The following is a 60,948-nucleotide window of genomic DNA, read 5'->3' as shown; positions in this document are numbered from 1 at the left end:
AAACAGATCGGAGTACAGTATCACTTCGTTCGAGAAGTTATGGAAGAAGGAAGTGTGGACATGCAAAAGATTCACACCATAGACAACCTAACAGATGTTATGACAAAACCAATCAACACTGACAAGTTCATATAGAGTATATCCTCTTATGGCTTAACAAAAACGTAAATGGCATGAAACTGGCAAGACTAGAAAGGATGAAAAAAAAAGGGGGGATTTGAAAATGACTTTAAGTGGGAGAATGTTAAATTGTAAAGTCTTTTTCAAGCATTCAAAGTCTAACATAGGGGTTGTACTATTCATATGGTGGTTGTACTATTTATATGGTGGCTACACTATTCATTTGGTGGCTACTATTCATTTGGTGGCTGCACAAGTCTACAAAGGTGGCTACACTATTCATTTGGTGGTTACACTATTCATTTAGTGGCTGCACAAGTCTACAAATGTGGCTACACTATTCATTTGACGGCTTTGAAAAAGAGGCTTACAAAACCCCTATAAATAGGGAAGTAGTGGTGAAGGAAGTTGTATCCATCCCAAGCATCTCCAACTCCACCTTTAGAGAGAGATCAAGTACTCTCCTACAAAGTATCTTTGTTGTAGCCCGTATTTCTAGTTTCTCCTAATTTGAGAGAAGTTGTATCATTATTTTTTATAGTAGATTCCTTCTACTCTTGCCTGTGGTTTTTCTCTCAATTTGTTTGGAGGTTTTTCACGTAAATCTTGGTGTCAATTCCTCTTTTCTAATTTCTTATTTTAGCTGTATGATACTGTTCCTACCCATTCAATTTCCTAACAAGGAATGCACATCCCCGGTGCACCTAATATTTTATTGGTGGAAAGACTTGATTATTAGGTTGCCAATGGTACTCCACCACGTGGAGATGTTAAAATAAACACTGGCCGCATGTGTGTATAGCACACGGAATGAAGCGCCGGCGTATAAATAAGACAATTCTCTGACGTGCAAATTGGCTCTCCCAACCAGACAGCAGCAATCAATCTTTTCTACTATGTTTTGTTTTTTTTAAGGTTGATGATCAGAAGTTTCCCCCACCTCCGGAGAGCGAGGAGGAGAGGCTTCAAGAAATAAATAATTAAAGAGGATGAGTAGTTACTACGAGAAGGGGAATGAATTATTGGGGTGGAGGCTGAAGCTGTATGGGGTGTGTTTGTTGTGTTCGGTGACCCTCAACCTTTATTATTATTTCTGGGTTAATCATCATCAGCAGCAGCAGAAGCTGAGTTGGAGCAGAGGTGCGGCGGAGGATGCTGAGGCGGTGGCTTCCCTCACTTGCTCCGGCCATGGTACAGCCTATCTCGATGGCTTGCTTGCGGCCGAGGGCGGCGGCACACCCCGCTGCGAGTGCAACGCCTGCTACGGTGGCTCCGACTGCTCCCAACTCTCCCCCCCTTGTGTTGCAGACGCGGATAGGTTCTCTCTCTCTCATGATTACCCTTTTCGAGAAATTATTAATCAGACTGAATATACATCCATACTAATATAATTTTATTATATACAGTATAAAAATATAACTATAATTATTTTGTTTAATTTATATATATATATATATATATATATTTTTTTTTTTTTTTTTTTTTGGGACCAGACTCTGTCTTATAAAATTATGTGTTTATAGTCATTCATTCTATACCCAAATTTGTTCCCAAATTTGTTTTAAATCAATGAGTGAAAAATCACTTATTAGATCGTGATTCATTTTACCATCCTTCTTGTTGTATTTCTATAATGTTTTCAAAGTCGCATCTAAATCATAAAAAAAATAAAAATAAAAAGTCAAACTTTTGAAAATCATAAAGAGAGAGAGAGAGAGAGAGAGAGAGAGATTAAACGTGTCAAATTAAAATTGGAATTAAATTAATTAATTTTACAGCACATAATTTTATAAAATATTTGACAAATCTTCCTGCGGATCTTGATTGTAACTTTATATATATATATATATATATATATATATATATAGAGAGAGAGAGAGAGAGAGAGAGAGAGAGAGAGAGATTTGTCAAATATTTTGGACCAGATACTCTCTTATAAAATTATGTGCGGTGGAATTAATTAATTTAATTTCAATTTTAATTTGACACGTTTAATCTCTCCTTTTTTTTATGACTTTGATGCAACTTTGAAAACATGGTAGAAATACAAGAAGAAGAAGAAGACCAAACGTTAGAGTAAAAAGAGAGGGTTACTAGGGATGGTAAAATGAATCACAATCTAATAAGTGATTTTTCTTTCGTTGATTTAAAACAAATTTGGGGAATGAATGACCAATTCATAAACACCCCAATTCGAACTCAATTAATAAATGGGTTAATCGAGCTCGTGACTCGTCGTGTGTCACATTTAATTTTTATTAAAAAAATATTAATTTTTATAGATCAATTATGATAGTTGATGCATGTATGATTTATCATAGGTTTATTAAAAGATAGAGATAAAATATGAGTTATACAATCATATTTTTTGAATATATTTTTTAGGAGTTAAAAATTGATAAATAGATTGTAAGTGCTATTTTTTAAGTTTCAATTATTTTTTCAAAAAATATATTAAATAGAAAAAATAGTTTAATTTATAAATATGTATTATGAACTCATATATGTTAAGATGTTATCGGGAAAAGAATAAATGAATGCTAATTTTCAAAATTTAAATAATTTTTGGTGAAATTTTGAAGAAAAAAATTAAAATAAATATATTATATATTTCTTAACTAGTCACTAACAAGTATGCATTGATAATTTATTCATTGGACATATTTGAATTTTTTATTTACTCACTCATTTATAAATGAATCAACTCAAACTTGACCAACCTATTTATGGCCCAACCTAAATCTGAACTGTCAACCTATTTTGTCACTCCTACTTTCACTTGTTATAGCATCTTAAATGATCGATTAACCAATACCTAACCACTTCCAAGTTTAGGATTTAACCTTTTCATTCTTACAATTCTAATTACACTCTCCATAAAAGACAATGACATTTTTAGGAAGTCAGATCAAGTCCCTACATGATTAATTAAGAATTTTGTTTAAGAAAAGAAAAGAAAAATAAGTTTACACTACTTATAATATAATACATATCCTTGTTTAAACTTTGTCATCTAGTTTGTGATTGATTTTGAAACTTCATAAAGAAAATGCAGGACACTTTCATTAATGTATAGATGTCCTATATATAAGACTTGTATAAGGTATAGTTGTTATAAATTCAAATACAAATTCAAAAGTATTTAAATACTAAATCAAAGATATTCTAAAGTATCAAATACAAATAGATATTCAAGTAATACAACTGAAAAATCTCAGATCGTCACAAACTATCAGATAATATCAAATCTTTTATTTTTAGGATTTTCGGCAATTCAGTAATAGGTATAATCGTCGATGGTTTCAGCAGAATCCTTTGATGATTTGGTGAAATCGTCGATGGTTTTATCACAACAAACATTCTGTATCAAACCGTCGAGGGGTTTATTGAAACCGTCGAGGGGTTTATTGAAACCGTCGACAACCCCTCGACGGTTTGCTGGAAAATGACACAATTTCCTTAATACGCTCCCTCAAGATAGGTGTCTCATCAGTTAAGCCAATCTTGGAGCATAGATAATGAAATTTGTGATGGGATAGAGCCTTAGTTAGTGGGTCTGCAAGTTGATCATGGGTGCTAACATGAGAGAACTGCAGCAAACCTTTGGTAACAAATCACAAACGAAATGAAGATCAATAGCAATATGTTTCATCATGAATGCATATCAAGGTTAAGACTCAACTAGGTAGCACCAGTATTTTTATAAAACATATGTGGGGGCTTAGTAATCAGAATACCGAGTTCCTATTACAACGAGCGAATCCAAACAAGCTCGGAGGTGGCTAAAGCAAGAACCTAATATTCCGCCTCAATGGAGGAACGAGCCACAGCACGCTGCTTGCTCCATGAAATAGGACACTCACCTAGAAAAATAAGATAGGAAGAGGCGGAGGATATAGTATTTCTATCACCGACCCAATCAGCATCAGGAAAACCCCTGAAGAGTAAGATTCTCAATGCACTTGAGGAGGATGTCATGATAAAGAGTGCCCTTCAAGTAGCACAGAACATGTTTGGCAGCGGTCCAATGGAGCTGAGTGGTTTGTGCATGAACTGAGCCAGCTTATTGACCAGGTAGGCGATATCGGGCCAAGTTAGAGAGAGATATTGGAAAGCTCCTATAACTCAGCGATATTCAGTGGATCAGTAGGAGAAGAACCATTGTGAAGTTGAAGAAGATCCTTTGTGGCAAGGAGAGTCATCACTACCTTAGCACCATCCATCTTAGTGCGTAAAGAAGATCCCGAATATACTTTTGTTGGGAGAGGAACAGCCCACGGGTGACTAAAATCACCTCAACACCAAGAAAATAATGCAAGGGGCCAAGATCCTTCAGAGAAAACCGATGACTGAATTGTTGAACAACCTTAGAAATAGTAGCAAAGTTACTCCCAGTGATTAAGAGGTCATCCACATATACCAAAAAATAGAGAGTAACATCAGTAACATCAGTACAAGTGTAAATAAACAAAGAAGAATCAGATTTAGACTGCTAAAAGCCGAGTTAAAGAAGACAAGCACTCGATCAGTTCTTGATATCAAGCACGAGGTGCTTGTTTCAAGCCATACAAAGACCGCTTTAACCTACAAACATGAGAAGCCAGATTAGGATCAACAAATCTAGAGGTTGAACCATGAATACATCCTCCTGAAGACAGCCATGTAAAAACACATTATTAACTTCCAGCTGTCGAAGGGGGTCAATTTTTCTGAATAGTAATGGAGAGGACATCACAAATAGTCACTGGCTTCACAATAGGGTTGAACATCTCATTATAATTAAAACTAAGTCGTTGATGAAAACCTTTGGTCACTAATCGTACTTTATAACGAGAAATACTACCCATCAGGACTTTGTTTGATATGGAAAACTCATTTGCAACCAACAAGTTAAGTGTAAGGTGCAATGGGACCAGCTCCCATGTGCTATGTTTGACCAACGTAGTGAACTCTTCGAGCATAACATGTCACCATTTGGGATCTTTTAAGGCTTGAGGCACACATATGGGCTCAACAGGTTGAGGAAGAGGGTGTCTAGAAGCAAGGTAAATATGTTTGGGTCTATGACTATTATTCATAGACCAGGTAGTCATACCATAAGTACGGTTGGATCGAACCATATATGCAGGTGTGGTGGATGAAGGGATTACCTCTGGCTGAAAAGATGTAGGGGAGGGTGATGAAGATTAGGAAGATGAAGTCAGAGCTGCAAGAATGCTCTCCGTCACAGTGGTAGGAGAGGAGGGTATCCGTCCAATGGAAGGCACCACAGGAATAGAAAAATCCTTTGTGTTAACACCGAAAATTGACAAAGAAGGCACAACAACATGGGCAGAGGAAGAAAAGGGAAAGACACATTCATCAAAGACCACATGCGTATACACGTAAATGCGAGAGGTAACAAGGTTCATACACCTATAGGCACTTTGAGAACTCGAGTAACCGAGAAAGAGACAAGGTGTAGATTTGGGTTGAAGTTTACCGGTGATATAAGGTTTGAGCCATAGGTTACACTAACAACCAAAATAAGAAAATTTTTGTAATTAGAGCAACAACCAAACAAAAATTCGAAAGGACTTTTTTTTTTTTCAAAATAGGAGTGGGTATACGATTTATTAAATAAACCAATGCCTGAATCACAAGACCAATGAGGAAGACTCTCTTGACTCAACAGAGTGAGACCGGTTTCGACAATGTGTCAATGTCGACGTTCGCTTGAACCATTTTGCTGAGGTCTATGAAGAGCAGTGGTAAGCCAACTAATGAAATTAGAGGTAAAAAAATGACGAAGAGCTTGATATTCACCCCCATTTTCTGAATATAAGTGTTTGATGTGAAAACCAAATTGATTTTCAAGTAGCCATTTCAATTGACAAAAAATGTTGCAAACATCAATTTTTCATCAGATAGGAAACAGCCAACAATATTTAGTAAAGTGATCAACAAACAAAATATAAAATCGAAACCCATCAAGAGAAGTGGAATTTGTAGGCCCTCAAACATCAATATAAATGTATTCAAGTGGATGAGTGCTAACAAGAGAAGTGGAATAGAAAGGCAACTTGTGACTTTTATTGCATTGACAGGCATTAAAAATGGAACATGAAGAGACACAAGACACTACAACTGGTAGAGAAAAAATACGAATAACAAAATCAACTACTTTATTTGACAGATGCCCAATTCATTTATGCCAAGTGTTAGCTGTAATTCGTTCACCAACAAGTGCTAAAACAGAAGACGATTTAGCAGAAGACGCCATCGGTATTGGATAGACCCCATCCTGACATTTATCACGAAGAAGAGTTGCTCTCGTGCTCCAATCCTTCACAAGAAAATAAAATGGGTGAAACTCAAGATAAACATTATTGCTATGAGTGAAATTATTGACGGAGATGTTTTTATGAATATTAGGAACACAAAGAGTATTAGTCAATTTAAAAAGCTTTGAGGAAGAGGATAGAGACAAAGGGCCAACATGTGTGACTCGCAAACCTGAGCCATCGCCAATGACGACCTCATCCGTGCCATCATACTTCGAGCGAACAAAGAGATTGGCAAGATCGGAGGTGATGTTGTGAGAGGCAGTAGAATCCACAAGCCACTTTTTATCGGTGGACACATTGTTAGCGACACAATTGACAGACTTCACTCCTAAAGTCGAGTAACAAGTGTTGGTTGAGTGGCCTACTTTGTCACACAGCTGACAAATGATCCGGCTCCCTGCGATTATTGCGACGAGAGTTGGGGCGACGCTAACCATAGGAGCCAAGGCTTGAACATTGGTTGCGATTGAAAGTAGAAGCGGGAGTGCGGCGTTGAGTGGGATTCGCTGTGGCAACTAGAACAGTATTGGATGCGTCAACACGTCGTAAGTAACTTTCATGGCTAACTAGCATATCATGAAGCTCTCCTCAAATGTGAGAGAAGTCTCACGTGCCCAAATAGGCGCTGCAATCTCACGAAATTCAAGGCCAAGATTCTTGAGGATATATAGAGTAATGTCATCCGCTGAGACGGGAGAGTCAACCACAGCAAGTTCATCAATAAAACCTTGATAGCATGGAGATACTGTGAGACCGAGCGGGACTCTTGCTGAATAAGAGTCAACTCCTCCTTAAGTTGCATAACATGAGTGCGTGAATGATTGGCGTACAATTGTTGCAACTTGGACCAACATCATAAGCAGTGGTTGAAGCGGCAATGAGCGACATAAACGGTTTGGAGACTGATGCAAGGATGGCGTGAAGGATCAGCTTATCTTGCTGAAGCCAACGCCAAAAAGTCAGATTGGAGACTTGCAGAAGATGAATCGACAGAGGAGGTGCTGGTAGAAAAGGTTCGTGACGGGCAAACAGTTGTACCATCAAGATAGCCCTGAAGGTCATAACTAATGAGCAATGACGTCAGTTGGGCGCACCAAGAAGGGAAATTGAAACAAGTATGCTTCAAGGGAAGCTGAGATCCGGCATTGATGGCAATAAGAGTAGAATTGCCACTTCCAAGAGTCTCGAGGGTGGTGACAACAACGGACTCAAAGGAAATGACCATTAGGAAAGGGAAAAAAAAAAAACTCGTTTGAAAAAGAACTCCGATATCATATAGAAAATGCAGGACACTTTCATTTATGTATAGATGTTCTATATATAAGACTTGTACAATGTATAGTTGTTACAAATTCAATTACAAATTCAAAAGTATTTAAATACTAAATTGAAGAGATTATAGACTATCAAATACAAATAGATATTCAAGTAATACAATTGAAGAATCCCAGATCGTTGCAGACTATCGTATAATATCAAATCTTAAACTATTAGGATTCTCGGCAATTTAACAACAGGCATAACCGTCGACGGTTTGCTGAAACCATCGACAGTTTTCTCACATCAAATATTCTGTCTCAAATCGTCGAAGCAACTATCGAGGGGTTTATTGAAACCGTTGACAATTTGTTAGAAAATGACACAATTTCCTTAATACTTCACACATGTGAGGATTCTATATTCTAATTGGATGATTGTCTTACTGAGAATCATAGACTAAAAAATTGATAAATTATTCTTGTCTAAGTTTTTAGAATTAAACAATTTTTAAGAAATTTTAAACACCAATCACATGGAATTGCTCATATAAACTAATGTGTGCACGTGTATGTAATATTTTCACTCTTAATTTAATAATCTTCATTGAATTTCTTGAGCGACATGGCTAGTAAAATTTAAAAAATTATCAAGTTGTGTTTGGCATTGCATATTTTAAATTTACTTTACACTACATTTGTCCATATGCAAACAAATTTGGATTTAAAATTCGAACTCGAGTCCGTAATACATGAACAAGGCCTTCCAAAGAGAGATTTGGGTTTTGTTGAGGGTAATCACAGACATTATTATTATTATTATTATTATTATTATTAAACCTTAGCACCCAATCCAGCAGTGGTACGTGGCATTGAGTTTTTTTTTTCTTCTTTTTTATTCTTTTTTGCTTCTGTCTTTTATATAGTACAGGCAATCCCATAAATTTATATAATATGTACATGTCCATAATAAGTATTTATATAATTATATAAATGCATGTAAATGTAATTAGCGTTTAACTTTTCATATATTATAAAATAAAGTATTTGAGTTTGACTCAAAATTTATATTTTAAATTCTCATTTAATATTAGTACAAACTATATATGTATTTTATTTTTCTCAATTAATTTTATATTTAAATTAGTTTGTGTATATGATATGTACATGTTCATAATATTTTCAAATTTTAATTTTTATAAATATTATTTTATTCATAAATTTTAAATACTTGACAATTTTATTGAGCAAATGATCTAAAATAACATAATAAATTTTAATATTGTTCTCAAGATTAGCTATCAAAGTACCATGTAATATGTCTGTTGGATGGAAAGGGGGGATCAGTTTTTTACTAGTTAATCGTGCCGGGCAGTTATTATTATTTATTTATGTTGAATTGTGATTTGCAGTGGAAATCCAGTATTCTTGGCGCCATTCTGGAGGGAGCATGCAGCAAGCAGTGCGGTGGTAGTGGCGGGATGGCATCGGATGGGGTATTCATTTCCCGACACTTCTGACATCTCGCCGGAGCTGGAGACCCACATCCGCGCTCTTCACGCCGTCGTCGGAAATGCTGTTACCGCCGGCAGATTCATCGTCTTCGGCACCGGCTCAACCCATCTCCTTAATGCCGCCGTCTACGCCCTCTCCGCCACCCGCAACTCATCATCTCCGGCGGGAGTCGTTGCTTCCATTCCCTTTTACCCGGTTCGCTACATGATCGATTTTTTCCAGCTGCACGCGTGACTTTGATTATTTTTCATTTGAACTGTGTTAATTAATAATTGTAAGAAGGTAAAAGTTTGCCGTTATTAATTGATTGAGGGCAGGTGTATGAAAAGCAAACGGAGCTCTACCATTCGGTGGATTTTGAGTTTCAAGGAGATGCGTCGTTGTGGAAGAACAGTAGTTCAAAAGGGCAAGGGAATTTCATCGAGTTTGTGACGTCGCCAAATAATCCCGACGGCGAATTGAAGGAGGCTGTTCTTGAAGGTCCTTCAGCGAAAACAATTCATGATCGTGCCTATTACTGGCCACATTTTACGGCGATTCCAGCTGCCGCCGATGATGACCTTATGATTTTTACTCTATCAAAGCTCACTGGTCACGCCGGCAGTAGATTCGGGTACCCACACCACTCCTATGCTCATAGTCTCTATGTATAACTCTATTAATATACTTAATTAATTTGACAAATATTAACATTTAAATCTGATACATGACTTGAGAACTTGTGGAGTCCGCTCTACTCTCAAATGAATCAAATTGAGCGTCTATCAAGCAGTTGTCCCCTTCTTTAATATCCTCTTCTTTTTTTTTTAAGCTTTTAACTTCCTGTGCCTCATAACCACAAGCACGACACTTCTGCTGGAATTGTCCACTTCTTCTAGTGCTTGGCTTATGTATGCATAAGAGCTTCCGATCATTAGTTTTGTGCATTTTAATTAAAAGATTTCAGTACCATCTAACAATTTGCCAACCATATATGTTTTACTCATCCTCCAGCCTTTATTTTTCAATCTTTCAGACTATCTTAACAAATGTATTGAGTGCTACATCATTAATTTTTATATTACCAAACAGAAGAATATAATATTCTTACATGGATATATGCTATGAATATTAGCTTCAAGCAATACTCTTTGTTTGATAAAATGTTAAAAAAAAAAAAAATTACATTGATAGAGCCAATATTGCTTGTACAATTCACAGCTACAGATATGACATTCCTGTTGTGCAGATGGGCATTGATAAAGGATGAAGCTGTATACCAAAGAATGGTAAGTTATATTATGACAAACACCGCCGGTGTCTCGAAGGATACCCAGTTACGAACTTTGAAGCTTCTCAAAGTAGTCCTTGAAGATGGAGGTAAGAAGATTTTTGGATTCGGATATGAAACAATGAAGAATCGCTGGGAAAAATTAAGCAAAACAATCTCAATGTCAAAGCGTTTGTCCATTCAGCAGCTTGTGCCTCTTTATTGCAACTACTTCAGAACTGTCAGGGGACCTTCTCCAGGTAATTCTCATACAAAGATGCGTTATGCATATACGCACATGCTTTTCTTGCAAATAATCTATGGAGAAAAGATCAGCTAAAAACTTCCTTATTTATTCTTTCTTTTCTTTAAAACCTTTTCTTCAGTCCCTTTCTCAAAAGATAGGATAATATGAATGCATATAGGCAGAAATCTTGAGCCAAAAATTCCTTGCTAATAGCTTATTGGAATCATTGTAGCTTATGCATGGTTGAAGTGTGAGAGGGAGGAAGACAGAGATTGTCCTGCAATGCTGAGAGCAGCCAACGTCATTGGCCGCAACGGTAGCTTATTTCGTGCTGAAAATCGCTATGTACGTTTAAGTCTCATCAAGAGCCAAGATGACTTTGATTTATTGCTTCAAAAACTTGAGATTTTAGTCTCTGAGGAAGCTGACAGCGATGCCATGACAATGTGAAGAACAAAATCAGTCATATTTATATTTTTTTCCAGTATAAATGCAAATAAGCTAATCACACATTTAGGTATGTGTGTAAGCATGCAATGTGTTAGTGTGTTTAAAGAAAGGGATCATGTCTATTGATCACCTGCTCAGTTGTAACTTTACTTTTCAGGATTTAATTGCTTGTAAAATGATTTCATACATATAAAAGTGATTGCAAAAGTCTCTACTAGAGCAGGCAACTGACTTTCAATTAACATAGAATTATATCCCAAATTGGTCACAAATGGAACAAAATATAAGACGTTCCCCATTTTCATAAGAACATTTCACTTCTTTTTTGCTAAAAAAATTACTCATTGGCTTCTAATTAACCTCGTGCTTTTAATTATTGAAAAAAAAAATTATTAAATAGACAATGCCCCTTTGCACGGGCATCGCAAAGTGTTTAAATTTTCATCATATCGTAGTAAGGTCTCACTTTTTTAGTTAATTTAATATTTGCATGGATAAATCGAGTGAGAAGAGTGGCCAGATGACAACATAATAATTAAGTACTTCAGCAACAGTTGAACAATGGTAAGGAAAGGCAAGTCTTTTCTATAATTTCTCCAATTATATTCATTCAAGTCTACTCTTTCATGCAGAATCTTGCTAACCTATGTTGATGAATGTTTTGTAGAATGGTAAAAACAACAACAATCAGCAAACACAAACATGCATATGCTCTCCACATGTTATAGTTTTGGATTATCTACGTCATTGCTCGTGATTTTTTCCTTCATATACGTAAGGTGTGAAATTTATTTCTTTTAACAACTAAGATTTTTTTGTTTGGTCAAGGAGAGGTTCACATTGGGCTTGAGCTATGTAGGGGCAGGTAGTCCATCTCTTATCCTATACTCCTTTCAAGGCCTTTAAGAATTTGAGCCTCCAATATAAAAGTCTAAAACTTAGGATGTCCTAAGTTTTAGCATTTAAAATACTTATTAAGAAATATAAAGAGAGAAAGTCCCTACTTTTTGACTCTTTTGGGATAAACCCTACCTACCCCCAATTGCAACTTACCTCATCAGATCAAAATGACAGTTACATATGATGAGGGCATTGAGGAACTGATCTAGAATCAAACATAGCTTAAGATAATTAGCCAAGTTATAAGTGACCTAGACCTTCTATGTCATATGAGGCCAGCATCGACCACACAATCTGGGCATTTAATCGAGCAAACGCAAAATTGAAACAGTTAATGTAGTATCCCAGCAAAAGATAAATTAGGTCTAAGTAAAAAATAAATACTTGATCAGGGATTTATAGCAAACTTTATATAAAACTCATATGAACAAAAAAATCAAAAAAAAAGTAGTTGGAGAAAGGGATTTATAAATAAAAATTCTTTCTAATCGTTCAACTATCCTAGACCACGCCCACTTTTCCAAACAAACTTGATAAATTTAATAAGATAAAAATAATTGGTCAAGGATAAACTGGGCGACATAATCATTCAAACATATACAACCATCGGATAAAATTTGAATCTTATGAAAATAACATTTTAAGGCAAGCAAAGCACGAGTTACATCAAAACCAATTTCCACAAGTAGGAAGAAACCTTGGGCAAACAATTTTCAAATTGGACAATCTAGCTGAATTTCTTTAGCGGGTAATCAAAAATGAAATCTCATATATCATATAAGAGGTAGTCATATATCTCTCTCAAGGCTATTAGACAAGCCCGGGTGAACATCTCATATATCGCAAGTATTTTTTAAGTGTCTCTCCAAGGCCAATAAACAAGCCTAGGGCTGGGTGAACAAGAAGTTGCAAATTAGACTCAAACCACAACTATTTTTACCACTCCCTATTTTCTTTTGATCTTGTTTATTAACTTATCTAATTTTTTATTAACTTCTATATTTATCATTTAATTTACACACAACACCTTTCATGTGAGATTTAGTTGACAGATTCAACCAATAATTCACTAAAATCCTCAACAATTCTTGGACATTATGCATTTGATTCACATTTTATAACTGACTTAAGTGCTATTTTGACAAAAAATGGTAAATAGATTCACAAACTTACCCGACGTCAACATCCCTACCACCATTTTAAAAAACGAATATCAGACTTCCCAGCTAGAAACCACCAAAAATTATGCAATGATAAGAAAGATCTTAATAAATTTTAAGAACTCGAAATACCTCATTGAAAAAATAATTGCACTTTTGAGCTCTCAACGTTCTCCCGGAGGAAGCAAGATGAGTCAACTGGACTTGCAGCCACACAACAGAGCCTAGAATCGTTCTGAAGAACCTCCTTTGCTGTATTTTTCATGTTCATTTGAATCACTCTGTTCAAAGCTTCATTCCCCAAATAGAGAAGGAAGTCCCTGCCTTCAATTATTCAATTGGCAGCACTCCAGAGGCAGAACAGGAAGGTGCCTGGCCCTCCTAAATCATTTGGCTTTTGAAATATATAGTAATTTATAATCTTATTTTAATTATAAATTTTGATATTAAACTCTCAATTAGTTGGATAATTTTTAATATTTTCTTTTATTTACTAAATTTTGTTCTAAAATGCTATATAAAAACTTTTTTTTTTCTAATATCTCATATCCAACTTAAGAATATTTTAAGAATAGAATGATATCCCAAGAATAAATCAATAATAAACCAAACATGAAAACATCTGCACGCCTCTAACAAGGTTCCAAAGGAAACTGAAAATCCTATATTCTCAAAAACCCTATTTCCCGAACATCAATATTTCTGCTATGCAAATCACAACTTCGAAAAATATCTTTAAATGTAACAATCCAAATGCGATTACTATGGGGCAATGGTCATCCGACCCTACAGACCCAAAATGAAGAGGGAACACATTTTTTTTCTCTTTATTTAATTTCCAATATACAATATACGATTGGCATAAGATCAACAATGAGAGATTCTCAAGATCACAACTTACCTTTTTGACCCTCCAATAATAACAGGTCTCTGTTTCAAAACATTGGCCATGGCTTTCCTCTTCAGTAGAAAGCAAAGAAACGCCAAAATAATAATCAAAACAAGAGAAATTTCCAAGTAAAGCCGCCCATTGTTACAGTAGCAATCACAGGGGCTTCGTAGTAGCCCCTTCAGCATCACTTCTGGGTCCAGAACAAAATCCACCGTAGTGCCCTCTTCTTCAAGCAATATGCGTGTGGTCTTTGATTTATACCCAGGCAGAGAGGCCATAACTACAAGTCACAATTATAAACACCAAATCAGAAGTATATTCAAACCCCACAAAGCCATCCTTCATATAACTTCCATTCATACCCCCATATGCATGCTCAATGCGATCTTTCAATCAAAATACAACATAAATTAAAATATAACATAGGAAAGGACAGTTATATGAACCAATGTGGTCGAATAGATGTGGATGTGTATTATCATACTATAATATAAAATAAATTCTTCTTATTCTTTGCTTTTATCCCTCATAATTTGATCTTTCGTTACCAAGGGCATTTTTTTATTTCATGTTTTGTTGCCAGATGGAACAAATGGTGCCACATTCTATATTTACAAGAAGGTTGATCTTTCCATGTTTCCTGTTTATTCCATGTCTTGTGCAACATTTGAAGTTTTTTGAAGGAGTGAGTTCGATTTATTCTTGATCACACCAAGTGCTTTATGAGCAAATTTTATAGTCAATAAAATTAATGCCTTCTGCTGCTCAACTTTGAAAACCCTGCAAGTTTACAATTCTAAATTTTTAGAATGAATATTAAAATCTTGTAACCTGGCTTTTCAAGAAAGGGTAAATTGCACAAACATCCATGAAGCTTAAGAGATTGGTACTTTCCACCCATAACAACAAAACCAAGCCATAAGTTCCACTAGGTAGGCTCGGCTACATGAATCCTTTTTTTCCAGTTTATGCGATCATGGGCAATTTCTTTCGACATATTCAGGGCTATTAAATCCTTACTATCTCATTCCAAGTTATTTTAGGTCTACTCTTACCCTTTCTACTACCCCTCAAACTAAACCACTCTTCCTCACTGGCGCATTATGTAGCCTACGTTTAAGTGCCCAAACCATCTGAATCGCCTCTCCCTTATCTTATCTTCTATAGGAATTATGTCTAGCTTACTACGAATATGTTTATTATTTAATTTATCTTTCAATATTATACTATTCATCCATCTAAGCATTCTCATCTCGAAAACTTTCACTTTTTAAATATGTTATTTCTTAGTTGTTTAATATTTTGATCCATATAACATAACTGGTCTTATAGTCGTCCTATAAGACTTCTCTTTTAGTTTTAAGGGTATTCTACGATCAAAAAGCACACTTGAAGCACTTCTCCATTTTATCCAACCTGCTTTAACTCTATGCATTACATCTTCAATTTCTCCTTCATCCTTCATCTAGCATAATAGACCCAATATATCAAAATCTACAAGTGCTATTTATTTCTACATCATCAAGTTTGACTTTGTCTCCAATATTCCTCCTACTATTATTGAAATTACATATCATATATTCTGTCTTATTTCTACTTATCCTAAAGTCACTAGATTCTAAAGCTTCTCTCTATAATTCTAACTTAGCCTCTACTTCACCCCTAATTTTATCAATCTATCATCTATCTGCAAACAACATACACCATGGAACTCATGGTGATCTGATGAATTTCATGGCAGCTGTCAGCTACCTAGCGAAACCCTCCTCTACCCAAGCTTGGGACCGACTGTGTGTGAAAAGATTAGGACATTAAGTGTATCAGGAGCGGAGTTGTACTTTTCCACCCATAGGATTCAAAAAATTCATTTTAGTCCCTCCTAGTTCAATATTCATTGCCATCATATGCCTGGTAAGTTGACTGTTATTATTGTGGCCTAAAAAGTACTAAAATTTTGAATTATATGTCAAAAACAAATGCAACCAATTATTAAGAAATAGACATCAACATCGAGCAGACCATACTATGTACGAGTCAGAGAAAGTTCAGAAAATGCATGAACATACTTTGTCCAAGTCCACCTTTGTGTGTGCATGCACACTCATAAACCATTATCTAAGCCTGTCCATTTTCTGGCCAAGTAGTAATTAAAAAACAAAATATTTTCAAGTATTAATGATTATATTCAAAGGGTATTAATTACTATCACTAAAGAAATTGTGAAATGTAATACTAGCAGGAGGAAAGTGTTTTTGAAAAAGAAAAAGAAAAAAACTTGGAGGTAAGTACGAGTCAAAAATATTAGATGTCTGCAACTTTTAAAAATGGGATTAATCAAGTTGAGTTCATGAAAAGCACGAACAATCTAGTAAGCATAAAATTAGAGTGAAGTATCATTTAAGCATGCAACTAGGATGACAAACAAATAAAAGCAACAAATATATCTGGCCAACAATACTATTATCTTTTTGAGCATGGAATAAAGCACTGGTAATACACAAATTTTCATCTATTCATCCCATGCACATAAATTTAAATTAAATCAAAACAATAGAATAATATGCATTTAAAAGCAAAACAAATACATGATACACACACATGCATGAAACAGAGCATGAGAGGATCTAATACCACCCAAGGGCTTCACAAAGTTTTCATATGCCAGCCAAAGCAGCAGGTAGAGGGACCGCTTTAAATAAAAAAGAAAAGAAAGAATAAAAGGAACCATTCCATGACATCAGCTTAAAATAACAACTTTTCACAATAAGTACACTCATTTCAGATCAAAGATTTCTTGGGCTAGGGAACAAAATATGAAATTTAAGTATGCTAAAGATGTTAAAAACCAATCATATGGCCTCAACTAGCAGCTTAAGTTTCTAGGCATGTAAGTTATTAGACATTTAGAGCCTCTTTGAGGTTGAGAGTTTGATTGGTCAATTAAAAATAAAATCTTAGCATGAGGTACAGTGAGCCTGTGCATTTTCCACTCTTCAAAGGCAATGGATTTTAACATGCAGTAGTGTGCTAAAGATACTAAAACCTATGGGTCTCACTACCATCTTAAGATTTTGGGCCAAGTGATGACTAATTGAATTTATGAAAATTGTAATTTCAGTGATTGAAGTAAATGTATAATTTATATTGAATGACCCGTTAGAAGAGAATTTACAAAGCGTGTAGCAGTAAATTTCTGTTCTGGTAACTTATTCTACTCAGCATAAATTGTTTCTAAATATATTCACCACATGCTTGGGAGAGATTTGGGATTTGGATTTGTACGAATTTGGACAAAATGTAATATAAAATTGTGTTGAATTTTGTCCAAATCCACAAAAATCAAATTCAAGGCTCAAAATCCATGCTCCCAAACACTGCATCAAGTATACTTCTGTTGAAGGAAAACCGATGACCAAGGAAAGTGCAAAAATGGATGTCATTAAATCCATTGTCAAAACAACATTTAAAGTGATTGAACATGAACACATGGCATATGTGAATTGCTTTGTATAAAGACCATGCTAATGGATGGCTGCTGACTTTTGTCCAAGAAACAGGGAACATGTCAGGAAATTTTGCATCAATGAAGCTGATATTTACCTCAGGCAATGTGGCAAAAAATAAATCCAATTGAAGTGCACAGACAGGTAAAAAAGTGGATGTGAAGCTAGACTAGTCTTTTACTCGCACGTAAAGATTAAGAATCAATATATGGATTCTTTGACTAAAAATATGAAAAATGAAACCTTTTATTCAATCTTATAGAAGCTGGACCATATGTGAAGGTTTCACACCAGCGTAAAGGGAAGCTCTGAACACACCAACAAATATGTAGATTCAGAATCAACTAAAGACACATCTAAAACAAGTTCATCTTGCAACCCTCAATGACCAATATCAATATCACATCAAACTATCAGAAGCTATCCCACCCATATGCTTCTGCAAATAATCTTTTTTCTATCTAAAAAATAAGAAAAAAATTATATGTAGATAGAAGAAAACAAGAATATAAGCTATAGGACTCGAAGTCCTCAAAGAAAATAACATAGCAAAAACAAACTAAAAGAAAATCTTAACAAAAAGCTGATTAAGAAACCCCTTTAATAACCCCTTCCCATTGTATTTGATTGAACGTTGCAATTTTGCCAACTCCCACTGGCCATTTTTCACCTTTTTCACAGAAGACATCTTTTAGCCTTTTTGGGAAACTATAAGAAGTTACAAATTTGGAGCTTTTAAATGCTAAAAGCTAACTTGCCTAACAAGTTATTCTATTCCATGGGTATCTTTATTGTTGGCCTAACAAGGCTTATGAATCTTATTTTGATGATAACAAATCAAGGGAACTTAACATATTTGGTTAAGTAATGATATTTTAGATAACTCAAGTATCAAGATCAAGTGACTCAAGTGATCAAGAACAAGTGCTTGACAGTCTTTTGAAAGCTCGAACTCAAAAATAGAAGATCTTATGAAGCTAAAAGACTATTGAAACATTAAGTCAAGACAAGCATAAAGAAAGGAAGCAATATATGAAAACTTAGTGAATAGAAGTGTCATAATTGTTTAAAAGTCTCATGTAAGTACTTCGCATATTTTCAATATAAGTGTTTGAAGCTCTTAGAAACAATTATTGACTTAGAGACCATATTTTGAAAAACCTTTTTTAAGTCTCATTTAAGTTTTCAAAGTCCTAAGGTTGAAAAGCAAAGTTTTTGTAAATTTGCTAGTTCAGACGATTGACTTTGTAAGATCAGTTGACTGACATCTTTAACGGATGGAAATTCAAAAGTTTTTAGAAAGTGGTAACCTCAGGCGACTGACCATGTCTGATCAATCAACTAACAATTTTTATGCTGAGTAATTTGAGCAGACAGAATGGCATCAAGCGACTAACCTCTCAAGATCAGACGACTGACCCTATTTTTTGTTTGAAACTTCGCTAATTTATAAAGGCACAGGCGACTGACCCCGATAGTTCAGTTGACTGACCTTCAATTTTTTAAAATTAAAACAGCGAGGGAATGTTTCCAAAATTAATTGCTTGGACCCCAAACAATGAGAAAACTTGGGAAACACACCAAGTAAATTGGGGAATATGAAAAATTACTTTTTAAACTCTATAAATACAATTTGATTTCAAGAATTAAACACCCAACAATCAATAGCAATCAGCATACAAGCTTACACTCATACTCTCAAAGCTCTCTTACTTAATACACTTTACTGAAAGTTCATTGCTGAGTTTTTGCCGATAAATTTTCACCATACTCTGAGTTTTCTACTGAGATTTCAATCTAAGAATAAATCCACGGTGATATATATCTGAGTTTCATCTCTTTATATTGATAAATTGCTGAAGTATATTCTGATTTTAAATTGTACTAATCTACTCTTTTGAGAGTGTTTCTTGCACACAAAATTGTTCTTGTATCTCTTGTTGTTTTTGACGGTTCAGGGGATTGAATCGTTAGACTAGCGAAAGGGGGTTCTCGTTAGAGAGGGAACTCCACCTGAGAAGGACAGAGGTTGTAACTTTGCCCTAATAAAGAAAGTTGGAATCCTCACAGCAGTTGCTTGGGGCAAGGACATAGGCCTTGGACCAAACCTTGTAAAAATCCGATGTCTCTCTCTCTTCCCTACTCTCTTTAATTTTTTGCATATATAAATTGCATGGATGTTTACTTAATTGCTGGAAATTAATTTGCTATTGGGAATTGCAGAAACCTTAATTAAAGAGAGTATGTTGATTGATAAATATCAAAACTCATTAATTTATTTGATATCAAAGTCTAAATTTTAGAAACTTGCTGAAATTTCTATTTTGTTTCATATTGTGAAATCAAGCTTACCTTGTTGCTTGAATTGACATATTCAAACGCTAAATTGAGCTCTGATTTTGAATTAAATTGCTGAAAGGAAATTTGATAAAGTTGCAAAGCGTTGTAAAACAAAATCTCCAAAATATTATTCAAGTTGATCTTTTCATTCATAAAGATTTAATCTCAAATTGATTCTTAGCTGTACTTGTGATTGCAAATCAATTATACTTGTATGATTGCTGAATATAAAAGAGTTGGGAAAGACTTAATAAAAAGATTTATTAAGAAATTTTTAAAACCCAATTCACCCCCCTCTTGGGAGTACACCTTACTTCTCATTTATTTTTTCAAATATTACAAAGTTTTCCATGCATTAATAATGTCTCCTAAATTGACACATCTATTTTGGTCATTTTAGGCATTTCAAGCACCTTATAACTTTTTTACCAAATACTCGGATCAGCTTTTATTTCTAACATCTCCTTCACGTGGAGGCCAAACAATTTTTACAACAATCTCAATTAACTCATTTTTGTCAATTCCTTTTCAAAAGCTCCTTTTCATCAACTGCAGCGAAGGGGCTGCAAACTACACCTGAACCCTGAAGCAGATTTGCCGACACATAGGAAATATCCGCAACAGCATCAGATGAATCTGAACTAAATCCATATTGTCCATGGAACTCACCCAAAAGTGATCCTCCATCATGAGAAAACTCACTCTCAAGGTCTCTTTCATTATCAAAACCATCACCCCCATTTTCCTTTTAACTTATCGCCCTTAATACCCATCTTTCCTAAACCAACCTTCATATGATTGAAAGCTCCATCCATACAATAACTACCAGCCATATTCCATTTGAAACATTTAATCACCTGCGATACAGCCCTTGGCAGGCTCGACCTTATTGTCATCCTCACCAGCAACCAGAGACTTTTCATCATCATTATCTCCCACAAAAGCATGCCATGGTCTCTGCTCAGTGTCCATATTCATGCCTTTAGTACTCTTGCCTACACAACTCATTAGCAAAAAATTCTGCCCTTCATGATCCATAGATATATTCCAACACTTGCCATCCACTTAACAATTGAATTTTTAATAACCCCACAGTTGAACACCTCCAATTTCCCAATTACAACATTAAATGATTCCCCCACAACTTGCATCCAAAAGAGTTCCACCCTGAGGACTTGAAGAGGCTATCCTGAGAAGTTATCACATTACTCTGATGAATCTAGTATTTTGCATGAATTGCAGGCAATCTTACTACATGGTGTACTTTGGACCTTACTAACATTTTATCAGGCATGGTTATGAAGCAAACTCTGCTGGCCCACTTATGCATTTAAGTTCACATTGTATCCCAAGATCTGGCCCATATTGATCTTTTCATTAATCTCACTGTAAACCCACTTTTTGATGGTCATGCTGCAGACCAGAACGAGCAACGCAAGTATCAGAAATCATCTCGGCCAAATGATTAAATTGTTGCACAAATCTGTTCCATATGCGCCTCCTAGACCCACCTCATATTAACACACAAAATGTTTCCCATTCCACCCCAAACCTAGCTCCAAGAATTTACCCATTTTGTGGATCTAATTGACAAATATGGGTCCTGCAAAAATCATTAAGAAATGCACTAAAATATTTCAACACCAAGTGCTATCTGACCCTACCTTACAGCTAATTATGATGAGAGTGTTCATGCTCTACCTTTGCTTCCACCTCTAATTCCTGCTCAAGTCAAACCCAGCTTGCCCTGGAGACTTATGCACAGTTGTACACACACATAAATGCAGTTCAAGGAATGTTTTACTTAAGATTAAATTGAACTCTTAAACATAAGCAGTGCTTGAACAATAATAGTCAAGCTGCACTAACACATGGTTTATCATACAGGTGACATAGGTTCTCTTTTTCTGAAAAGGGAGCGTGCTATTGGAACAAACAGATCAAACACAGATAGGTAGATAAAGCTTCAATTTAAATTTTTCCTCTATAAACATATTCAATTTATATTTACCATAAAGCACTGAAAAAAGTAAACAAATAAGAAAAATTGCAACCATAAGAAAAAATAGGTTGGAATGGACATGACAAGCAAAAATAAATAATCAGATACCTTCATATCTCTCTCCGGGAGCAAGCAAGCGATGGTAATCAGCAAATGCTTTGCCAGCTTGAACCTGCCAATTTGAAATTTAGGGAAATATTGGGATGGATTTTGAAATTTATTAAAATAAAAAAATTCTATTATATATATATAATCTCTTATGTAAAAAGCTCAGGGATATGGTTTGTGAAAAATAGGGGAGAAATTCAAATTCAAGACATTGTGAACTTTTAGAAATTCTTTTAATTTTTTAGTTATATATTTTCATGGTATTTTCTAAGCAGAATTTTATTAGGCCACAGAATTTTTTAAGGTTTTATTAGTTAGGAAAGTGATATCCTAGTAGCATTAGGTTTCTCTACCCTAATTTTCTTGGTTACCAAGCATAGTAGGCCTTTAAATGTTAATATTATATTAGTTTGGTAGGCTTGGTTTTGAAATAGAATTTTCAAGGGTTCGTCCCAGCAGACATTGTCTACGATTTCTCTCTATCAAATAGTTTGGTGGGCTTGGTTTTGAGATTGAATTTCAAGGGCCTGTCCCTTGATGTAGACCGTCTACAATTTATCTCTCGCAAAAAGTTTGGTAGGTTTGGTTTTGGAATTGAATTTTCAAGGGTTTGCCCCTTGATGTAGACCATAATCACAACTTCTGACTCACTTAAGTGAAACAAAAATGATGATTTTGATGTTAAATAGTTAGGCCCAAATATTCCATCCAAATTTGTGAGGTATACTAACAATATTAATTAATCAGGCATGGTACATAAAATATCCGTCACTATTTGCACAGCAAAATAAAGGTATCAAATAGATTTTTTTTTTTTTTTTTTTGAGGTGGAGATGGGGAGAGAGAGAGAGGTCCTTGTGAAGTGCTGACAAGAGAAAAAAGAGGATCGAGTGCAAGTAGAAAATTTTTAAAAATGCATCAAAATTCATAAAGTTTTGGAAGCAAGAAGAAGCTAAAGTGATTTGCTTCTAGAAACAAATACAGATCTCGTTGAAACCCATAGAACTAATTCACTGCGAGACTCCACGAGCATTGCTATAGCAGCAAAAAAATTACAAATGCCACACTAGAATAGATGACATGCAAGGTGAGTTCTCCTCCTTAGCCTCTTGTAAATGATGGAGAGAAACCTGCTGGACTGGAACTTGCTCTACTACCAACCGATGCAAATCACATATAAGAGAGACAAGAAAACAAGAAGGGAAGAAAAATGTCTCCACGCTTAGGATAAAGGGAGAGGAAGATGCTGTAGCAGGTTGCAAAATAATATCAAAAGACTGCAACTTTGAACAACCATTTTAAAAAATTATACAGCATGCCTGGCAAAGAAACCATCTAGGCCCTCCATTTAAAATAATCTAAGGGCAGCAACTTTGTCCAGCAGAAAATTAAACATCAAAATGACCATAACACCTTAAAACTCACATTACTTCTTGTAAATGGTTATTTTAGTCATTTGGAATTATTAGTGTGTTAGTGTTATGTTAATAAGTGAGTTAATAAGGGTCTTATGGTCATTAGAATGTATTTGATATATATCATAAATAGAGCGAGAGACCTATCTTTGTGTTAGGTCTTTCGTTTTATCAAAAACCTCAATATGGTATCATAGTTGATTACCAAAAGGGCCCTGGGTTCTAGTCTCGTTGCTCGCATTTGTTATGTGGTGTTTAAAAAATTATCATATTCCCTATAATGGGTGTAATATATCGTGTGTATCTCCCCACGTGCTGTCAGGCCGCACGTGCAGAGGAGTGTTAAAGCTTGATATACATTCTTGACCCAAACCTAACAACTTAAGCTTTTAGGTAAAGTGGTAATCAAAAGAAAGACCTAACACAACCATACGTTTCTCCCATCTCCAATTTTGTTTGCTATGACTTCTTGTCACCTTCCTATTATTGTTTTTTTATTAATCTATCATTGTTGCCCTTCCTAAATCTATTTCTAAATTTTTAGCCCACTCTAGGTGGAGGAATACAATGGTTGAAGAGATGAGTGTCTTATAGGACAATGATACTTGGGAATTGGTATCACTTTATCTTGACAAATCCATGGTTGGTCGTTGCTCAACCTGGTTTTAAATAACGGTCGTTACGTAACTAAAAATGGGGTGCTCGAAACCGATATGGGCCGATATTGCGGAAGCGGAAGAAATTCACAACCATTACGTCTCCGTAACGGTCCGTAACAGCCATTACCCAACGTTACAATTCATAACGGTCCATTACGAACCATTACACTGGCCAACAACTTGCCAGTCGAAGGAAGATTCCCTAAATCCCTGCTTTCCCCTTCTCCCAACCACTCATCGTTGGCAGATCTGCCATTCAATATGCCATTCAAAAGATTGAAAGAAGAAAATGAAAAGCGTACCTTTGAACTTTGATTTGTTGCTGGATGAAGCTAAATAAGAAGGCTTCACTTTGAAGCCTCGGATCAGATCTACTCATCTACCCCCTCAAGCAGTCGCACTCGCAGCCTTGCAGGAGTTGCAACAGCTTTATGAGTCACCAGCGACAGCCCTGCAGCAACTCCGCCACCTCCGCAAGTCGCCAATAGCCCTTCAGCAGCTCCCTCCGCCAAACGTCGCCACTCACCAGCGACCAACCCTTCGATTTTGACTTTGGAGTCATCGGCCGTTCATGCTTCAAGGCTCCTCTCTCAGCTCAGCACTCCACTCTCCACTCTCCAGCGCACACAACGTATGAGACACAAAGACCCACTAGCCACTTCAACTTTTCATTATATTCTTCTTTTAAAAAAATTATATTTTGTTGTAACTTGTTACTTGTATGTTAAATTGAATTAAAAAAAAGTAATTTAATATAGTAAAAAATTAGAAATCAACAATAATGATATGTAAAATAATTTTTTCTTAATTTATGTATATTTTAATTGTCTTATTTTTTTTGAAAAGTAATCATGAAAGGCTAGCTCCATCACAGATTTATTATTTCTTAATATTTTTTAAGTTTTAAAACATCATTTTGACCTTAAATTTGAAATTAGGTAAAAAAAAAATTCTTTACATGATCTATTTTTTGTTTAAAGTAAAAAATGATAAATTAATAAACAAAATTTTAACTTAATAGATTAATAATTCTGATTTTTACTACTAGAATTTCTAGAAAAAATTTATTTTAATCCCTATACTGAGAAAATGCTTAAAAAGTTAAATAGTCAATTTGTATTGTATGGATCTCTATTAGTGATGTATATGAAAGCAGAGCAAAAGTTTTTTTCACCTTTAAAATTACAATGTTAATTTCTTATAGTTATAAATGAAAATAAAATCAAGTTATGAAAAATAATGAAAATATCTTTTTAAAAATAAAGGAATATATTTTTTTTGTAATTATCCACACACTTTAAAGATATGTATTTATTGAAATCCTTTCAACAAGAGAACACATCCCTTAAATATATGCATAAACACTCTTACTTTACTAATAAATAAAATATCTAATATTTTATAATTTTATTTATTTAAATATTTTAAATGAAGATTACTTATTATTTTTAATCAAATATTATATTTTATTTTTACGTAATAAGTATTTAAAATTAGAAGGACTACTTAGTACTTACTATTTAGTATTTACTAATAATATTATACCTTTCATTTTTTTATAAAGGCTGTAACTTTGTATTTTCTGTGTTTTGTGTAGAGATTATCAAATCAAGTCTATCAAGATGTCACGTGAAAAAGGAAATGAGAACTTACCTAATGAGGACATTGGATGGCATTTTGGTACTCTGATTGATAATAACAGACATGTTATTATGTGTAAGTTGTGTGGGAAGATAATTAAATGAGGCATTACACGCTTAAAACAACACTTGGCACACAATAAGGGTCAAGTGGTTGGATGCTCAAATGTGACCACACAAGTAAAAGAACAAATGATGAAACATCTACAACAATATGTTGAAAAGAAAAGAGAAAAAAAAAAAAGGCAAGATGAAGCAGAAGCTCAAATTAAAGGAGATTTTTAGAATTTGAGCGATGAAGAAGACTCGAAAGAAGAAAGAATGAGATTTACTCGACAAGAAAGCATACGATCACAACAACAATAGGAAGAGAGACAAAGATTTCGAACAAGAACAGCTAGAGGGGGTAATATTTATGAAGAGGGAGGTGGCTCTCGCAGTGGTGCTGCCAATGGTTTCAGTAGAGCAGGAGCTCGATCTTATAGTGGTCGAGAAGCTGAGGTAGTGGACGACAATGGATCAATCCCGATGCCCCTGAAGCTAGACTAAAGGCAATGGATCCTATTTTAGAAAAAAACAAGAGTGCAAAACAACCAAAAATCAACACTAAATTACTGAAAGGTTTAAGAAGTAAATTAGAAAAAACAATTAGAAAATTTTCTAATTTATAATCAGATTCTAACAAATGTAGCTGACTCTCCAATTATGCAACCTATGCTTGATGTTGCTGCAAAGGTTGGAAAGGAGGTGAAGGGTCCATCATCCTATGAGGTATCTGAAATTTATTTGGAGCAAGAGTATCAAGAAATGAAATATTATATATCTTCTTTTGCTGGCATTTGGAAGGAGAGAGGTGTAACCCTTATGTGTGATGGTTGGTCAGGACCAACTAAAAAACACATAATAAATTTTTTAGTTTACTACAATAGAGACATCATGTTTCATTAGTCAGTTGATGCTTCTGATGTGCTAAGCAGAACAGGTGAATATTATTTCAGGTAATTTTCTTATTTTAATTGTATATGAAAATAGTATTATGAACTTATATGTTTTTAATTAAGTAGTAGTAATTATTAAATCTATAATTTCATTTCAGATTAATGGACGAGATGGTTGAAAAAATTGGAGAGGAGAATGTTGTCCAAGTAGTGACTGATAATGAAGCTGCAATGAAGGCAGGAGGGAAATTATTAATATAGAAAAGGCCCAATTTCTATTGGACAGCATGTGCAGCTCATTGCATAGACCTTATTCTTGAAGATATTGGTAAGAAAAGTAACATGAAGAAGGTCTTAGAAGATGTAAAAACAATAATCTCATTTATTTACAACCACACATGGACAGTAAATTTCATGAAGAAATTCACAAATAATAGAGAGTTACTTCGCCCTGCCATCACTTGATTTGCCACCAACTTCATGGCCTTTGAGACTATTGTTAGGCATAAACAAGCATTAAGGGAAATGTTTACATCTGATACTTGGAAAAATTCAAGGTTTGGGATGGCAAAATCAGGCACAACATATGATTCAAAGAAGATTATCTTAGCCAAAGAGTTTTGGCAAAAAGGCCTCCGATATAATTAAAGTGCGGTAACGCTTAGTGAAAATTCTTAAATTGGTTGATGATGATGAAAAACCAATCATGGGTTTCATATACGACTATACGAGGCAAGTGATAAGGCGAAGTTGGTCATTCAAAAGGATTGTCGATTCTACAAAGACTATTGAAAAATTATAGACAACCGATGGAGTTTTCAATTGCACCAAGATCTACACGCTACTGGTAAGTGTAAATCAAATACAATTTATTATTATTTTAACTTTTAAATTATGCATAGTTGCATTAAAAAACTATTGATTAATATATTTCTAAATTTAATTTTAGGATATTTTTTTAACCCCCAATTTCTTTATGGTGTCCCACCCTCTCATGAAGTTTGCTAAAGAAGTCATGGATGGGGTTAAAAAAGTGATAACCAAGTTAGTACCTGATATAGATACACAAATTTGGGCAAGCTATTAATCAAGTAAGTATTGGTTTCACTAAATTGAATGATGAATTGTTTTAGTATTCTATAATACTTTCTAGAATAATTATTAATACATCTAATTAATTAATTATATTTCACAATCATCCTTTTTTAGTTGTTGCTATCTTGAGATAGGCAGGAGACATTTGGAACCCTGTTGGCTCAAAGGATAGTGAAACAAACAAATCCTAATAAATATAGCTAAATAATGAATGAATGGCTCTATTTTCTCTCTTTATGTTCAAATTTGACTTTTGAAAAATACGCTATACTAACATAAAACTCTCTTTAATTATTCATGCAGCCGAATGGTGGATTCATTATGCCTTGTGTGCACCTGAGCTCCAAAGAATAGCAATCAGAGTTCTTAGCCAGACCACACCAGCTTCGAATTGTGGGCGTAATTGGAGCACCTTTAGCCTCATCCATACGAAAATAAGAAATAGATTAAAGTACATGAGACTACAAAAACTTGTTTTCGTACATTAAAACATAAGGTTAAAGTTAAGACATACAAAGAAGAAAAGCCAGCAGGAAATTGAAGATGGTTTCAATCCTATCAATTGGGACTACATTTTCAAAGAAGAAGATCCTTTGAGTCCAGGGTTAGAGGAGAGAGAAACACCACTACTCAAAGGTCAGGACAATACAAATTGGTTAAATGAAGAGGTTGGTGGAATTGCAGAAGGAGGTGATCAACCACCAATAAATGTGCATTATTCAAATTCAAGTCTTGAACGTACACAAAGTGATGACAATCTTGGTTTAAGGCCACCAAGTGATGATGATGGTGGTAGTGGTAGTGTGGTACTTGAGCTGGGATTGGGGGGGATGGTAGTGGTGGTGGTGGTGGTGGCGGTGTAGAATATGATTATGGATATGACACAGGAACATCATTTGTAAGGGATATATATCCTTCTAGTCGTTATGGACTACATGATACACCTGAAAATTATGACTTGGGTATTCCTCTAGGGAACCAATCTTCACAACCCAGGAGAAGAAGTACTACTAGTGGTGACCCTAGTGATTCTACTGAAGATTCATATGGTGTGGCTCGTAGTTTTGGCGACTTTGGTTTAGATGATTCGTCGTCACAATCATATGAATCTCATCCACAATATCCACATTGTGTATCTCGTGACTTACGTTTTTATCTTAGTGGATCAGGAATCTCTGGATCTAATGAGTCTTCTTCTACACACTACCCAGAGCCAGCCCCAGCCCCAACTTATAGATATTATTTAGGATATGGTCAAGGAGGAGATTATGCGCCTCCTATATCAGTTGGATCTTTTTCACCACTAGTACATTCTCCGGAGCAACAACAAAATGATGTCAACATGGGTTTATTTAGCTATGTATTTCCACAAGGGTAGAGAGATAATTCCCAATCCCAATCTCAAGATAGAGATGAAAATTATGAAGACCTTCCACGTCATTCATTTTGGTTGTGACATGTGCTATGTTATAAATTTGTAAAATTGCATTCATGTATTCAACTATTGAAATTTGATACCAATCATTTTTCAAATTCATGTATGTATGTGTATATTAAGTATTGAATCATTTTTAGTAACTTTTTGTCTTTAATTAATTTATCTTCATTTTAATTACATTTCTACATCCTTTTACCCATTAAAGTAATACAACAAACACAACAAAACAACAAAACCAAGCCTTAGTCCCACTAAGTGGGGTTGGCTATATGAATCCTTTTCCGCCAATTTATGCGATCATGGACCATTTCTTTTGATAGATTCAAAGACATTAAATCCTTACTCACTATCTCCTCCCAAGTTATTTTAGGTCTACCAATACCCCTTCTACTGCCCCCCACAGTAACTAAGTCACTCTTTCTCACAGGTGCACTATAAGGCCTACGTTGCAAGTGTCCATACCATCTGAGTCGTCCTTCCCTTATCTTATCTTCTATAGGAGCTACACCTAACTTACCACGAATATGTTCATTCCTTAATTTATCTTTTAATGTTATACCACTTATCCATCTAAGCATCCTCATCTCGACAACTTTTACTTAAATTAAAAATTAAATTAAATTAAATTAAAAAATAAAAAGCCTTTTTTTGTAAACAGCGCACTAAAATTAATATAAAAATCATATTACCTATTAGAAAGCATTGGTAGGTTGAATAAAAGCCATCAAAATTCATTAAAAATCATGTATTCATGGATTTCATGCTTATTTTTCAATTTTGGCATGGTTGTGCATGAGTGAAAAAAAATCATGATCGTTATGCCCGCTTCCTGTTACGTAACTCCCGTGTCTTGCGACGCCAACGACTATTATGCAACGTTACCCGCGACCGCGATTTTGAACCATACTTGCTGGGTATGTACCGTGAGAATCAACCCTAATGGTTAAGTGGCTCATCTGAAGGCACATCTTGTTACTAAGGGGTATAGTCAAGTGCATAGTTTGGATTATTTCAATATTTTTTTCACTATTGCTAAAATTACATTAGTACATTTGTTCATCTCCTTGGTCACCACTAGTCATTGGTCTCTGCATCAATTAGATGTCAAGAATGCTTGTGATCTTGAGGAGGAGGTCTATATGAAGCAACCACCTGACTTTGTTGCTCAGGGGAGTTAGGCATAATTGTTAGCTCAAGACGGCATTATATGGTTTAAAATAGTCTCCCAGAGCATGGTTTGGTTAATTCAGTGTTGTAGTACTTGAGTTTAGCCAACAGTGTGCAGTGGATCACTCTCCATTTTATCATCATACTTCATTAAGTAGGATTCTTCTTATTGCACATATGGATGAAATTGTAACTATAGGTGATGATGATCAAGGTATTCAGAGCCTTATTTTCCACAAACTAAGTTCTAGACCAAAGATTTGGGACCATTGAAATACTTCTTGGGTATTAGAAGTATCCAGATCGCGTATAGAAACTATTTTATCACAAAGGAAGTATACTCTTGATCTTCTAGATGAGACTGGGTTGTTGGGACCCAACTAGTTGATACACCCATGGATCCTAGCAGCAAATTAGTGTCGGATATGGATGATTTGTTGCCTAACTTGGGAGGATACTAAAGACTTGTAGGAAGTTGAATTATCTCACAATCACCCGGTCAGACATATCTTTTACAACGAGTGTTGTGTGTCAATCTCTAGATTCTCTTAGGACAAGTCATCGGGTGCAACAATTCACATTTTCAAATATCACAAAGGTGCACCTAGAAGAGGTCTCTTATGTTGAGATCAAGGTCACACTTATATTCAGGGATATACTGATGCAAATTGGGTCAGATTACCTTCAAACAAAAGCTCCACAACCACATGCTACATCTTTGCCGATGGTAACTAGTAACTTGATTTCCTAGAAAAGTAAGAAAGAAACTATAGTGGCCAAGTGAAGTGTTGAGTGAGTATAGGGCCATGGCTCACACTATATGTGAGCTTGTTTGGTTGAAAAACATGTTGGAAGAATTGGTTTTCCACATCCTCAATTAATGGACTTGATGTGTGATAATCAAGCTGCTCTTCATATTGCCTCCAACCCAGTCTTCCATGAGTGAACAAAACACGTTGAAGTTGATTGCCGCTTTGTTCCAGAGAAACTTGTGCAGAAGCTCATTACCACAACTTATGTGAAGTCTGATATGTAGCCTGTTGATTTGTTTACCAAAGCTTTGGGGGTGCTCGTATTAAATTTATTTGTAAAACAAGATAGGAGCATATGATATCCATGCTCCAGCTTGATGGGGAGCTTTAATGGTTATTTTAGTCATTTAGTATTATTAGTATGTTAGTGTTAATAAATGAGTTAGTCATTAGGATGTATTTGATATATACTATAAATAGAGGGGGAGACTTAACATAATTTTAGGTCTTTGGTTTTACCAAAAATCTCAACACTTCTAAATAAATGACCACTAATTCAAAAGATTGACAAATGAAACAGATCAAACTATCAAATACACTTCCACGCCAAACATCACCATAACTAAGAATTCCGCAAACAAAATTAGCAAGCAAGAGTAGATGAAAGACTAGTCACATACCGAGTAATTTATACCCTTGATAGTTATGAAGGCAGGCAATGGCTTCCCACTCTCCGATGAAAAGATCTTTCCATGTACCCCAGTCTGCAATTGTGTCATCCATTTATATGATTTATTTCATTCTCCATATAATCAACCCCATAGAAAAATTTGGAAATGCATGTTTACAATTCTAAAGTTTTTATTCACAGATACCATAGAATATAAGAAGCATGCTGAAACCCTGCAATTATTGTTTATTGCAGTTTCAATGTGATTTTAACTGCTCCCCTCTATCAAAGAGGAATGACTATGATCTTTGTTCTTCTAAACACTAGTGAATTGAATAATTTCTAGACCACCATCAATATTTTAAATAATTCTCACTTCCACTTCTAAAGTTCCTTTTGGAATTACTCGTTACACATGAGCACATTTTTCATAGAAAAATAATTTTAGTGGGAACAAGAAGAAAGAATAACATAAAGGACAATGAGTTCTCTAAAGAAAGCAGAAAACCAGAGGGGGAAAAAACAAAAATGAACATCGATTACAGCTAAATCTAAATTCCCTTTTCAACCCCTTCCATCATAATTTATTGAAACTTTTCATGTCAACCTTTTTTATCTTGCTTTTACAACCATCCACCTTGGGTTATTGTCCTCCAAACTCAGACAACCACAAATTCATCCTATCCATCAATTATCGGGCTTCAATGCCCCCCCCCCCCCCCCTTTTCACTCACGGCCTCACAAGAGATATCGGATTTGGCAAATACAAACAAGGTGCCCAATTTTATTTAAACCACAACCCCCCCCCCCCCCGGGGCGGCAAAAAAAAAAACTTTTCATCATCATAAAAAATAGGAACTCCTTGCAAACTTTCAAAAGAAATGGCTGACACATTGGTAATGTCACCATTAAATCTCAGGAATCTAAATCACACCCATACTGGCCATAAAAATTTATCCAATAACAAACTACCATCACACACAAACTCACTATCAAAATCACTCTTTAGGAATGCTAGTTTGAGCCTCTACTCTTGTAGCCCCAAAAAAATTTTAAAAATTAAATAAAGTTTTAAAAAAAATTGGAGGTATTCCTATATTTATCAATAAGAAAAATGAAATAACAATTAATTAAGATCCTAGAAAATAATTGAGCATTGCACTAAGAAACTCCCACAGCTAACTGACTCTGTATTACGGCAAATAAATAAGAAGACTTCAGCTTACCTTCACCGTGCTGGCAACAAGATTTAACATGCTCATTCTATTGAACTCCCAAAGACTAGGAAGCTGCATTGCTAAAAAAAAAATTGTTAGAAAGAATATGCCAGATAGCCTTGAAAGAATCAAAAAATTCAAGCAATTAGATAAAAATTCAATATGAAAAGCAAAATTAAAACCAGTTGTACTGATCTAGAATCCAAACTGTGCACTAGTCCTAGCCTATAGAGCCATAACCATATCCAGAGATAGTCCAATTAAGTATTATATTTAAAATACCAAATGGATGCCAACACAGTCAAGAAGTCAACCAGAATGAATTGAGAACTTGATTGCTTCGATGGTGAGAACTTGATTGCTTCAATGGGATTCTTTGTGGTTGCCTGAGGTTAATGGTGGGAGGTGTGTCTCGCCTAAGAATGTTTTAGATGATTAGGATTGCTACAAGCAGTTGCTCCATGCAGTTTCTTCATACACTCTCCCTATAATTGGGCCACTTGACATTATTTTCAAAAATCAAAATGGATTCAACTGTTTAACCATTCAGCATAATTTAGCGTTGAGATTTCAAAACCATTTGAACTGATTGTGTTTTATGATATTTCAAAAATTAAAAGGCCGCTTGCAGGAAGTGTATGAGGAGACAGCATGAAGCAACTGCTCCTAGCATTCCTCATTGGATAATTTGAATTTAAGTTAGAAGTTGGATGCAAAAGACTAGATTTAAGTGGGTTATAAACCTGATTGCAATTCTAGATTTCATTCTAGTTAGCTAATGGGAAGAAATGGAAAAATAAGACTGAAGAATTGGAATCTAGTGTTGGTGATATTATTAAGGATCCAACCTTGATTGTTCAGGAGACTACGGGTTTCTTTAACCCTTTTTATTCAAAGGAAGATTATTTTAGGCCTCAATTAAGGGCTTAGAGTTGTATCCAATATCTGAGGATTATGTTTCTTAGTTGGGAATAGCTTTGATTAGAACAAAAAAGTTAGCAATGCTGTGTTTTGGATGGAGAGGGATAAGGATTCCAGTCTGGATGGTTTTAATATTGCATTTCTTTTCAGGATTATTGAGATGTGATTAGGGGAGAGTTGATAAAGTGTTTTTGAAGAAGACTAGAATTAAGTGGGTTAGAAACCTGATTGCAATTCTAGATTTCATTCATAGTTGGCTAATGGAAAGAGATGGAAAAACAAGACTGAAGAATTGAAATCTAGTGTTGGTGATATTATTAAGGATCCAACCTTGACTGTTCAGGAGACTACAGGTTTCTTTAAACCCTTTTATTCAAAGGAAGATTATTTTAGGCCTCAATTAAGGGCTTAGAGTTGTGTCCTATATCTGAGGATCATGTTTCTTGGTTGGGAATAGCTTTGAGAAGGAAAAAAAAATTAGCAATGCTGTGTTTTGGATGGAGAGGGATAAGGATTCCAGTCTGGATGGTTTTAACATGGCATTTATTTTCAGGATTATTGAGATGTGATTAGGGGAGAGTTGATGAAGTTTTTTTTGTTGTTGTTGTCGAAAAGGATAATCTCTAAGTTGCATTATTTTATTTTATTTTTGTAGAAGTAATTGGTTAGAGTATTAATTTCACTTGTGTAACTTCTGTGCCTAATAAGAGTCGTCCGATTAAGGCAACGGATTTTAGGCCTATCAGCATCATAGCTAGTGTGTAAGAGGTTATAGCCAGGGTCATGGTTGATAGGGTGAGCGTGGTTTTGAGTGATACTATTTCTCATTCTCAGAGTGCTTGTTTGGGTGGTAGGCAAATTTTGGATGTTGTTTTGATGACTAATGAGGTGGTGAAGGATGAGTGCAGGAGGAAGGATAAGGGTGTATACTTCATTTGAATTTTGAGAAAGCCTAGGACTATGTTGGCTAGGAAGGGCTTTAACAAGAGGTGGAGGTCTTGGATGAGGGGTTACCTGTCAAGTGCTTGTTTCCTTGTCATTAACTCATTATTAATGGAGAACCTAAGAGTCTAAGACCTAGCTCAGCGTTTTGAGGTGTGTTAGGAAAGGAGATCCTATACTCAGGGCTTTGGCATGCCAGCAATAAACTAGGTTGGATGCTCTTGACAAGAATCTCATCACTAGGTATGTAATTGGATTCAGGTTGGTGGATATCCCACCCTTGATCCACCGTATAGGGGTGGATCTGGTACTTTCTAAACAGATTCAGGAGAGTAGTTGGAATGAATTTTGTAACCCAAGGCGGATTTGGGGCAATAAGTAAGAAATGTATTTTCCTACGCAGAACCGCCCCGCCCCGAATACCACTAGTCTTAACCAAAACTCCCCTGAATCCACCCCAGATACAAATAAATAAATAAATATATGCATGTATGTTTGTATACAAAGTATTTTCATTTGATATTATTCTGCTTCAAAGGTTATGTCATGTACTATAAAATTAAAAACAAGACACAAGTTATGTTATTTCCATAATATAAAAAATGAGTTTTTTTTTATTTTCAAAATTTTTTATGTTTTTAATAGTCGGTGGGGCAGATGTGGATCTCCAGCAGGAGGTGGATCCCCTACTGAGGCAGAGAAATGGATATAAATAATGCCCTGAGGTGGATTCAGGGCTGTAGGCAAGACAAGTAATTCTGTGAGGCAGATTCTAGTTCTGGCCCTCCTGCTCCAAATCCAGCCTGTTTGCATTCCTACTCATTACCAGTATTCCGGGATACAGCAATAGCAGCTGAATTTAGCTCAGAGCTGTTGGCAGTGCTGCAGGACTCCTGGTTATATGGAAGTGTTAAAGCTTATTATATGAGTGTATGTGTGTGTGTATAAGCAAAGTATTTGCATTCAATTATTTATAATTTCTAAATTTTAATTTATATTATTCTGCTTCAAAGGTTATGTTATATATAATTATATTAAATCCATAATATAAAGACATGAAATTTTTTTTCAAAATTTTGTATGCTTTCTATAGTTGGTGGGGCGGATTCGGATCTCTGGCATGAGGTGGATCTCCTACTGATGCGGAGATGGGGATACAAATAATGCCCTGAGGTGGATTCAGGGCTGTAGGCAGGAGAGCTAATTCTTTGCGAGGCAGATTCGAGTTCTGCTCCTCCTGCTCCAAATCCAGCCCACTTACATTCCTACTCATAACAGTATTCTGGGATATAGCAATAGCAGCAGGATTTACCTCAGAGCTGTTGGCAGTGCTGCATGAATCCTGGTTATATGAAAGTCATAAAGCTTAATATACATTGTTGGCCCACAACCAAATAGCTCAAGATTTTAGGCAAAGCGGTAATCTAACCTGGTATCAGAGCCACAGTTACCAAAAGGTCCTGGGTTCTACTCTTGTTGCCTGTATTTAATGTTTGTTAGTAATAATAATAATAATATCCTTATTATTATTATTTAGGCAACAATGTTTGTACTTAGTTACTGTGGGGGGCAGTAAAAGGGGTAGGGGTAGACCTAAAATAACTTGGGAGGAGATAGTGAGTAAGGATTTAATATCCTTGAATCTATCAAAAGAAATGGTCCATGATCGCATAAATTGGCAGAAAAGGATTCATATAGCTGACCCCACTTAGTGGGACTAAGACTTGGTTTTGTTGTTGTTTGTTGTAGTAATAATAATAATAATAATAATAATTTTTTTTTCCCTGTAGTAGGTGATATTTATTGTTTGTTCATCTCTCCATGTGCAACCACGCTACACCTGCAGGGGAGTGTTAAAGCTTGATATACATTGTTGGCCCACAACCTAAGAAGCTTAAGCTTTTGGGTAAATTGGTAATCTAACAAGAAGGAAGATGCAGGTGAATTGGTTGAGAACACATCCGGAGCCCACTCAGCGCCCTGCCCTTTAAGGAAGTTGGATGACAGCTTTTCTTGGCTTTTTACTAGTGTGTTTGGACAAGGTGAAGGACCATCCAGACGCTTATTCTCGAATGATCTTTATTATGTTAGAACAAAATGGGATGCTCCTTGGGCTATTGGAGGGGATTTCAACATGGTGCTCCTCCCTCACTCAAGGAAGGAATGGGGAAACAACTGAGAATGCAAGAATGAAAGATTTTAGGACTTCCTTAATGTGAATGCTCTTACGGACGTCCCTCTCAATGAGTACCTTTCGCTTGGTCCAACTCGAGCAAGACTCCCTTTTCCAAGAATTGATAGCTTTTTAATCTCGACGGGCTGGGAGGCACACTTTCCAGGGTTACCCAAAAGCTTCTCCTTAGGCTTACCTCTTTCTACTTTTCCATTTTTCTGGACACCAGGGAAATAAAGAGGGAACCAACTCCTTTTCGCTTTGAAAACATGTTGCTCAAAGAAAATGGTTTGGGAAGCTTATCAAGCAGTGGTGGTCTACCCGCCAATTGAAGGCTTTGCAAGCCTTGTTCTTACTTCTGAGTTGAAAAATATTAAAGGAAAACCCAAATGGCAAAATAAGAATGCATTCCAAGGTATCCATGTGGAAAGGAAGCCATTTCGATGCATTCCAAGGTATCCATGTGGAAAGGAAGCCATTTCGAGGAAAATACTGGATCTTTGATGTTGAAGAAATTTCTCAAGGTCTCAATGATGAAGACAAAGCAAAAAAGATCCTCTTGTGAAAAGATTTATCCATATAGGAGATTATACACCAAATCCTAGGGCCTTATGGCTTAAGGAGGGAGATTATACACCAAATTTTTATCGTACGGCCAATGCCCAGAGGAGATATTACACATTGAAGAGAGTTAGTTAATGGGAAAACTAAAGATGAAGAATGGGACATCAAAGAAGGCATTTGTAAGTTCTAGGAAACAATCTCTACCCCAAGCCTTCTACTTGGAGACCACAAGTTGAGAGGATAAATTTCAGCAGAATCTGCGCCTCTACAGCTAGATGGCTGGAACATCCTTTAAAAAAATAAAAAATAAAAATAAAAATAAAAAAGGGCAGTCCGATGCACAAAGCTCCTGCATGTGCGGGGAAGGGGGGAACCACAACGGGTCTATAGTACGCAGCCTTACCTTACATTTTTGCAAGAGGCTGTTTCCACACCTCGAACCCGTGACCTCCAAGTCACACGGCAACAACCTTACCGTTGCGCTTAAGCTCCCCTTCCTGGAACATCCTTTAAGTGAGGTAGAAATTCTTTGTGCCTTGAAAATATGTAATGGTGATAAAGCACCAGATCTTGACGGCTTCACCATTGATTCTTTTCCAAGCAAATTGGGACATTCATACTCTAAATTATATGGGAACTGTTGCTAGAACATTCTTTCTTGCCAACTAGATGCTAAGCGCCCTATGTGCAAGTTTATTTGTTCTAACCAAAGAACCCCAGGCTGCATCATAACATTATCTGTTAATCTAACACAATTTACTTATATTTCAATATTGTTTCTTAGACCTAATCTAACACAGTTTACTTCTATTTCAATATTGTTTCTTAGACCTGTGGCATAATTTTACTTCTACACTTTCTTTTTTGTTCCATAGTCATGCATGTGGCATACACTAGACTATGTTCAGTCCCAAACAACAACCTCTCTCTCTCTCTCTCTCTCTCTCTCTCTCTCGGAAAGAAAAAGAATTAAGAAAATAATCGAGGAAGCCTCAATCAACATGTGACAGTCCTGACATTTACAAACTAACCTCATCCGCACCAGGCCATTTGTTATCACTAATTTCCAAGGTCAATTCAAAACAACCACCAAAGATGTAGTTCCAGTCTTGCATGCCACCGTATATAGGATACCTGCAACAAGGTCTTGCTTGAAACAGTTAATGAACAAGAAGAAGAAGAAGAAGAAGAAGAAGAAGAAGAAAGACAAGCAGTATTCATAACAGTTATTCCGTTTTATTTATATTAAACTGACTACTACAAAATAGTTACAGAAGAACAAAGCTCTGAAAAAAGAACCAAATCAATACAATTCTATCATAACAAATTTCATGAGGATTACTTCCATATTACCCTACCATAGTGCGCCATTTGTAATTCCTCCAGGAAACTCCTTGCTCTGAGACATGTTATAGTGGGAACGACTGTATACACTTGCCATGAACCGAAAGGTTTCATCATCAGGACATCCATAGTAATGCTTCCTGGATTCATTTAAATAATTTCCAAAGAAACATTAACTTGAAAAAATAATTTAAAAACCCATAACAAGAATGCGTTTTCGATAGATAAAATTATGAACTTGAAAAATGCTAGGCGTTTTGCAGTGCATACAAAGTAAAAAGATACAAAGAGTAATTTGCATACGATATAGCATAGCTCCACAAAGTTTAATGATTCCTTTGGATAATATAAAGCTAAACGGTTGCTTTAATAGGTTTGGCAATAGACAAGCATCAGGTAGCTGAATTCAACCCAATTTGGAAATGCAAATCCTGGCTTAAAGCTATATAGCCTGGGAAAATATGGGCATAAGAAAGAATTCCTACTGCGCCCCACTGAAGCCCAGCTAACTGGTAGGCTTCTTTTTAGTAAGCAGTTGATTATGAAAATAAGCACACTGAATTCGACTAGGGGTTGCTGGGTGAGGGCTATCTTTAGGCTAGCAATCATTTGAAACACTAGATTATGAGTTCAGAAGAGGCAAGTATGACTAAGAATGAGACTAATAGAAAATAAAATATGAAAATTGAGGCAACTAACTCAAGATCAATATCCGTGTTTGTCTTCAAAGACTAGTACCCAATGCAGAATATTCACCTTCTATCTTCAGTGCCATCCCATGGATAATTTGCAACAAGTGCTCCCTGTGCACAACAAGAAAATACATTTATAAAGTGAGAGCACAAGTTCTGGAAGCAGGGATCCTAGAAAATGGCTTTCCAAAATAGCACAGAAATAGAAAGGGGGGTAATAAAAGGACCAAAATCAGTACTGGGCAAAAATATCGAAGCATTGCATCAAATGTACAGCACATTGTTTTAGCATTTATAGCTTAGTAATAGAGAATTGTTACCCCATGCAAACTCGCAGATGCTGTGAAATGAATCTCTTTCAACCACCTCATGATTGCTTTCGTTTCTGGTTGTCGTGCATCCACATCATCATTCATAGGGAAGAACTATGCCGTTCATGTCAGTCAATGCTTTTAATCATTAGTTACTCCAGGATAAAGAAAAGATAGCAAACCAATTGAACCATAATTTTTTGAGAAATGTTAAAAGTCCTAGCATATATAATATAACTTAACCATAATTTTCAAATAAATGTTAAATGAAAATATGCTTGCAAAAGTACTAGCATATACAACTTGAAAGTTGAAATAACATAAATTAGATCTTGAATCAACATTTTGAATCTTAAGTATGAATTATTTATAAAGCCAAAGCATTTTACTATACAAATGAAAAGATGATAAAATTATAGGAATTAAACTGTGCATTGACTTGGACAACCAAAATATGGTTTTTGAACCTTGAATCTCAAATTTTCAATATAATTCGAACCATGCAAAACTCTGTTTCATCTTCTTAATCATGAAAACAAGATGGAAATACAATTTGATGCCAGTAAACTGAAGGTAACTATTTTAGCCACATATCATTAAATGAATCCCACCTTCAGCAAGGGAATTAAAAGGCTTATAGCATGTGATACTCCATAAAACAATTTGATGTGCTTCATTCAAAATAGTGAATTGTTTGGTAGCATAGGTAGAGAAAGACAATATACTCTCAGATTTAAAAACCAACATTAATAGCAGGATAACTGAAATTAAAAATAGTATAAATTTTACACTAATTATCGCACCTGTTATATTTTTGTTTCACGCAATGTTAAATGCTAGGTTTATTTATGAACTAACGCCACTTTCTAAAAAGTAGGGAAAATAAACACCACTTTATGAAGACATAAATTTTGCGATGCTCAAAATGAACCCAAAAAATGGTGAAAAACATTTCAAGATAATGTATTTATCATTTGCAAGTTGGTTTTCACAATCTTAACCGTGAGAGGTTGAGGTTGTGGAGAAGTCTATTGAGTCCATTTGAGAATTTAGATTCAAATTTGAAAACCCTACATAAAACTTTTAAGATATAAAATTCCAAATTGAAGGACTCTACCTCACACGATGTCATGGATTTGGTGATTATGTTTACACCAAAAAGAATCAGTGTTGTAAACAAAATACCTGGTCAGGAAAATCCCGATTTAGATCAACATTGTTAGCATTGCCACGCCTCATAAGAGAAAATCCATCAGGATTCATCGAAGGAAGAATATGAAGGTGAACATTTTCTATAATTAATGTTGCCTGTAACAATCAAAACATATTTCAAACAAATTAGACTTGCAGCCAAATGTGTTCAATCGTGTAGGTAAATAAAACTGTTGTAAACATAAACGTAGGAGGATTAAGCCCATGTGGACAAAATTCAATATAAAATTCATGCTAAAACATCATGTTACACGATACAGAATAGACATCGCAAACTATTGCAATCAGAAGACAAGGGAGGAGAAAGGATTATGTTACCTAAAAGCTTAAGCTGTTAGGTTGTGGGGCAACAATGTGTATAAGGCCTTGACACTCCCCACACGTGCAGCCCAACAGCACGTGAAGAGATAAACAAACAATGAATAACACCCATATTGGGGACACAATAATGTCTAATAAACCGATGCATTTTAATTACCAAGGAGGCTCAAGAATTTTCATGCCCAACTAAAGGGGTGGAGAGAGAGAGAGAGAGAGAGAGATCAAAGTTTTTTAGATTTGTTATTGACCAGAAAGCTAGTAGCGCACAAAAAAAAAATCAACCAAAAAGCTGGAAGCTTGTTAAAACAAATTACTGATTCAACTAACATATCAAAAACTGCCCAAAACATTGTATCAATAAGAAAGCAATGAGGAAAGAAAACAATGAATTAACCAAGAAATTGGGTCAACTTTCAAGCAGCCAAAAGTTTCTGTAAATGAAATAAAAAATGAAAGCAACATATGGATAGAAAATCCCTAATGTCAAGAAAGAAAAAATATATGTAAAGAAGAGGGAAAATACCAAGGGATTCTTCATATTATTATCACATAACCAATTTGCAAGCAGTAACAGAAGCTCGCGTCCTACAGGTTCATCTCCATGCACATTTCCAATAAACTGCAACATCCAGCAAATAATTCACCAAGCTTGACGATCCTCTCATGCATAGATTACCAAAGACAGTTGACAAAAAAGACATTCATTATGGCAAAACTTAAACATCCAAAATGGAACTTTAAAGTAGATGCTGGAAGATGCACTTGTGCACCAACTTTTTTAAAGAGATTTCTGACACACATTTTAATAAAATTTTGTTTCTCCAAAATATGCATGATAGCTGCTGTAGATCTGAGATAAGTTAAAGATTCAATGAAGAAAACATAGCAATGAGGATTAAAAATGGAGAAGAGAAAAAGAGGAGAAAGGGAGATAACCCAATCAGCAGCTTTTAGGGCATACATACAGGTATGCCCTCTAATACATTAAACTGAAGGACAATACCCCACTCACACCACCTCATTACTCAAATAAAATATTATCTTCTCACACTTTCTCTCAAGTTGGACGGGTATAAATATCACATAAGGATGGCTTGTTAGAACATCAGACAAGGCCTGCTTAAATAAAGCCTCCAAAAAAAACATTGCCTAACTAATTCACAAATTTCACAAATGGAGTCCTCGCAACTTTAAAAGCATATGGAACATTAAAAAAATAAGCATATGCACCCAAAGACATGAGGTACAATGGAGGGCATGGATGTTTCTAGCTGAATAATAGAAAAAGGAATTTGTCACCCTAGAACAGTGAAGAGCATCTTGTTAAGAAGAAAGCACATTATAAGAAGAGCATCAATCCAAAAGTCCTTACAAGCATGCATTTGAAAGAGTAAAGACCATGCTATGTCAAGTAAATATCCATGTTTTCGTTCAACTACTCCATTCTACTCAAAGGTATGTTATGTACATATGATGTTTGATGAATAATTCCTTTGACCAAGCAAAAAACACTAAAGCTCATTTTGAACAAATTTAAGCACATTATCACCTCAAAAAAGTTGAATGCCAATGCCAAACTAAGTTTCTACTTCATGGCAGAAAATTGAGTAACTACATTAAGAAAATTAGACTTGTCTTTTAACAAATAGATCAAGGTCATACATGAAAAATCATCCACAAAGGACACAATATATTGATAATCATCCTCGACTCTAGTACTCTATACAACCCCATGTATCTAAATGAGTAAGAGAAAGCAATGATTTACTACGACACTCTACTCTAGATGAAAAAAAAAATGTCCTAATATGCTCTCCTAACTAACAACAAAGCACTCAAAATGAAAGATAGATCTAAACATGGGGAAAACTTGATGCAGTTATTGAGGATGGATGACCCAAATGAGTATGCCATTGATTCAAAGAAACACCACAAGTAGAAATTGAAGCCGTATGACAAGAACTAGACAGATACAATATCACCAATAGTACAGGTCATCCTTCTCAAGCCCTCCTTTTCTTTGTCTAGATATATGAATAACAAATAAGTAAAAAAAAAAACAGTTATGGAAAAGCTATGATATTCAGTTAACTGACTAACTAATAACGTGTTCAAAGGAAATTTAGGCACATATAACATTGAAGAAAACGAAAAAATATTGCCTCAACTAGAAACTGGTGTAATCGAACCATCAGCAAAAGCCAGGTGATTTTGAAGTGTCACTATTAAAATTCCCCCCAGCAAGAGATTTAATTGACCAAAGTTGATTTCCTATGGAGATCCCAATGGCAATCAACTATCTTTGCCACAATGCATGTAATCATGAGTATTGCTCCAACACGCTCCTCATCCTAATACACCACCTCTGCCACAACTATGGTCCAAATCTCAACCTCCAGCACTTCTCTTACCATGGTTAAAGACAACACTAACCCTAGCTAAACTATCATAGGAAGAAGCTTAAGAAGAAAACTTAGAGCCATCTACTTAGATCACAAAGGGGTTGAAGCTCACAACTCTAACCCAAACAAAAATTTGGCAACCAAGATCTCTTAAACGACAAAGGATGATCACAGGAGATCCATCCATCATCTATGGATAGATCATGGATGGGTTGAAGCTCACAACTCTAACCCAAACAAAAACTTGGCAACCAAGAACTTCTGCAAGATAATGGGAAATCAAAGAAGGAAGCTTAAGAAGAAAACTAAGAGCCTTCTTTGATTAGATCACGGAGGGGTTGAAGCTTATGACACTAACCCAAACAAAAATTTGACAATCAAGAACTATTATAAGATAACAAATTCATCCCAAATGCCCTTGAGAGTGCTATATTACTAACTAGGCCTACCTTCTTGGTCATAATTATATATTTTTTTTAAATGAACTTCTAATCCATGTCAAAAATATGAGTTTGATTTTTTATCTTCTGAGAAGCTTTCACGAAGATCTCAACCTTAGTTGTTCTATGAAACGTTACGCACCACTTCATGGCTCCATGCAATTCCACAAACACACAAGCAATAGATCATTCTCTTTCATCCGATCATTCATAATCCTTGGAGTTTGGGGCAGCAGGAGAACACAGCAGATACTTGGACTTCCTTTTTGTGTTAATAAATAGATGCGCTGCCTAAGACCACAACAGATAGTTGGAGGATGCAATCAATTTGATGGTTGTGATCTAAAATTTAACAATATCAATCAATGCTCTCCATTAGAACCAATCCCAATACAGTCAGCACACACCATATGGGGAATGAACAATACAATAACAATTCAGAATCAAGCAACACAGCAACAATCCAAAACTTCAAAAGTCTAGAACTTGAAGAGGCAACTATGACCACAGAACTAAAGTTTCAGCACTATGTGGCTTTGACCACCACACAGAATAGAGCAGACCACACTTTGACCACAAAGAATAAAGCAGACCACACTTTGACCACACACATCGAGGAAGGTGTAACAGGGTCTAAGTTCTCACAACATGCCTTGACATTGTGATGGCATCAAGTTTCGCTTGGTTAAGCCAATGGCACACAATCTGAATTTGATGGTTAATCCTGCTAATGTGTGTAAAGAAGTATGGCATACACAAGGCAACAATTTCTAAGAGCAACACCTCCTAACCTTATTCTTATTTAGAGACAAGGATTACACACTCATTACCTGAGCAGGAACACCATGGATGAACCTCTAGTGTCCCATGCCACCCACATGTCATATTAATTCAACTAACGGGTCTAAGTTGACACCCCAACTACCTAGATTGTGCTAGAGGCAGCCAACATTTGCTAACAAGGCATAACCCACAGGTTTACAATTATGTGGCTAGAAACATTGCTACATGTCAACCCACGAGTTATCCCTTCAAACAAACCTAAATGTCAGCCACTACAAGGAAAACTTTCAAGTAACTATCCTACTTGGTCAACATGTCAACCTGCAAGTCGAGACCTTGTGTCATGCATGGTTTCCCCTTAACCATGACGATACCACACACAAGCAAGCACCATATGTTAATGAGGCACTTGACATATACCCAAGTTAACCATCTGATCGTGTCAATCAAAACTAGCCAATGCAACAACCTTGTCAGAGACCATGGTCCAACCCATATCCATCTCCGACCATGTTGAGTAAACAATTTAGCATCTATGTACTCCCTCCTCAGCAACATAGATTGTCAATTCACCAAATGTCAAGCCATCTTGTGCTATTGCCTTGACAGATGAATTGATAACACCGTGTGTGTTGGCAATGTCAAGGTAATCAAGGGTCTAACAAACCAACCCCTCCAAAAGACACCAACGTCCTTGTTGGAAAGCTGCCAATATAGTCCCTTATCTATTTCTCAAACTGCCATAGCATCACATCCCTTTCCTGTGTAGCTTATGCTTCTACCAAACCCTTCTACTTTACCAAGTAATGGCTCTTTGATTTTTCTTACTATATCCCTCGGTTTTGTAATCTAGGATTTTGTTGACATCCCTTTTGTTGACACCCCAATTTTAACCAAGCCACCCCAAGAAGACCTAGCACAATAAAAGTTGACTTCGAGCCCCGGAAATTGGAGGACCCTTTTTGAGAAACCTGATTGAGTCCTGGTTTTCCAAATCGAGTCCCAGTGTTTTAAGTTGAGTCCCGGCATCTTAAGTCGAGTCTCGGTATTTTAAACCGAGTACCGGTATGTTTTCAAAGAGCCCCTGTGTTTTTACAGAGTCCTGGTGTTTTTACCGAGTCCCGATATGTGTTAAATGAGCCCCGTTGTTTTTACCGAGTTCCGGGCATTTAAGAAAAAAATGGAGTACGAGTCCTTCTATTTTCGAGAAATTAAGTTTTAATTTTTGGCTGAGTCTCTCTTTTCGTAGGATAAGGTTCGACAATAAAAATACAAAAAAAAAAAAAAACAATAATAATAATAATAATAATACAAAAAGAAGAAAAATACAAAAAAAAAAAAAAAGCTATAATTATTTGTGTAATATTATTATTATTATTATTATTAGTTTTAGTATTATTACTATTATTATTAGTAGAAGTAGTAGTTGATTATTATTATTATTATTATTATTATTACAACAAAAACAAAAAAGAAACAAAAGCAAAAAGAAAAAGCAAAAAAATAATATATAAAAACTATAGGGCAAATGTGTTAGGTATGTATGTTTTTTTCAAAAGAAAAAATTTTGTACACTTCTCACAATGGGTCACCCGACTTTTCCCGGGGGAACATGCATTGGGCAAACAAAAACAAAGCCAAAAGGGTCTATAAAAGGAGGGGGGGAGGCAGCCACTGCACACACTCTGCGCACTGTTCACCCACTACCCTGTGCACACAGGTCCCTCTGTCTCCTTGCCCCCTCTCGCAACCTCACCTTGCTGCCATAGCATCACCGCCCCGCTGCACAACTGAGCCCTCACCCTCCATTTTCAACCTCACCCAGTCTTCTTGCTCCGGCCACGCAGCAAGTAGCCCTCTTCAACTCACAGCCTCACCCCGTAACCAACCCCTCGGCTTCACCTCACAGCCCCTCTGCCCAGCCATGAGCACCACAACAACCTGCAACCCGACGAACCGCTTCATGATCCTCATGCCAGCAGCCCACAGCATCCTCCATCTCCCCCGACTCTCTCCCTCATCTCCCTCACTCTCCCACCCTCGAGCTCTCTCTCCAATTTTCCAACTCCACCACCGCCAAGCACCACCATCTCACACCAGCCCTCACACACAGCAGCCGCAGAGGAGACTGTTGTCACCATCTACAGACTCGCAAGGGTTCTCCACATTGCACCGTGATACCGTAGCCTCCCCCGCACGCCGGCGATCACTCTCTCTCTCTCTCGCTCGCGAATGCTCAGAGGCATCGCCACAGCCGGTGGGCACCTCCGCCATATCGCCTTGCTCCTCCCACAGGTTCGCATTCACGTCGCCGACGAGCAGCTGTTGCCGTAAGAGAGGCCTCACTGCAAACACCGTCAAAGCCACCAAATTGCAAATTGCGTCTAGACCTCTTCACCACTGCCTCCATTGAAGCCTCAGAATCACGTTCGGATACACCACCAAGTCTCCTCCATGCTTAAACTTCAGAAAACCTAGTCCGGAGAAGACATCAACTCGCCACTCGCAGCACTTGTCACTCGCTCAGTCGCGATCGTCACTCTCTATCTAACGTCTCGGCTCATTGGGCTCACTCTCAGTCCGGCAACACCTCCCTGCTATAAGCTCCTCTCTCACTCACACATGCATACACATAAACACACACACACCAAACACTCCATGCATGCACGTACACACACACCCACTCATGCACGGCCTCTGTTATTATAAGCATTTTAATTTTCATTGTTATAATTATATTTTTGTTCACTTGAAAATTTGATATTCATGTTTATTTGATTGTTAAAAGACTAATATGCATACTGTAGGTTTTTTTTTTTATTAGTATTGAATATGTTTAGGTTTTTATTGTATATGTCAAATAATTAATATTATTATTGTAGAACCTTTATTGCTAAGATTTTTTTTAATATTTAGAGTTCAAATTCTTATTGTATTAATAATATTGTTGTAGGAGTGTTAATGTTATGGTATATGTTTCAATAATTTGCCGTGTTTATTGTAACTTGTAAGATACTAAATGATTGCAGAATGTTTATGGTTGGAATTTGCTTTAATAAGTGAGTTAAATTTTGTTGCAGTTAGTGATTCATCTTATTGTCATGGGGTCTTCATTATTACATACTGGATGTTTAGGTTTAGGTTTTGTTGTATTTATTGATTAATATTCATATTGTAGGCAATTATTTTTGATATCTAATGTTCAAAAATTATAGTTGTATCATATTATCAGCCTTTCAGAGTTTTAATCATATTATATAGCATGTTAGGATTTTAGTAGGTTGATGTTTTAATTGTATTGTGTATAGTCTCTTAGAACCTAACTTACATATGTATTTAGTATTTTAGAATATTAGTTAGTTACATTGCATATTTAGTATCTTAGCATTTTAACAATATTATATACTTAGTATATTAGAGCTTTACTTATATCTTATATTTGGTGCACTAGTATTTTAATTTGAATTGTATATTTACCATTTATGTAGTATTACTTATATTGTACATATTACTTATATGTGTAATTATTGTATATTTATAAAAATGTGAAAAATCATAAAAAGGAGAAAATTAGAAGAAAATTCTAAAAATATTTTCGACTTGACTTTCATTATTTTTAATTATCTTTTCGATATTTAAGATTAGGGAAATATGGAAAATTACAAAAAAATATTAGAAAAGATAAAAGTTAGAAAAAATGTTTTGGAACATGAAGACTATTTTCGGTACCTTGTCATCCTGATACACTCACCCTCACGCACTCTCACAAAAATCACCGCGTGTTGGCTTGATGGCCTTGACTAGGCCTAAAACTGGTCGACCCCCTTTGACTGGTTCATTCCCGAGTCAGTTTGGGTCATCTGAACCAATATGAAACCAATTTAGCCTTCTATTTTATTTTCCTTTTTTTAATTTTATCATGGATTTTGCCTTAATTCCTTTTTTGTTATTTAAATCACTTTGGGAAAAATATTGCAAAATCACACAAATCAAAAATTTCCAAAATGTCTTTGCACTTGAAAAAGTCACAAAAAAAAAATCCAAAAAAGTTTTAGGAAAACCATAAAAAATATTTTTGAGGTCCCAAGATTTGTGTCATCCCGAAGGACTTTGAAAACCTACCGGAATATTATTTCCATACTTAGACAAATCCTACAAATTTCAAAAATCCCGGGAGCTTATTTTGTTCCTTATTTTCTTGATTTTCCAATCCCGATGATTTCAAAGGGAGGCATGAACTCTTCAGAGTACGATATGTCTCGGTTCTGAGGGAATACATATATACCATTTTCATTCTTTTTCAATTTTCATAAAGGAGTAATTTCAAAGGCTTATTAAGTTTAGTTTGAGGGATAATTTTCGAATGATCTGGCACCATTCGTAAGAACGGGTGTGTAAGGGATGCTAATACCTTCCCCTCGCGTAACCTTACTCCCGATCCCAACTTTGGCAACGCAGACCGATTCTACCCTTAATTGAGTAATAATCAAATGTTCTAACCACACTTCAAAAGGTTAGTGGCAACTCCATCACACCATGTGTTCCACGAAAATATTCTTTTTAAATTCATCCCATTTTTCCCAATTCGCAGCTACACCCGTGCATGTTTGGCGGGTCCAGGACGTCGCGACACCTGTCAAACTATCTCTTTGCCTGTCTCTTGTTTTTATTTAGGATGTCTGCATGGTAAGGCTTCATAAAACTCACAAGTAAAGTCGGATGAACTTTTAGTCTTCAATCACTAAGCAACATTCCCCACTTTCCCCTAAGCACTGTCTTGCAATTGATCTTCAGCCATATCTAAGGTGTTAATTTTAGAAGAACCATGTCCCCTTCTTGAAACTGAACATCCCTCCTTTTTCTTGTCTACATAATTTTTCATCCTATGGGTTACCTTAGACAAGTTGTCCTTTTCCTCTTCAAGCATTTCCTATTTACAATAGGCTAACAAGTATGCAATAGGGCACTCTCTGCCAATGCACTGTACAGGCACGTCATGTGGAGTGAGTTGTTGAAACCCCAAAGCCAACACAAAAGGACTCATCCCAATAGACGAAGTTTTGTGTAGGTTGTAGCAGAACTGGGCAACATCAAGCAAATAAACCCAATTCTTCTGATCCGCAGTAACATAGTGCGTCAAATGCTCCTCAAGCAAAGTATTCACCCTCTCAGTTTGTTCGTGGTCTGAGGTTGAACAAGTGTGTCCAAAACCTACCAGTAAACTGGGTGTCTCTATCACTTACTATATCCTCAGGCATCCAAAAATGTTTCACCACCTGTTTGAAAAAAAAAATTTTGTAGCCACCTCTGCAAGACAAGCGTGAGGAGTTGGTATGAACACTGCATATTTGGAAAAGCAATCCACTATCACAAAAATGAACTGCAGGTCCTTCACCTTTGGTAAGCCCACAATAAAGTCCATAGACAAGCTCCTCCACAGCTTTCCTGGAATAAGGCGAGGTTGCAGCAACCCTACCTCCCTGTGTCTCTCCAATTGGTCTTGTTGGCATACAAGGCATGTCTTGACATAGGCTTCAATGTCTTCCTCCATCTTAGGCCAAAAATGTGACCTAGTTAGTAGTGCTACTGTTCTTTCCCTTCCCAGATGACCAGCCCACTGTGCATCATGCACTTCTCGCATTAACTCATTTCGGATTCCTCTGGTAAAAAGAGCATAAACTCTACTTTCTTTTGTGTCTAATTGTCCATCCTCCAACTAATATAAGCCCACAATTCCATCTTTCACCATCTACTAGAGTTTACCAAATTCAGAATCCATCTTTACAGCATATAGAACACAATATAGGAAGCTACATTCCAATTAAGTGAGGGTTAAAACATAGGCCTCCACTTCTTTCTAATTCAAAGCATCTGCCACTTGGTTCTGCCTTCCTGGCTTATGCACCAATTCAAAATCAAACTTAGCCAAAAACTCTTGTCGCTAAGCTTATTTTGGTGAGATTTTCTTCTGAGTTTTGAAGTATGTATTCACCACATTGTTAATCATTTCTATGAACCTTATACCCAACAATTATTATTTCCAAGTCTCTAGACAATGCACTAATATAGTATCTCCTTTGCATGAGTAGAGTACTGGGTTGCAGCTACTTTTAGCTTCCTACTCTCAAAAGCCACAAGGTAACCTTCTTGCACAAAGGCTCCTCCGATAGCCTTGTCTAAAGCATCAATGTGCACCTCAAAAGGTAGATCAAATATAGGCAACCGTAGCTGCAAACTTCATGTCATCAAAGGCATGTTGACTCTCATCTGTCCATGCCCACTTCTCGTCTTTATTTAACAAATAAGTCAATGGGGCAACTCTTTTTTAGTACCCCTAGATAAACTCCCGATAGTAGTTAGCCAAACCCAAGAACGATCGTAGTTCAGCAATTTTCAAAGGTATAGGCTAGTCAAGAATAGCCTGTACCTTTCGTTCATCTATTCTCACTCGACCTTACTCACCCAATGTCCTAAGAACATCACTTCTTGGCGACAGAATTCGCATTCTTCAAAGAATCACTATAAACTACAATATCATCCAAATAGATCACAAGAAACCAATAAATAAATTCACAAAAAAAAAAAAAAAAATCATTCATTAAATTGTAGAAAGTGATAGGGGCATTTGTCAAACCAAATGGCATCACTAGGAACTTATAGGAGCCATATCTGGTTACATAAGTCGTCTTGGATTCATCCCCCTCTACAATCCTCACTCGCCAGTACCCCGACCATAAGTCTAATTTTGTGAAAAATTAAGCTTTGGCCAACCAATCAAACAACAATTCTATATAGCTTGTAATTCAACACCTTGTGTCATGCATGATTACCATAAGCCAATAAGGCACTTGACATATACGTGAGTTAACCATTCAACCATGTAAATCAACCAACCAAAATGGCAACTTTGTCAAAAACCATGGCCCCAACCATGTCCATCTCTAACCATGTCAAGTAAGTAACTTAGCATCTATGTGCTCCCTCCTTAGCAACATAGATTTTCAATTCACCGAAAGCCAAGATATCCCATGACAGACCATCTTGTCATATTGCCTTGGCAAATGAATTGACAACACCGTGAGCCTTGGCAATATTAAGGTAATCAAGGGTCTAACAGAAAACCACATCAAAGCACCACAGGCACTTCAAGAACACTGAGGCACTTATAAACAACCTGGAAGCAACACATATGTAGACATGAAACAACAATCACAACATCATGGCATTATCATCACTTGACCACCAATTATAGGAAGCATTAAACAAACCAGTAGTCTACCAAAATCAGTAAGTTCTGTCCTTACAATAGCAAACCAACATGACCACACAACACTTACAAAAGTAGCTAACAGATAAAAGGGTGAGGGGGAAGATACGACACCCTAAAAGATTCTCAAACCAGACAAAAACTACTTTAAGATTTGTCAAGGAAGTGAAAAGAGGAGGAAGGGACCATAACTATGTCTAATTAATCAAGTATACAACAAAACCAAGCCTTAAATCCCACTAGGTGGGGTCGGCTATATGAATCATTTTCTGTCAATTTATGCGATCATGGACCATTTCTTTTGACAGATTCAGGGATATTAAATTCTTACTCACTATCTCCTCCCAAGTTATTTTAAGTCTACCCCTACCCTTTCTACTGTCCCCCACAATAACTAACTCATTCTTCCTCACTGGTGCACTATGTGGCCTATGTTACAAGTGTCCATACCATCTGAGTCATCCCTCCTTTATCTTATCTTCTATAGGAGCTACACCTAACTTACAGCAAATATGTTCATTCCTTAATTTATCTTTCAATATTATATCACTCATTCATTTAAGCATTCTCACCTCGACAACTTTTACTTTTTGGATATTATATTTCTTCGTCGCCCAACATTCCAATCCATATAGCATAGATGGTCTTATAGCTATCCTATAAAACTTCCCTTTTAATTATAAGGATATTCTACGATCACAGAGCACACTTGAAACATTTCTCCATTTTACCCAACATGCTTCAACTCTATACATTACATCATCTTCAATTTCTCCTTCAACTTACATAATAGATTCAAGGTATCGAAATCTACAAGTGCTATTTATTTTTTCATTGTCAAGTTTAACTTTGTCTCCAATATTCCTCCTATCATTACCAAAATTACATTTCATGTCTTATTTCTACTTATCCTAAAGTCTCTAGATTCCAAAACTTCTCTCCATAATTCTAACTCAGCCTCTACTCCGTCCCTAGTTTCATCAGTTAATACAATATCATCAGCAAACAACATACAACATGAAACCTCCTTTTGAATACTCGAGTATAGAAAAGTTTATTGGTCTAATACCATGTTGTAAGTATGAAATTTATAAAAAAAAAAAAAAAAATGAAGATTCAATGAAGAAAATGAAGGGTTAGAGATGGAAAAGAGAAGAAAAGAAAGAAAAGTCAGCAATTTCCTGGAGTACACATACAACTCCAGGTCTACCCTCTAATATATTAACAATCAAAAAGGCATAAAGGACAAAAGTACCACCACTTGCAACACTAATTACTAAAATAACATTTTCTTCCAACAACATGTAAAACTACAGGAGTATATTAGCTTCCTTCATTTAGTGTTAGCTAATTGCTAAATAAATGCTCTGACTTTTTTAGTTTCATGATTGTCAAAAAGAGGTATTTGTTTCCCAATATAGATCAAAACAGGCACAAAATATTTTCATTACATTCATCCCAAAATAAATAGATTTATTTCGCAATAGTCATTGACAAGTTTTATGTTTTGAAATCATTACATAATCTACTCACTTTCAATGCTATTAAGTATGTGTCTTTCAAAAAAAGTCACAAAGCACTAATTCATCCACCTATCTCCCATTCAATTATACAATTTATTCTTCAGTATTTATAGCAAAAATTCCCTTGCTATGGTTGCTGATTGTGACAAAATCTATTTTGGGTGGGGTAAATTTTCAAAATTTTTTAAACCCATTTGGAAGTAATAAATATAGTTTAAGGATCTTTTGAAACCTAAGTGGGGGCAATTGTCAATGCAGTGAATGCAGATCCGCTCATGTTACAAACTGTCTATTGTGGCAAAATTAAATGAACACCTCCACTCCAGTTAAGCCTCCAGTCAGGGTTCATAAACACTCACTGTATAAGGAAAATGTAAAATTTCCAGTGGTCTGCTTAGAAATTTAATCAGAATTTGTAGTTTTTGATTAGTGTAGAAATAAAATGTCATTCATAGAGAAATTCATGGCTAGTGTGTGCACATGTGCATGGCTAATCATTCATCATTCACCTTGAATGCAGGTTCAGCCTCTTCCTCTCCAGGCTTGTCAGAAATTTCTATCACCCACTATAGCAAATCAAGAAAGAAAAACATAAGCCATATAGCCCGTCAAGAAATAAATTGTGACACAAACCATAAAAACAGAAACTAAACATATATATGAAGGGAACTAGCTTTTCCTAGTGAAACCATATTACCAGTGGAACTCCTTTCACACTTGTCCCAATGCTGATTTAGATTCGAATGATTCCTCAAAGAGAGAAACAAAGAACAAATCAGCATAATACTATGCATGCCTTAAAACAAGGATATTTTAAGCCATTGAACATAACTAATACTTGAAAAACATTATTTCCTCATTTCAGTATCTTACTATAACTTAAGTACAAAAGAAGAAGGCACCATAGCTACTGGTCAATAAGTATTTCTTGCTTTTAAGAGATAAATCAATGTAATTATTGCTTTCAAAATCAAGTACAGTACTTCAGAAATACATATAAAAAAACGCTTTCACATTCTACAAGCCACGTCAATCACCTATACATCCTGGAAATACTGCTACACCTTCTACTGAATGCCTTCATGGCCTCTTCCAGGTCAGAATTGGTCTTGTAACCAGGAGGTATATCAACACTGCAGCGCAATGAGTCACTCACTTAGCAACAAATGAATAATAATAAATAAAATAAAGTTCTAGAAATTTGAAAATAAGCCAGATTGAAATTTTTCATCTGTACCGTTCCTTAGACCAGTTCTCCTCCAGTAATCGCCTGGTCGAACCCTCGTAACCATTATCCACAAAACCTACCAAAAATCGAGGCAGTAAGGCAAACATAGAGTCAAACCGACCATCATTTCCATTGGCGTGCTAGTAATGACCTTATAAGCTACATATAATTACTCTATTGTCATTTTTATCGGCAAAAACTTCAACTCCTAAAGCAAACTCAATCTAATTCTAAATATAACGATTCATGAATTGTTCGTTGACGGTCAAAATTACAAATCCTACTCAGAGCAGCTAGAATCAAAGCTCCTACAATTCATAAATCTAAAGAGAAAAATGTTTAATAAAAAAAAAGCCAAAATTCCATCTTTCGATCTGCACAATGCTCGGGGGAAAGAAGACTCCAATCCATTACCCTTTTGGGCAGATTCTCATCAACCAAAGGGAGCATTTAAAGGAAAAAAATTTAGCCGACGAACCAATAAAAGAAATGGCTAATGGAAAAGAAGGATACCTGAAACGTTGAAGCTGCGCTCGCCACCTCTAGCGATGGAAGGGAGGAAATAGGAAGAGATGAGAAAGAGAATTAGAAGAAAGGGAAAGACTTTCATTTGTTGATGATGAGCTTTATATGGCTGCTTCCTATTGCCGGCGCTGCAGCTTAACGGTCTGGTTAATGATTACTGATTAGTGATTACTGTGGTTCGCCAGACGAACATAGTCCACGGATGATGCGCAGAGCGGGGGCAGAAGACGAAGAAGCCCAGTTGAACGCCACGACGTCGTTTGAGAACGCCAAAGCACAATTTTTTACTAGTAGCGAAAAGTAGTGCGCGAGTTGGGGTGGAAGTTTTAGAAAATTATGAAGGATTAGAGGACAATTGTAGTAATTGAATGTGTCACTTGAATTCAACTTAATCATTATAGTTTAAGTTTTTTCAATTTTAATCATCAAAATTATGAATTTGCTCAATATCATCCAAAAATTAATAATCATTTAAATTAATACACTTGAACAGGGTTGTGTCACATGTCACCACTTGTGTAATGACACGTGACACACTAACCCTGAGTATAAAAGTCTTTTTTTTTCTTTTTCCTCTTTATTTCTCTCTATTGCTATCTCTCTCCTCTCTGCGAACTCTCTCTCTCTTCTCTTCTCTCTTCTCTTTGTTTCTCTTTATACTCTCTCTCTCTTCTTTGTTCTATTAGTATTCTCACTCTTGGCCCCATTTTGTTTATTTTCTAGTTTTCTTCTGTTATTTTTTTCTTTTTTTGTTTCTCTATATCCTACTGGTATTTTCTTGGGAGCCAAACAAGCTCCTGAGATTAAACTGGGTTGGGAGAAGCCTGGGCTAGGGTTAGGTTTTGGGTTTAGTTGGGTTGGATTGGGTTAGGTTAAGTTAAACCCGAGTGGGCCTGCGATGGGGTTGGTGGGACTTGGGCTGGGTCAACATTAGGTTAAGCCCAAGTGGGCTTGTAGTGACTTGGGCTAGGTCAAAATTAGGTTAAGCCCAAGTGGGCTTGTGGTGACTCGAGCGTTCGATATCACACCAATCCTCATCGACAAATGTCAAAACCATATCCAGAGATTGCATAAGGAACTCATGCAAATGATTGAGCATATGTCGGCTTTCTCTCAAGCTTTCAAAAAGAAAGAAGCAAAGACACATCACCTCAAAGCCCAGCTAAATTCTCTAAAGCAAAGCCAGCAACAACAACATAGACAAGCGAGGATTGACCCTCCCTCTCTTCCCTCCAACTACAACTACTTTGGCGTTCTGCTCTCCTCAACCAAAATTTCATCCAATATCGATGCAACCATCTTTTAGATGCCGTGACTCTTTTGGTCAAATGGAAGCTTCTTAAAATGGGTTTGACCCCTGGGTTTTTAAAATGAGCGTTGGGCTTTGGACTTTTGAAGAGTAGGTTTGGGTCGAGTTTATAAAACTGGCCTTTTGGGCTTTATTTAAATAAAAGGTTTGGGCCAAGAAAATGGTTTTGGATCTGGTTTATTTTAAAACAGGTATTGGACAGGTTTTTAAAATGGGCTTAGGGGCTTTAAAAAAAAAAGGCTTAGACAATGCTTTAAAAAAAATAGTGGGTTTTGATTTTTTTTTTAACATGGATATAGGCCTTGTTTTTTGACAGTTTGGGCCGAGTTTTCAAAATTGGGTTTGGGGCTTTTAAAACATGGGCTTGGGGCTTCATGGGCTTGAACTTAGGGTTTAGTTGACCTTTTAAACGACTTGGGTCGGGGCTTTTAAACAAACATGGGCTGGGGTTTTTTGAATAGATTTAGGCTTTGACCTATTACACGACTTGGGTTGGTGCTTTTTAAACAAACTTGGGCTTTGACATTTTAAACGACTTGGGCCAGGGCTTTTTAAATAAACGTGGGTATACTTCCATTACTTGAATACTAGTCATCAAAGAGGATGAGCTATACGGGTGACTTGAGGTGACATCATTGAGAATTATCATAACGTGTTTCAATAAAATTACTAAAATACCCTTAACTTGCATTAGCAATAATTATTGCAATTTTCCTACTTTTTTAAGCTTCATATTTTAGTACTTTTAATTCACTCGTCAAATAAATAGATAAATATTTAATTAATTATTTTTGGACCATAATTGTTTGCCTTCAATGACAAGAAAATTCATTTGATTGCAAATTATATCTATTATTTTTCATTTCAACATCTCTAAAACATAATTCGACTCCTATTTAAGCTTGGAATAATATAACAACCATGATCAAGTTACATGAAGAATAAAGCCTTAATTATTTTTAGAATAGCTTTATACTCACCCTTGCTCTCCCTTGTATGTGGCTTTGTAATGAACAAAAAAAAAAAAAAAACATCAAAACAAGGTAATCAAAAACATCATTTGCCTAGTTGATGACTGAGCAATCACATTTGATTTATAGTAATAAAATAGAATTAAATAGCTCGACTCGAATTTTTTGCTTAATAGTATGGGTTTTAACTAATATATACACGTACATACATACATACATACATACATACATATATATATATATATATATATATATATTCAATAACCTTGTGAAATTTAGTTAACTTTACTAAAAAAAGAAAGGAATTATTTCACTTTCATATTGTTAGGAACAAATTATTTCACTTTAATATTGTTAGGAACAATTTTTTTCCTAGATAATGAAAAAAATTACCAAAAACTTCTTGATTTTCAAGGCACAAAAAGTTTATACCTTAAAGTTTTACCTTTCATGTTATTTAATTAGTTCATGTACTATTCACTAAATGCTTCTAGACATTGATAAAATTTATTTTTATTAGTTTATATTTAACTAATTATTGGTGAACTTTGTGGTTTAAATTTTCTTTATGATTTCCTTGTTCTGATCAAGTCGAGTAATGCCCAGGGATTTTGAACCTTACTAAAATGTCAAGTTTAACTAATTAATTAATGTAACAATTTAAAAATGAAACATGGAATTAATTATACATAAGAGACCATAATTGAACTTTACCATCCCTCAAGAAGCTGCACTTGTTTAAAACATGGCCAAAGCAGTAGTTCCAACAAAAATCTCAAAATCCAAATTATTTAAAAAATAATGATGAATGTTATGACAATAGTAGTGGGAAGTTGAACATTTATTGTAATGACCCAAGAAATTTAATTAGGACCTGGTCGATGAGTGTAGGGGATTCGTTGACGAGGGTACATGAGGACCCCGTCGACGAAGTCACGTATCGTCGACGAGAAGAAGCCAAGAGGCTATTTTTCTAAGTTTGGAATTTCATCGACGAGGAGATGACATTCGTCGATGAACCTCCTTCTTGACCTCGTTGACGAGATGACGTGGCTCGTCAACAAAGCTCATTGTATAAATAGCCCTAAATTCGGATTTTTACGCAAAAAATTCGGCAAAAGTTCTCTCGCTCTCTCTCTTTTCTCTACGGTTCCTCCCTCCTCTCTCTTCGATTTCAGCCCCGTTAATCGCCGGATCGACGATCTGAGGCCACCACGACGCTCTTGAGAAAGTTCTCTCCAAGTCTGCTGGAGTGGATCGTTGGTGGGATTAAGTTGAATTTCATCCCAGATTTAGGGTAAGGTCTTTTATTCAAAATTAGGCTTTCCAGCAGTTGTAGGAAATGTAGTAGACGCAGAAATAATGATATTTTATTCTGGGATATATTGTTTTCAGGTGTTGAGTGGGGAACCCTGCTGGAGTAGGACCCATGTCAGTAGGAGATTTTAGCAAGAATCGGGAAAGGGAAATATGCTATGCTAAGCAGTTCTATTATGATTCAATACAAATCGTATGTTTTTAGCAAATTATTATGCATATCATATATACAGATTTCAGAGCCTAATAATATTGATATTTAGTAGTTGGGCATGAGTTTAATATTAGATCAACATAGGGTTTATATAATTTTCAGAATACCATGATTTACAGTATACATACAGAAACTTGTATTTTACAGTATTTTCAAAATACTATGATATACAAACCTCGGAACCATAACATTCAGTTACTACAGTTAATCAGATAATTCAGTTATTCAGTTATGCAGATATCTCAGATATTCAGTATTTATAGTTTATTCAGATTAGTTTATATAATGTTATGGTAGAGGGGCTATAGTACTGCCCTGACAGTAGAGTGAGTATTTTTTTTTTTAGAGGGTTATTTCTAAATAGCCCTAGTTTCAATTGAGGATATTTTGGATACAGTTGTGTATGTTTGATTTGGGAGTATTTTGGCACTCTGGTATTTATTATTATTAGAAAAATTTTAGCAGGTCATTACAGTTTGGTATCAGAGCCTAGGTTGTTAAGTTCTGTAGACTTTAGAGCGCAGCAAAAGCAATACCAGAATATAGGAAAGGATTGAAGTTTTGTCTGGGTGTAGGATTTCTGTCATGATTTCTGTGTATTTCCTAGGGTGAAGATTTCAGGAAAGCCATAGTAAACTATCTTTGGGTCATGTGTCTAGGTTACAAGATCTGATTTTGAATTTAGAACAGGAAAGATAGTAAAGTGTGAATATGAGATTTCAGTTAAAGGAGATAGATATGGATTGTATAGGAGATAAGGTTCTTAAAGTGTGTTCTTTGTTTTTCATGATGGATCCAGGAAGCAGTGGCACGAATGCTGGGGAGGACAGGCCAGGACCTTCTAGTATGGGAGGTATAAAAATCCCAAAAAAGAGATATAAAACATTAGTGGATTGATTTCGAAAAAAAAAAGTATAATAATAATAATAATAATATTATTATTATTATTAATTAATTAATTGGATTTTAAAAGAAAAAAGAAAAAAAATAATTAATTAAAATTTATTTTATTTTATTAATAAAAATATATATTGTTATTAATATTAATTAAATATATTATTATTATTATATTTATCCTCCTGAAGCTTCAACAAGCTTCAAGAGATTAAAAAGTTCTTCTTCTTCTTCTTCTTCTTTACTTTTCTTTTTATTTGCTGCAACGCAGCTTTCTCTCTCTCCTCACGTTCTCTCTCCCTCTCTCCTCGATTTTTGTGACAAATTTTCGTCTGATCTAAAATCCGAAGATACCACTGGACTCCATTCGCCGCTGCCGTCATTTCTACCAGAGCGGATCGGTGGTAGGAGCGGCATAAGCGTATTCCCTGGGGTAAGCCATTTTTTCCTTTTTTCTTTAATTTCTTACAAAATATAAGCCCAATTGACGAACGGACACCACCATGAGAATCTAGGGATGATTCTCTACAAGTATA

The 60,948-nt window shown here is 35.7% G+C and overlaps 2 protein-coding genes across 3 annotated transcripts; one reads left to right on the top strand and one right to left on the bottom strand.

The window, feature by feature from the left end:
- Nucleotides 1-920: 920 nt before the first annotated feature.
- On the top strand, nucleotides 921-11,370 carry LOC131162241 (tryptophan aminotransferase-related protein 4-like). Its single transcript, XM_058118519.1, has 5 exons — nucleotides 921-1,438; nucleotides 9,115-9,412; nucleotides 9,535-9,830; nucleotides 10,446-10,726; nucleotides 10,946-11,370. The coding sequence occupies exons 1-5, from the start codon at nucleotides 1,110-1,112 to the stop codon at nucleotides 11,161-11,163; spliced, it is 1,422 nt and encodes a 473-aa protein (XP_057974502.1). The 5' UTR covers nucleotides 921-1,109; the 3' UTR covers nucleotides 11,164-11,370.
- Nucleotides 11,371-14,023: 2,653 nt separating this feature from the next.
- On the bottom strand, nucleotides 14,024-56,003 carry LOC131162240 (carboxypeptidase SOL1). Of its 2 annotated transcripts, none has more exons than XM_058118517.1 (15): nucleotides 55,696-56,003; nucleotides 55,192-55,258; nucleotides 54,992-55,087; nucleotides 54,652-54,682; nucleotides 54,464-54,520; nucleotides 42,063-42,158; nucleotides 41,192-41,314; nucleotides 40,016-40,120; nucleotides 39,760-39,806; nucleotides 39,018-39,143; nucleotides 38,691-38,793; nucleotides 33,069-33,131; nucleotides 31,853-31,936; nucleotides 22,069-22,132; nucleotides 14,024-14,395 (listed from the first exon to the last, which is right to left on the bottom strand). In XM_058118517.1, exons 1-15 carry the CDS (start codon nucleotides 55,790-55,792, stop codon nucleotides 14,121-14,123), a joined length of 1,434 nt encoding a protein of 477 aa, XP_057974500.1. In that variant the 5' UTR covers nucleotides 55,793-56,003; the 3' UTR covers nucleotides 14,024-14,120. The 2 variants fall into 2 exon arrangements, with proteins under 2 accessions (XP_057974500.1, XP_057974501.1); XM_058118518.1 differs by lacking the exon at nucleotides 55,696-56,003 and adding an exon at nucleotides 55,356-55,433.
- Nucleotides 56,004-60,948: the final 4,945 nt, after the last annotated feature.

The sequence above is a fragment of the Malania oleifera genome, chromosome 8 (genome assembly GCF_029873635.1).
Source record: "Malania oleifera isolate guangnan ecotype guangnan chromosome 8, ASM2987363v1, whole genome shotgun sequence".
Taxonomy (NCBI): Eukaryota; Viridiplantae; Streptophyta; class Magnoliopsida; order Santalales; family Ximeniaceae; genus Malania; species Malania oleifera.
The sequence above is the reverse complement of the archived record's forward strand: the minus strand, read 5'-3'. Positions and strand labels throughout refer to the sequence as shown.

Bases quoted from the DNA above. Each gene is read 5' to 3' on its own strand.
- LOC131162241 (XM_058118519.1), top strand. From the start codon at position 1,110: ATGAGTAGTTACTACGAGAAGGGGAATGAATTATTGGGGTGGAGGCTG. The intron at 1,439-9,114 runs GTTCTCTCTCTC...TGTGATTTGCAG, and splicing joins TGTGTTGCAGACGCGGATAG to TGGAAATCCAGTATTCTTGG. The intron at 9,413-9,534 runs GTTCGCTACATG...GATTGAGGGCAG, and splicing joins CTTCCATTCCCTTTTACCCG to GTGTATGAAAAGCAAACGGA.
- LOC131162240 (XM_058118517.1), bottom strand. From the start codon at position 55,792: ATGAAAGTCTTTCCCTTTCTTCTAATTCTCTTTCTCATCTCTTCCTAT. The intron at 54,521-54,651 runs GTAATATGGTTT...GATTTGCTATAG, and splicing joins GTGTGAAAGGAGTTCCACTG to TGGGTGATAGAAATTTCTGA. The intron at 39,807-40,015 runs GTAACAATTCTC...TGTTGTGCACAG, and splicing joins CATCTGCGAGTTTGCATGGG to GGAGCACTTGTTGCAAATTA.